This window comes from Pinus tabuliformis, chromosome 4_1 (assembly GCF_031772625.1).
Source record: "Pinus tabuliformis cultivar Carrire ecotype Pingquan chromosome 4_1, CPIR1, whole genome shotgun sequence".
In the NCBI taxonomy this organism is placed as follows: Eukaryota; Viridiplantae; Streptophyta; class Pinopsida; order Pinales; family Pinaceae; genus Pinus; species Pinus tabuliformis.
This window is the reverse complement of record NC_142303.1, coordinates 663,372,062-663,435,472: the sequence shown is the minus strand read 5'-3', so window position 1 is coordinate 663,435,472 and position 63,411 is coordinate 663,372,062. Positions and strand designations below refer to the sequence as shown.

General features: G+C 37.6%; 1 pseudogene; it reads left to right on the top strand.

The window, feature by feature from the left end:
* Positions 1-2,766: 2,766 nt before the first annotated feature.
* LOC149177854 (NADH--cytochrome b5 reductase 1-like) lies at positions 2,767-44,684 on the top strand (annotated as a pseudogene).
* The last annotated feature ends 18,727 nt before the right edge of the window (positions 44,685-63,411 follow it).

The window sequence follows — 63,411 nt, the reverse complement described above, 5'->3', positions numbered from 1 at the left end:
AATAAACTAACATAATATTACTTTAGCTCTCCATTACATTTTAAAAGTTTTTTTTGGACAAAGAGATGCAAATAGTGAGATCAACAAGCTTCTTCAATAATCTTGGGATGACTTCAATATGTTGTTGCAAATATTATTGTATGTTGGTCAAACATTTTTGTGTTGTTCATGATCTGAGTTGTGAAATGAAGAATGCAAATTCTTATACTAACCGATATGGAATAGACATAGGGGCTTCACCTTGTGAGCAATATTCTACCATGTTCATTCACAAAGGGTTTTTAGAATTGTGAAAAATAGAGTCAATATATCATAGTTATTGGGAAAACATGGGGGATTGGGGGTATAAAAAGGGGTACTTGACAAAAATATGGGTTATTTTTATTATATAGAGATATTGGAGATGGGTAAAAATAAAATAAAAAATTCGAGGCTTTTACTATATGCACTATTTAATATGCCAGGGACACAAGTGCTATGAAAAAAGTTGAATGAGTGAATCCTTATGGGAATAGAATAGAAAATAGACAACTGAAAATGCAATGCTCTCTTCACTCACCAAAAACCTGTAACTTTACATACCAATTAACCTCATTAACATAGGCACATTCCATAAAAAAGGAAACATTTCACTTAGATTGTATCTACCTCTTGATTATAATATATTGTCTAATTAACTTATTAGTCCCTACCCTCAAGGATGATAGGGACTATCGTAATCGTTGGGACTTTGCTATTAGTCCCTACACGAAAATCGATGACCAAAACTTTGTTTTAGACCAAAGTTTGAAGGAACTTATATTACCATTTTCTTTTTAACCAATGTTTATATTCACCACATTTTATTGGTAACCAAATTTTTCATTCACCATCTTATTTGGAATCGGTTGGGACTTTGCTATTAGTCCCTACAACGAAAATCGATGACCAATCCTTTGTTTTAGACCAAAGTTTGAAGGAACTTGTATTACCATTTTCTTTTTAACCAATGTTTATATTCACCACAATTTATTGGTAACCAAAGTTTTCATTCACCATCTTACTTGGCCTCTTCCCGAGGTCATAGGTGCACATTGGCATTAGGATAAGAGAATGGGTTTAATCACATTCTTTTGGAGTGAAGTATTGCTAACATTACTTCTTTAAAATTTAATGTTTATTGCAATTTTTTTCCATTTTTATGTTTATTATAAACTTTTTCACCTTCACATCTAGGTCTATGGTCTTTTCTCACAAGCTTTGGCATGTTCTACCTAGTGCAACTCCAGTTCCCTTCCGTAGAGACCTCCCATCTCGGATTACATCTTGCAGATCTTTAAATTTGGTATTGTGAAAATCCTCATAGAGCCCTTTATAGAGTGACCTGCAATGGATGATTAGAGGGCTCTCGGTGTTGCAGGGTCCCTTTCCTGCAACATTTCCTTCCCTTCAAGAAATACCAAAAATACCAAACAACTCTCATACACTAGCTCTGGAAGATGGTAAGTATGCCTTCATAATTATTGGCTAATAAATTTCTCATTTATTTTTCATTTATTTGCATATGAGAGAATACAACTGGCTAAATCTAAACAAAGATACAACTAGCTAAATCTAAATAGGGATAAATTTATCATCTTTACTTACCCTTATTGCATGAAATACTCCCCTTCTGATTTCATTTCCAACTAAAGATAAAGACCTCCTTACCATCAGATTCAAGGCTTCGGTCTTGGGTTTGACAAGCATGAAAGAAAAGTTGTGTAAGGGGTGTTATCATTTGAATCTTGCATTTTGTTTACCCTAAATCTTGTCGCGAATTTTGTCCAACGGAGTCAGAATGGTGAAATTACCATCCATATTCAATTCAACTATTACCATCCGCCTAGTTTGAACCGATAAGCTTTACCTTTTTTCCTAACCCCACCCTTGTGAAGTATGAATATAGTCTCTAAAATTACTCAACCAATAATAAACCATCACAGCTAGCTTTGATGCCTAAGGTTCTCATGCCTAGACTTTCCCAATTGTAAGGGATTGTCATTAGAAGCCAACTCTTTGATATCAGGCTAAAACTCCACATATCTAAATTATTCTTGTTAATGACAATGCATGCCTCCATTATGTTACACTTACCTTGGAAATATTTGGAATAATAAACAATAACCCAATCATCACATACCAATCAAGAGGCTACCATGTCTTCTAGAAGAAGTCTTGAAAAAATATTCTCCAGCAAGTCCGGCAGAAGATAAATGGATTCACGATCTTATGCTTTTCTCCCTAAAAAACAAATTTACTATCTTTACCAGATTTACCTCTACAAACCCCCTTTTTGTGGCAATGAAGAAAAATATCTTGAAAGGATGTGGATAGAGGAATCTAATAATAGTTGTAAAACCCTCTTAACTCATTGGAATTTTTTCATTGAAACAAATGAATTCTTTTCTCTATGATCAATATTATTTTTTGTAGCATTTTTTTTTTCTCTTTGCTCTAAAAGCATGTTTTTAACCATTTGGAATATTGAAACCACCTTCGTAATCTCTTCTTGGCCTTTTCTCTCCATATTAAGACTTGTAACAATGTAAGTATGGAGAGTGAAAGGTATGCCATGTGAAATGATGAGGACAAGACCCAAAACAAATCAGGGTGGAATAATTAGGCTCATGGTGATTAGGTCAACTGGTCTAAATTTCCAGCTCTTTCTTTCTCTCTTTCCCTCAAAGAGCTTGACTTGTTCTTGTTCCTTGAAAGGAAGGGAGTCCATAACAAACCAACCTACCTATAAAAAGAAATATTGCTCCTGAAGCAGCTAAGTAAATACAAATTGCATGTAAAATGAGCTCAACCAATTCCTTAGTCGATGTTTTAGTTGGAGTCGTTAGCTGTGACCTAATGTTGTATATTAGCTCGCTGAAATGTTGCAGAAACAACACATGCTCGTGCACCTACCAACCCTTTTAGATGCACAAGAAAATGGGAACCATAATCTCATATATAAGTGGTCACAAATGCAAATTGGTAGAAATTTGAGTATCATTCATGCATATAGAACCACATTTAAAAAGGCTTTGGTAGAGACATATTTAGAACCACATTTAAGAAACACCAATAATGGAGGAAGGTAGCGTAGGAAGGATTTATTAATGCAAGCAAATAGCATTCTTGATTTATCGACACATCTGATCAATAATGCTATGCCTCCTACATAGACATATTAGCATGATGCAGTGTTAAGTGGTGTGGTTTAGGGTATGCATGCTATGTTATGGAGAAGGAGCGGTGAGGCATGTGGCCCTCATGGGAGGGCCGACATGGTCCATCAAGGTATTTTTTATTCCACATGTTATGTTGAAAAAAACTTTAATGGCTTTGTGGACCTTAACTTTGAGCTAGTTCTTATTTGTGTAGATTTGGTTTGAAGAGCTTAGTGTTTGAGCTACCAAAGAAAGAACTAGTCAAATCTTCTTAGATTGCAGTATGGGGACATTATTTTTTCCTGATGTACCTCTATAAACCATTTTTGTGGGGCGATGAAGAAAAATCTCCCAAAAACATGTGGTTGTAGGAATATGATAAAAGCGGTAAAACCCTCAAATGAGATAACTCATTGGAATCTGTATTTTTTTGTTGATTATCATATGGTTTTGGTAATGTCTAATTTGGGTATGCAAGGGAAAGGATGTCGAAGGTAAAGAAGTTATCAAACCCTACACTCCTACTACCTTGGATTTTGATGTTGGCTACTTTGATATGGTAATTAATGAAAGTGAACATGTGACTTGATTAATAGTTGTTGCCAATTTTTCATGTTCATTTAAATATACCATATTTTGGAATATTGCATGTGTTAATGCTCAGATTTTGTCGATGCAAATGTATCTACTAGGGAGAATGTCTCACCATTTCTGGAAATTACATTAGGGAGAATACTTGGCCATAAGAGGTCCAAAGGTATTCATTTGTGCTTTGCCTTTGATATTTTTTTATTTCTCCTCATTCATGCCCCTTAACTACTTACAATGAAGTCCTTGATAAGCAAGTAAATAAGCTCTATTTTTCTATCATAGATTGCAATTTTTTATTGGATTATCTTATGTTTTTTATTTTATTATTGCTGGGGTGAGAAAAATTCAACTGATCTATGGGCTGCCCTGCATTGAAGTATGAGCATTTTGTGAATTTTATTGAATTACATGTTTGAGAAATATTTTATAGTTTTAATGAATATTGAAATAAGCTTAGAAAATTATTCAATTCAAGCCTTCTGTATTATATGTTTCATGGTGTCTCTAGGATAGATAGTTTAGAATGCTAAAAATTTATATAAATTGGAACCTAGTAATATCATTTAACATATACATGTAATACATGGTATTTAGCATCTTAATTTTTGGATTTGTTTAGGGATGTTTCAAGTATCAGCCATGACAAGTAAGAGAATTTGGAATGCTTGCACGAGGTTCCAATATTACTCCAATGTTTCAGGTTTGCATAGTTTCATTTACGTAAAAGCATCCAAACATCTAACAACTATTTTTTTCTAGTTGACTAACATTTAGAAATAGAGTTGGCTAAGAATTGTGAACCAAGCCTTGCATTTAAAGTAATCAATTGGGAATTTTGATCTTGGTGAAGAGATATGATCTAAATATCAGTAGCACATGTGCATGCCATTGAGTTATTGGGATTTTTTTCATTAAGTTCATAGCAGGTTATATGTTGTTGATATGTATCATTTCATTCAATTAGAGGTGACTAGAGCCATACTAGAAAATCCAAAGGACAAGAAAAATGTATACCTCATCTATGGGAATGTGACTTATGAGGATATTCTTCTCAAGGCAATATTTGCTCACTTTTCTCTCATTGTTCTTCATTAACATTGTTGCTTTGACCCAAAACTAGCCTTTCTTGTTATACAATTGTTTTCCTTCATAGAAATATGCATTTTTGGCTTCTATAAACTGACACCACTAACCTCAAGGTATGCTCTCTCTTACCATGCTCATGGTAAGGCTATGCTTTATCTCAATAAGCTATACTGTCTATCTCCGTAAGCTCATGGTCTACGTTCTCTTTTACCACTAAGCTATGCTTTATCTCAAACAAGCTCATATAACACTACATATGCCTTTGCCCTACCCCCATATAATAATACTTGGGCCATTGAGACATCCCCTGGGGACCTGGGGGGGCTTCAATTCAATCAAAATTCCTCCTCTCTCTTTGTAGAAATTGGTGATGAGAGTAACAATATATTATTTTCATGTATGAATGAACAATATAAATTCTCTCAAATTATACTTGGATGCTTTATAATAGGACAATTGTTTCTAGATATCAATTATATGTTATTTGTGTTACTTTATCTCATCCACCATTTCAAAGATTGTTTTCCAAATAGATTGTGCAGTCTGGATCCTTGTGATTGCAAATGCTATTGGATTTTCCTTCCCGGTATTAACCATGACTGATTCTATAGTTTCAAAGAAAAATTTCTCTTTGTCATTTGTCTTATGCTTATCGTTTTTATTCTTTATGATCTTATTCTTCCTATAAAACACAAAAGTTTCTAGGATGAATGATAGATCCTAATCATTAATCCTAGAAGGAAGGTTCAATATAAAATCATTTTGCTTTAAGAGTCTTTGTCCCATGCACTATCACATCTTCTAGAAAAGTGGATGATTGTAAGGGATCTGATGCACCCATTTATTTAGGGAAAGATCTGAGAACTTTCTACTTGGTGCAATCTCTCTCTATTTACGACTTCCTATTTCTGCATATGAATTGAAGGGAAATTTTGGGCTCATCGATATGATTCATCTTCTATATTTCCTTGGTTACAATATGGCCCAGTCAGACTCTGTTGGTTGAAGTGGTTGAATATTTTGTTCAACAAATCACAGACCTTGGAAGCACAAAATTATAGCTTAGATAAGTTTCTTTGGTTAGCCTCAATCCTTGTTGACTTAAAATTTGATAATGTGTAGGCTCCAATACTAAAAGGATATGCAGGGAACATACCTTGATTATGCTCTGCTTAGAATTTTCATTGAACTTAGCTATTTGATAGGGTATCTCTTTGAGCACTAAATTGTTTGAGAATGTACCCATGTATTATATTCTATGTACCAGGCACCAATTTTGTCTAGCACAACTAGGGCTTACGTAGATAACCTTGGGCTAGGCTTATGAAATATGAGATCATAAATAGAATCTAGGAAGACTTTACTCAAACCTATGTGATGTGTATTTTATCATTTCTGTTCCAAATTGATGTGAAACACTCATGTTTTATGCTTATATTAAATGAAGAATTATTTAGAGTTTTGAGGTTGAGTGTTATAGGATGAACTTGATAACTTAGTGAAGATTTATCCAAGCTGCTTCCAAGTTTACCACGTTCTTAATCAGGTATATATACTACTTTGGAATTCTTTTTTTTAACAATTTGTTGCCTTTTTTTGGTACAAAGTTTGTTATTTCCCTATAATGTATTTCCTTTCATCTTAATATGTTGTATGAAATTCTGGCAACCACCTGATGGATGGATAGGTGGAGTAGGCTTTACTAAGGAGATTATTTTGACTCATTTCCCTACACCTACATCATATATTCAAGTGAGTGAATTTATAAGCCTTGAGTTCTTTGTTTTCTCAATCACATGCGTATTTGTGTATGTTGTGTGTACAAGTAGGTACATGCAGGCTTGAAATTTCAAATCCCCTCTCCCCGTCAAATGAAAATTTGATGATGTATTTGCATTTTTCATGGCCTTCATTTTGTTTAAGAAAATTTGTGAGTGTCAACCTCCCCTTATTTGAAAACTCTCTTTCAACTACTCTTGTATCTCAACTTTCATTAATATCCCTTTGAGAGTGCCTTGTTTTTTCTTAAGTGAGCACATGTGTTTCCAAATAACATAGAACCATACTTTTAAGATTTTATAAGGCTTTTCAGCTTTTGGGGGTTAACAGTTTTGTACTTAAATTTTAACATGTGAAAGGCACTAAAGAAGGCCACATAGTTAGGATGATGAGGATTTTCAACCACCATTGGATGAGATGGAGTTATGCATCCCTCTAGCCATATTCAAGGTGGTAAACCTGCATCAAGAGGAAAATAATAAATGGAAATAATTAGTTGTGGAAGAAACATGGTCCATCACAAATGACTTGTTGGCTAAGCCCAATAATGACACTTTTGATATTGTAGTACAAAATATGATAGCATGTGTTTAAAAAAAAATGATTATGTATATTCTTAATAAACCCCTCAAGACATAAATAATTGCTTGTAATGGTTTTCTCGTACTAAACCATGTGTATATGGTTTTTGTTATTACTACAAGATCATAGTGGAAATTTGCATGTTTAATAACACGTATATGTTTTTGGTATTCTAAGTTTCAAAATGACTTATAATGCTTCTTCATAGTTAATTTTCTACGAAATGCTAGTTTTGCATATTGTTGTATTAATTGTTATATAAGAAGTCGTTTTACAAACAAAAATAACCTAAAACTGCGTTTATACAAATATTTGAAGCTTATTCTTCCATGGAAGCTAAAGCAATTTGTCATTGGTATTTTAAAAATATGTGTTAATTTGCATGGGTTTTTATTGTTTTTCTTGACTAAAGTTATTTTTTTTTATTGGATGTTTATTTTATTTTCAAATTGTAAATGAAATTGTGATTTTAAATATTTTAAATATATTTTTGAATGTATAAATGAATTTCATCTCTTTAAAAACTTTCAAAATACTTGAATTATGCAAAGTACATAGCTTAAGTTTGTAATTTTAGTCAATCTCTACCCAAAAGATAAGGATATTTAACTGTGCCTTTTCATAGAAGGTTTAGAGAGAACCTTCTAAACCTATCTACTTTCTTTGCTAGAGTGAAGAAACTTCAAAGAAGTGCCCCAACCAAAATATAGAATGCAATAGACAAAATCATGTGTTTAATTTAATAGTTTGGTTGAATCAAAGTAATAATAAATTTTTAAATTTTTAAAATGCACTAAAAAAAATATGTTTCCATCGTTGAGTTCAATGCATCTATCCTAGATTATTAACATCACAATTACCCTATACATTTAAATAAAAAATTAATATGGTTGGTTGTCGACAATTTGTATTGGTGCATGTGGCACCTAAGAAAGGAGCTCCATGTTATTGTACCCTACAAAAAGGTTCTCTAGTAGGCCTCATTGTCGTTAAGAGTGATTAGTTTATGATTGATATTGGTCATTTATGAGAATAAGAAAGAACCTTAGTGAGTCTGAACAAGGTAGGTAGCAATGGATGAGAGCCAATCATCAATGATCCTGAGCCAAGTATTCAATGTTGGTTCTCCAAAAGACAAAGACAACCCTATGCATAAAATGAGCATGATTCTTACTTCTAAATGATGGATATGAAATTCTTTTTTGATGTTGATATAATTTTGGTTGCCTGAGTAAAAATGTTTGAGAAATTAACCAAAATGTCAACATCTTTAAGTAAGGTTTGTGTGAATCTCTCCACTTTTTTCAAAGAGAAACACTCCCTCAACTAGTTGACGTTCATAATAAGAAATGAAATCAGATACAAATTTCCCTCAAGAGCTATGTCCAGGTACTTGAAAGATAACATTGAAAGACATTGCAAAATGAAGAAATCTTTGGCTATTAAAGGGGTGTGTTGAAATGGAATCAAGAGAAAAATGTTGAAGCTAATTTTTCCCTATGGGCTATGTGAGGGGTTCTTCATAGGAAGAAAAAAATATATGTGAAGGGTAAAGGCATCTAAAAGAATGTGACTTTTTCAATATTCAAATTCAGTGAAAATGTGAAGGGTAAATGGCGTCTATAAGAATGTGACTTCTTCACTATTCGAATTTAGTGAAAAACTTCTTATACCAATTTTACAACAAAGAATTACATAAAGAAAGGGTCAGAGAATTGTATTTTAAAAGTTGACAAACTTGAAAGAAATGGTGTAGAAAAGAAAGTAAAAGCAAATGTCCTTCTTCATAATAAACGTATTAAAGAACCTAGCACCATAATCGTCTTTGAAAATAGGATTTGAGATTGTTACTGAAACAAATTTATTCTCTGAAGAAATTCAACAATAATAATTTTCTTTGGAAGTTCGAAAAACGAACTTTGACCAAATAAAGACTGCAAATATTGAGAGATGGAGTTGCTTCTTTGGAAAGATCTAAAAAGATAACCATTGTTTTCAAAATATTTATACTATGAGGAGCAAACTTTAACAGAGTATTTGAACCAAGTGACCTTTATTCCTTTTCAGGAGAATGAATGTTAAGGCTTGTGGCTTTGTAAAGGTGAGAAATCCTGTGTTGTTTAAACATTTGGTATAAAAAAATTTGAATACAACTTTATTTTCAAAAATTGAGAAAATAAATTCAATGCTAAAGACTCCAGTTTCCATGTTGAAGACTCATTGGGTGTTCGAATTCATTTAGTAAAATTGTTCACTCTCTTTCATATGTTTATCTTGTTATAATCCACCCATCATTTTTTATTATGTATAATTACACATTTACTGAGCTCTCTATCTTCCCCTCATTACCCAGGTGGTTGAGACATAGACTAGAGATAGATTATCATATATGGAGTTTTGGTTTCCCAATTGCACTCATTTAGAGCATTATGCCTAGCTAGCAAAAGTTAGGCCCACATCACACTAATGTGGCCTACTCCTAGGAGATGGATTTAGCAATGTCCTTAGACACTTTCAGAGCTTATTCCAATCAGATTTGCTCTAGTGTGCTTGTGCTAGAAAAAAATTTCGAAGTACTCTTATCCAAAGAGTGGATATGTTCCACCATTGGAACAGATTCTTGTTGTAGCATCAATGAAATCATGATTAACAAAATCCGTAATGAGCTTAAATTGATTTCCACCTAACCTCAAAATTGAAATCAAACTAGTTTCAGGCTGATAATAGATTCTTGTATTAAACATGTGAAAACAAAAATAAATTTGCAGTCTTGTACATAAGGTGCAAAGGTACTTGTAACTTAAAGGCAGATAGGGGATGTGGTTGAGCAATTACATTTCTTCTTAAGGAAACATTCTCAATAGGTAGAAGGCAAAATAATTGTTTTTAAACGGTGAATCCCATGTGAAAGAAGTCCATGTCTACGATGAATAAATCTTCCTTTTTCTTATAGAAGATGAAAACTAGTTTATCACATATGCATTTTCTATTGCATATGCTTTAAAATTAAAAATATAAAAGCACAGGGAGGATCGAAACATAAACTAATGCATTTTTTATTATCAATTATCTTGGATTTGGCATTGAAATTGTCAAATTGGCTTCAAACTGACAATAGATTCGTAAAATAGAGCAAGCTCGAAAGTTTTTGTTAGAGAGATCGAACACTCTCTTGATCTAAAAATTGACAAGAGAGAGCTATTGAACATGTTTTCATGTCAGATCACTTGCTCATAAACCTCCCCTAATTCCACAACAAAAATGAATGAATCAAAATCATCATCTTTTATGGAGACTTCTTTTATATTCGAGCTACCTCTCATAAGGATCTCACTAAGAAGTGTACAACCAAAGATATGGCCATACACCCCTATAACATGTATAGAAGGACCTTCCAAACCTCTCAAACCTATACTCTAACCAAGATGACTATAATCCTACTATAATCAAATTATATATATATATATATATATATATATATATATATATATATATATATATATATATATATATATAATATATATAATCAATGAATAATTACCATATGAAAGGACACCTGATATACATAACATGCCTTGCATGTCAACTCTCCATCTTCCAAGTTAACCTTGCTGACTAGTATGATATGATACTACACTATAAAGTTGCAAATGGAAACATGGAAATCATGTATATGTATATTTAAATGATGCAATTAGAAAATAACTCACATGAGACATAACTAAATGATCAGTCACACCATTCAAATTTGCAAGAAAATGCTAAGTGCTAATCAACCACAAACCAACCCTAAAACCAACCCCAATAGAAGCATGTCATGTGGTAATAGTTGGAGAACGAGCAACCAATATGTTGTTTCCTTGAATTCCAACCCAAAGTAGTTCTGTGAGAGGGGTGGAAAGCTCAAATAGTAACCTTTAACCTTGCCTCTTCTCAGGTCTACCAAAACATCTCACCTCATGTCCTATTGAACCATTAGAAAAAGTGGCTATAGGTTTCATATCCCAATGATCCCACTTGCTCCTCATATAAGCATTATCCATGTATAGTGTCCTCTCAATCTGCTTTACTAAATGGAGAGACACATATTGAGAGTCAACGCACTAGCGAGACTTTCCCTGAATGAACTTAAATCAAATATGAGAATGGGTATGAGCGGAGTGATTTCACACAATGATCACAAGGCTCGAATTCCAAGCACGAAGTGTTCTTGGTTCTCTCAATCCATCCCTGATGGTGTTAGGGCTCTAAGGCATAGTTGGATCAATGAATCTAGATGAAATATCCATTAATTGTGGATCTTAAACATGAGGGCTTCACTTAATGAACCTTTGACATATCATGTGCGTTCGTGGCATACTAAACAATACCCTTAATTTGACTACACATTGGCAAATACCTCTAAAAATCACATTATTTAACCCCCTACCAATATGAATCCAATACACCTTCCCAATTTAAAAAACCCTACTTTCACTAGATATTGTAGGTATCCATTTTTTCATTAACATTACCCCTTTATATTTTTTCATTCTTTGAGCTTCATTTTTTATACCTACCAATATAAAAACCCTTTATCCTCTATTATATGCTCATTCATTTTTTCCTCAATATATATCCCCTAATATGAATGCACGTGGTATGTTATTGCTCCCCTAATGAAGCCCTTGTGATCTTGAAGAAGAGGGATTAATGTTCAATTCGAGTTACTTTAAGTTCAATGCTTTTCTATTAAATTAGTAGAGGTGGTTTTGTTACTAAATGCACATACACCTATAATTTTGTTGCGTGCTCTAAATGATGGTTGAATGATTAGAATATCCACTATTCCAACTTTTCTGAATCATCTTGATCCTGATACATCAATGATAAGGAGTACACCTAGATCAAAGTTTATGGGTGCACTTTGTAACCACTTCTCCTGATAAGATATTACTATTTTAGGGAATCCACACAACTATTGGATAAGAGGTAAAACTAATGGCAAAAAAAGACAATGCCTTTCTACATACAACATTAAAAAAAAAAGAAACAAGATTATATTTGTATATCCTTCTTTATATATACATATGCAAAGATATATCCTTAGTATTCGATGAAAGGCTATGATTCGAGATAAGAGCTTGGAACAACTACTTTCACTCACTCAGGCTGAGAAAAAGCTTGGAACAACTACTTTCACTCTAGGAAAGAGTTGTTGCTCTGCAACACCTCTAATTAATATCTTCTGCTCATCTTTAAAAATTATTTCAATTATTATATTCCACTCTACCTTCTCTCTACCTTCCCTCCCTCATTGATTTCATTAGAAAAATTTTCCCCAAGTTGTCTATATATACTGACAAGCATGGCCACATTGATAACTTGATTGATATAACATCGTCTAATGTAATAAGATCTTAGCTTTGTATATCTTATAATGCAACATAACTTAGTGGTGATGTCCATAATGGAGGTTTATACATTATTTTAAATTGAGATTATATATTCATTCGATATATTTATATGATTTAATTTTATTGTTAACATTTTGTGCGATGTTTTATAATGATAATTTCTTTTGGATTTTATGTTTTCTTATTATTGCATGTCACATATGATATTTCATTTAATTATTTTTTCTATTTTAGTTAAATCATGATATGGATATTTAAGGTTGAGTGAGTGTTGATGGTTGAAGATGTTTCATATATTTGTAATATCATATTATTAATCATATATATATATATATATATATATATATATATATATATATATAATTACAATAAAAAAATATTTACATTAGTTTAACAAAATCATTGTTTATGAATTGTCATTTTGAAAATTAGATTATAGGCAGTAAAGTAGAGTTAAGAACTTGTAACATTAGAGGAGATTCTATGAAAAACATATACCAAAATTCTTTTCTTTTCTACTAAGGGGGAGACTAGTGACAAGAGACAAAAATTGATCATTGAGTTGTTTAAATGTCCTTTTTTTCCTTTTTTCATGTGAATTCCAATCCATCTTGAGAAGTTGTTGGGAGTAGATGACTTGGAGATAATGGTTGCATTTCCTTAAGGCATTTCTATTTCTGGAGGATCTATAGTAGTGGTTGCTTCCTTATCACAATCCAAGTGATCTAATTCGTGAAGATGTTTATGCCCACTTGAGGACAAAGCCAATATCATGGTTGTATTTCTCTCCATCCTAGGGATCCTAAAGAGATTTGGGAGATGGAAAATGAGGAGGAGGGATCATAGAGTCTATGGGATGAGTTGCGTTTTGGGGGGGTTGAGCTGAGGTTGAAGGACTAGATTTGGCTGCAATTTCTTTTTGTTATTGCATGTTCTCTTGCTTGTGAATTAAGGAATTCTGATATCTTTTTGGATCTTACCATCCTTGATCATTTTTCCTGGCATCAAGGGGATGAGAATGTCATTGAAATGAAGGGAAGTAATTTTGGATATGACATGGCTATTGAAAATACCTACAGTGGAAAGTTATGTTTTCATAATCCACTAGTTGTGAAAATGTTATGCTATTCCAATTAAGAAGGATCCTATTAGGTAAACCTTTTCTAAGATCTATTTAAACATAGATGTGTGTAAAGGTTACTGTTATCACTCAGGTTGTCCTTAAGCTCCTAAAGTATACGGCCGAGGTAACCACAAACCAATCTTTGGACTGTAGGTCCTAGCCTACCTACAATCCGAGAGGGCTCTCTCTTTAGGATTTAGCTTTGTTGATGATGATTTTAGGCTAGTTATTGGGTTCAAGGGGTTTTGTTTTGATTTTGGTGGGAAGGATGATGCTTTCAAGTAGAGAGGCAGGGATAGCATGAAAGTTTTAGAACCATTGGGCGTGGAGTCAAGGAGTAGGACTGCTGGTGCATTTTCTTGGTCACAAGAAAGGAATATGGAGCAAGCTAGCTGCACATGAAACAATGATTCAAGCTTTAAAGGATGGAATGAGGGCCAAGGGATGAGAGGCAGTTAAGAATCTCTCATTCAGCTTAGCAGAGGGAAGGTGAATGAGCTCTATCTAGGAGTAGTGAAGAATCCCTAGATAACTGTCAAACATGAGTGAATTAGGGGAAATATGAGCCACAGGGAATTCATATTCATTACTAATCCAGATGAAAACATAAAGAAACAACAGAAATTGAGCATAGAGGGAAATTAAACCAAGTCTAAACTATTCATTCTTTCTGCTATTTTAGATGGTATATCAATGGAAAACAAAGGTAGGAAACACTTATTGAGTCATGTTGCAGCACAAGAATTCCGTATTCATCCTTCAACCATTAAACACACAGCAAACAGTCATTCCTCCAAGATTTTCAGCAGTCTTTGATTAAGTAAAACATCAGGTATACAGAGCGAGTCTCTCTTGGAGCTATACAACCAACCAACCCTTTTAACAATGCAGAGGGTGGTATATATACAAAAAACAAGATACAAAAATATCTAGATGATGAATTAATAGCTCATAACTTCTTCGCCAACTTTTAAGGAGTAGTAGCTGAAAGAATAAATGCCGCAGTAAATATGAATGTAACAGTTGTTCATTCTGTCAGAAAAATTTGACTTTTGAGTCCAATTGAGTCAGTTGGGCTGCGCTTTCAAAAATCCACGCTTTTAGGCTTGTCGTCCCAGCTCTTTGCTTTGTCACTGCTCCAACCTACTCTACACGCGTTCCTTAACCGCTCTGTCTGGTGCTTTCGTGCCTCCTTTTGCTGACTCATAGCTGACCAAGATTTGAAATAAACAAAAAGGGGAAAAAACTGAAATTACCTGGGCAAAATGGCCAGCATTGCCTGCCACCAATCCTCGGGAGGTAACTGATGCTTTTGTATCTTGACGAGTGTCTCATCAGCCTCCGTGTACTTGTAATAGTTGGGTGGCATCTCAAACAGATGGTTAACTTCATGTTCTATGTAAAATAAGTTCTCCAGCTTGTCATAGAGAGTCTGTCCTGAAGGTGGCCCTGGCTCTGCTGTAGAGCCTGAGGATGCAGTAAGCTGATTTGTGACATAATTATTGAGCCGGGTTGCATATTGGTCACGTGTCAATAACCTTCCAGCGCTGGTCAGTAGGCTGGGCAATCCTTTAGTCTGTAGTGCTGCAAGCTTTACTTCAAAATTGTCTACATCCCTTTGTATTTCCCGACATCTTGCTTCTAGGGTTTTCACAAAGCCTCTTAATACGAGCACCCTCTTTGCTATCAATATGGCGTCTGTTCTGTTCATGATATGTAGAGCTGCCAGCTCTTCCTTAGTCTGATCATTTAAAAAGTTGATCATTTTATTGGCCTACTCAGGCATGTTTCCTAATGCTGTCTTGGCTCTCTGAGTTTCAAACTGAGCTAGGTCAATTAGTTCTACCTATTCATACATGGCCTGAATTGACCTCCATTGGCTTGTGATTGACTAATTAATCTTGGCCCACAGAATCTTTTTTATTTCAGCCAGGGTTTTGTCCAAAGACAGATCTTTCTCCAAGGCCTTTATCTTGTCCTTTAGGGCTTTAATTTCCCTTGTCTGCTCAGCCACTGTCATTTTGGACTTATCATATTTTCCTTCAAGATTGGCCAACTTTTCTTTGGCCTCTTTTATCTCTGTTGCTTGAAGCTCTAGCTCCTTGACAACTTTTGTCAATTCATCCATGCTCATGCTAGAGTCAAGAGCTGTTGTTGTTGCCACTGTAGCTATTGTAGTTGCTGGAATAATTGGAGGGGTCGTTGCTGCCTGCATAGGAGGAATAGTAAAAACAGTTGGAACTGTTTGAGGTGGCTGGGAGGCCGACTCTCCCTGCTTGCCTTGTAGTGCTTTCTCCAACTCTCCTTCCATCTCAATTACTTTCTGGTTCATTTGCATTAGTAGGTCCAATGAATCCTCAGCTTCTTTCTCTTTCACCAGTTCTCCTGTTTGAGGATGCTCAGTAGGAAGCAACCTCAATCGCTTTTTTAATGTAGCAATATCATCATCTTTGTTTTTCATAAGTGCCCTCACACCTTTAGGATCCTTAGGATCGTGTCCTAAGTCAATAATGATCTCCTCCAATGTTTTAATTCTGTTGTCTTTAGCTGTGGAGGACATTCTTTCTAAGTCCAGTTGAGTGTTTGTATTCTTCAGAGATTCCTTCAACTCATGGGCCAATGTGGCCTTATCTACCAGGGTGGCATAAACCATCTCCCATGTTTGCTTATGTAACTCTATTTGATCCATGGGGTGAATGTCCTTGGCTAAGACCTCTAATCTTGTCCTGACATAGTCTGCAACTGACTGTGGCTGTTGAACCTTGGGCTTGAAGTGGGTGAGAATCATCCTTTCTTCTTTAATGTCATATGCTGCCATCAACCTTTCTTGCCTGGTAGGTGTTGCTTTTAGGAATTGGTCATACAATTTCACTCTTAGTAGCTCATTTTGAGCCCTGATTTCTTTAAAGCTGGCTTTGATGCTAGTTGGTCTCTTGCTTTGTTGTGTGGAGGAAGACACCTCCATGGTATGCTGTTTGTCTTGCACTTGTTGGAAAGAGCTTGTAGCTGTATGCTGGCTTGCTTCCCTTCTCGGGCTTTCTATGAGTTCTTCACTAAATTCCTCCTCAAATGGAGGATCAACTCTTTGCCTTTTAGCTTCAGGCTGCTGTGTAGAGCCACTAGCTGGTGTAAATTCTTCCCTATCTCGCTTCTTGCTTCTTTCTTCATTGACATGAGTTTGCAAAGGTGGCACTTGTAGCGCCTCTGTTTGTTGAGGAGGGGCCTGCCCTTGAGTTTGTTCTATTGAAGTGGCAGGCTGATCTGTGACCATTCCTTGCTCTGTCTCCATTGGCTCTTTTCCTTGAGCTGTACCTGTTGCTGATGTAGATGCTCCTTGGGTAGCTTGTGAAGCTGCAGTGGTAGATGTGCCCTCTTCAACTTGGTATGGTAGCTTGAAAGTTACCTGGTCAGCAGAATCCAAGTCAAGAGTTTTTTCAAGATCTTTAGCAGTTTGCTCCAAAATTTCCTCCTGAGTGAATTCTTCAACTAAAGTGCCTTGTGCCCATGCATCTTGATTAGCATATTTTTCAATGTGTGGGGTTTTGCAGTGATCATAGGGTGTCAATCTATATTTGACTCTTTTGGCATTAATAAAGCCAAGTGGGTCATAAGGGACCCACCAGAAACTTCTTTTCAACTTAAGTTGATCCTTGAGTATCAGGTCAGCATCTTGCCAACCTTCCTTCTTGTTCATGATAAAGGGGCCTAGGTGGTCTTTAAATTTCAGTCGAGCCTTCTTCTTGGTGCTGTGAAAATGAGTCAGATCTGAATTGATAAGTTGCCTGTAGTATTCCAAGGCAAACAACCTCATTGGTACATATCTTGGGAGCCTGTAAGGACAAAGCTCACAGCCATAGATTCTGATGACAGTGTGATCCTGGTATAGGTACCAATCACCTACTTTGTAGCTCTTAGATAGCTGCAGTATCTTCTGCATCTCATAAGTTATTCTGGGAGGAGGAGCCTTCATTAAGAGGCAGGAGACTGGATAAACAAACTGGTCAATGAACTCACAGTAAGAGTAAGGAGAATGCTGGACTTGATGGAATATTGATGACCAGAAGACAACAGATCTTCTTTCTCCCTTTGAATCCAATTTTTTAATGGGGCATTGGAAGCATTCAGACTGGTAATACATGAACAAATGATAGATGTACGAGGAATATTTAAAAACTCCCTGCCTATCTAGCTTTATGAGCTGGTCATGAATTTTGTTTGCTATGAACTTGGCATAATTATACTTGATAGCAGGAGGCTGTCCTTGGCTGAATGAAGACAACAGAACCAGCACTGTCTCATCCACATGTTCACTTGTTGTGAAGCCTAACACATAGGATATCATGTCTACAAGTAGCTTGCCTACCTCATTGAAATGGTCATAAAGGAATGGAGGTGGCTCCTTAGGTTGGCAATCTGCCCTCATAAATGTCTTAGCAATTCTTTCAATCTTGGGCCCAGGGAGCCAGGAGGCCTCATCCAGCAAGTGCTTCATGGAGAAGGGCAATAGCAGCTCAGTCTGTTTGAAATTTAACATCTGGTTGATGGAGTCAGGAGTGATGTAAAAAAGTATGCTCCCAGATGGAGACTTAACAGCCCTCTGACTTGGCTCATAGTTTGCAGCACACAGGTGAATAATCTCAGGAAAAATATTGACAGAGGGGAGGAAATAATGTGGCAAATTGGACTCCCATATGCCATACATGTCAGAGTTGTTTATAAAGTTGTTTCTTAGCTGGCAGTAGGTATGCAAATGATTCCTGTTCCCAACTAGGTCTTGAATAAGATAATCTGTGTCAGCCAAGGCCATTGACTCAAGCTCTTTGCTTGGTGGATTCATGGGAGTGATGCTCAGATCTGATGGAGTGGCCATTATGGAACTTTTCACTGTTGAGCTTGGAAGGAAGGTCAATGGAATAGCTGGCTAACAAACTTGTTTGTAAGGAGTAGCAGAGGAACCTAGGACTGAACTCCAATGTAACAATAGCTTGACTGCTCGGCACTTATGCTATGAGAGTGACAAACTTTACAAAGTTTATGGGCCAACTTCCCTTCTCTTAGTGAACTCTCTGGAGTTAAAGACTGCAAGGAGAAATGCAGAAGGGGAAGGAGTTACTATGACATCAATGGAATGATTTGTACAGTGGAATGAGGTGAAATTGGGCAATGCTGAGCTTTTACAAGGTTTTGTCTGGAGGCCAAGCTTTAAATGGAGTTTTTTGACGGTGAAATTGTAAACGGGCACGGGTTTACAAGGTTGCTTTTGAAATAAGGGCTTACCAGTGGGTTTTAGTGAAATCTCAGGCATAGCAGAGTTGCCAATTGAGGAATTTTACAGGTTTGCAGCATGTACATCGGAGAAACATGGAAGAACAGGAGCAAAAAAGGAGAAATTGGCAAATCCCTGGTTAAAATGGCGCTGAGGGAGGACAAGCTGGTGCAATGGCAAGCTATGGAGTCGTATTGCAGGCCGCAGCAGCTTGGTTGGTCGATTTCAAGCTTTGGGAATGAGAAAATGGTAAAAACAATGAACCAGAGCCTTGCAAATGAACCAATAGAAGTGAAATACAACGGTCGTTTGCACGCTTTTTTATGCAAAAAATAACATTTTGGCGCTTTTGGCGCTTTTTCGGGATGACGTCGGCGTGACGTCATCGGCGGGTCCTGGGTACGGATAGGTGATGTGGCAGCTGATGGGGCGGTGACGTGGCAATGACACGGTGGTAGGGCGCGGGCATGAAAGGGATGAGGTGGCGGCAATTGTGGCACAACAGTGGAGGTGCGGAGGTGATGTCATGGGGAGACGTGGCGCCAACGTTACACATGGGAGGGCAGTATCTGGTTTCAGGCACACCGCTTTTGTGCGCAGGCGGTTTCGAACGGAGGGGCTCCGCCACAGCCGGGAGGGCGACGCATGGCGGGAGTACGACGGGAAAACCACCCATCTCCCGGATGCTAACCCTCGGCATGTCGGGTCACAAAAAGGCCCACCCACCGTAGATCTTGGGCACGCCAGATCGGACGGTCGGCGGCATAGTTAACGCGGCGGATGGTTAGGGATGGGACCTGCGGCGCTTTTTATTAATTGTTTTATTCTGGCGGGGGGAAAACTTTAGGAAAGTGGGTTTTGGGTTATATTCAAACGGGGTGAAATATATTTACATGCGTGACCTTAGGACAAGGGCGGGAAATGAGTATTGTAGGGTTAGGACTTAAGGGAAAAGGTTATTAGTGTGACCAGTTGTCAGACTAATTCCAGGCTAGGACACGGAAGGGTTGGTAGGAGCCCCAGATGGGCTACTATTTCCCGGACTAAAAACATATGGCTATAGTGCCAAGGGGGGGGGTTATTTAATATTTTTGGGGATTTCATATAATTTTAGTAGTAAATGGGGATGGGGAAATAGTTAGGGAGCTACATAATACAATTAGAAGTTAATATGGCTTGGTGGAGTGTAAATGGAAAGGGAACAATGATAAGTCTATGAAGTGGTGATATACATAGGAATTGCATAGAAAGTGGAAAAATGACTTTTGCACAAGAAATGTGGCTTCTTTTCAGGAGAAAGCCAAAATTTTGACTTAATGTTTCACAAAAATGAAATGAAAACAAGACTGGTTGGGCAGATCCCAAGGTCCTCAAGGGGATATTAGTAAGAGACTTTAGGGGGAGTGAAGGGAAGTTAGGCATGCTTCCTTAATTCTGTCATCAAAACATTGCTTTGGTGCCTCTGCCACTGATGAGATGAGCTTTCTTTGCCAAGGCCAAAACTGAAGATAATCTTGCTTCTGCAACCCCAGGTTACCTACCCAACTTAATACACCTAGCTTTTTTTTTTGTTACTTCAGGAAGGGTGCACTTAGACTTGCAAACCCTGATTGCTTTTTTTCTTTTTAACTGCCCTTTTATCTAAATGTACCCTTATCTCTTCCAAGGGCCCAGATTAAGCAGTTGGGCTCCTTCATTCTCTACCTAGCTACTAATCTGCCAAGTTTAAACTGTTTGGACAGATATTTATTCTCTATCTCTAAAACAAGAAATTTAAAACTAAGGAAGCCAAGATTAAGCTATTTGGTCTTCCTTTAATCAAGGCATCTTTCAAAAATGGCACTTTTGCAGTATGGAAAAGATGAACATTTTTGGCACTTCCACTGTCAATCATGAAATATGAAACCTGTTGCAATAGGAGGCTAACAGTTACAATACCCCTCTCATCTTATTTGTATATATCTTAACAGAATGGCCTAGAGAGTTATCTAAAAAAGCTAAGAAATCCAGAGTTAAAAAATGAATGGGCATATAAGGAAGTCTTACCCAAATTGGAGTGGTCAGAGCTATCATGGATAAAGGGTTGTATTCAAGAAACCATTGCTAAAAGGAGAGTCTGGAATGACCCCAAAACCAGGGTCCTTAATAAAAAAAACTCTTTGGTAATCCTCTAGTTTTTTGAAATAAACAACAAAGAAGCCCATTTAATAGAAATACATATGCATATAATGGGACCAGGCTTGATGCACCTATTCCTGGAGCATGGATGATGATGGCTAGAACCCATTAAAATGGAAGATTATGGCATTCAACTCATAAGATAAGCTAAAAATATTAGATCACGAGCCTTCCACTTCTAGTTTTGGAATATAGAAATTTTAAATATATATTTATATTAAATATTATAATGAATATAATTAGAAAATCATTAGATAAAGAAGTATTTTACACTTCAATATACTTTAGTACATGTTGGTCAAAATAATATATATTTTAATTATATATTTAAAAAATAAGAACATATTTGCAAGAGAAAGATATAGGACATATATTTTTAGAGGAAAGGCTTTGGAGGATTAGTAGCCAATAAGAAATGTATATATGGAATTCATAATTTAGAATATTCTAAAACCTTTGTAACATGGAGAGATGTCCAATTTTCTATACTTCCTCGACATCTATGCTACCAACATGATCTTACTGATCATTCTTAGCAAGTTGTTGTTTAATACCAAAGAGGATGAGGCCAATGAATTCAAGGACAAGGTGGTGGAGCTCAAGCTCTCAATGGAAGACTTTAACATTTGGGACTTCTCGTAGGGTTTCCTAAGGAGTTTGGAGAAATTGTACATGGACATACTAATAGTGAGAATGATAGAGGAACATTAGTCAATGGCCAAGGAGTGAATGCATTATTTAGATTTCTAAACATGGTTATGAATTAGAGAGACAATTGTGATGGAAAAGGTGGGCGACTCACTAATGTCAACACCTTATCTCTACTATTGGTTTCATATTATGATAGAGTTTCTTGCGAGGTGTTATAAAAGGCTTACATGACGAGTGTTTGACAAAATCTTTACCTATCATCCTTTTTCTACATAGAACATTTTTCAGAAAATACTTGCATGTAAAGTGTCAAAAGAAATCCCTGTTTGATAATTTTTTGTTGCAATTTTGCATAAGAAGTCATAATTCTAGGTTATGATGAAGCCTCTATTTGGGACAACTATATGCATGGGGTGAATTCTAAGAGCTATGTGGCATATTCAAAGCAAATATTGGAGCATAGTCTAGGGATTTGTGTTGTCCAATGGCACATTCTTTGTGAGGGTAAACAATTGGAGGGTCTTAGTTGGTTGATTATCATATTACAAAGATTCAATTCACATTTTAATATTGCAATTGTGTGGAGCGGTGGGTACTAGGATGTCTTTTAGAGATGCAATTAAAAGAAAAGATATATCTCTTTAATTGATTTGAAGTGTTCTCCTATTTATAATTCATATATAATAAAGCATGTTGAGGAGGTAACGATGGTGAAGATTAGCATACTGGAAGCCACAAATCTACATTTTCTATATGAGAAAGGTCAAGTCTTTTTTTTTATATTTAATGGATGTTGGCTTCCTACATTAGCATTGTTCTAGTGGCTCCACATGACTTGGATAAGGATTTGTGAGGTCTCTTCTTGTTCGAAAGGTTTTTTAGTGTTCAATTCTATATTCTTGTTGATTAACAATAGTGTTTGAGAAGGGTCACTATTTTTGGGGAATCATGGGACATTTTATAACCCCTTGGTTCCCATATTTTGATCCTAACACTATGTCCATTACTAAAATGTTAACTTGGATGTGTCCTCCCAATTTTCCATTACATTTTTGGGATTCAATAGTTTTTGAGCATATTGTGAATATTTTGGGCACTTGCATAAAATAAGATCTTGAGAGAAGAATAGTGAGTTAATATATATACATGTAAACATATATATATTGAAAGAGACCTTATTAAAAGTCTTATGGACAAAACAATTCTTATACGGAATTTTTTTCAATACACATAGATCTTGGATTATGAAAATATGATAATTATCTATAAAATCTAACTATCTTTCAAAAAATAATTACAAGTTATGACTATATATATATATATATATTCTTTTACCATTTATTATTTTGAACATTGATCATGATCATAATGAGGTAAATCAACAACCTAATAGTGACATGAATCCGAGTGAGGTAAAATCAACACGGGATCTTGGGATCCACTCTTTTTTATTGGGTAGAATACAAGAAATGTATATAGGGCTTTCCTAATAGTGACATGAATCCGAGTGAGGTAAAATCAACACGCGATCTTGGGATCCACTCTTTTTTATTGGGTAGAATACAAGAAATGTATATAAGGCTTTCCTCCTTGAGGGGCATAGTAATAGTCGGAGCCGTTCTCAATGGAACAAAAATATAACATGAAACTAATACCTCCTATTCTAGTAAAAAAAAATGAATTTTTTAAAACATTTTCTATATATTATATATTTATTATTATTATGAAATTATATATAGAAACCGTGAATGATTAAACGAGTAATTTGGGAACTGATATAGTGAATAAAAAACTATGTTTAATATTATTTTCAGTTATTATGAGAAATATTAATGGGGTAAATATCATTTTACTTAAGTTTGAAAGATATAATTAAATTTCACATCATTTAAGTAAGTGTAAGTCAATTAGTGTATGCAAAATTTAATCTCTATTAAACTTAAATATTATTATATTTAAAAATAATATTTAAAAAAATTATTGTTATTATTATTAGTATGATAGATAATAAAATTATTTATATATTAATTATAAATACATTTGTAAAATTAACAATAAATTTATTAATTATATATTTGATATATTTTTAATCAGGTTATACACGATTTATAAAAGAAATTCCAACAGGTTTACAGACCTATATTATGGAGATTGATCAGAAACCTATATTAAGGAAATTGATCAAAATAAACTAACAAGAAGTTTATGACTAAATCGAGAAAATGAATGATGAATGTATGTATGTGTAAAACACTTCGGAGACGTAATAAGTTCGATGAAACAAATATAATCTATTATATCATTATTTTGAATTTATTTATTAATTTAAATTATAAATTAAATGTATTTTATTATAATTTTAAACATTAAAATTATTATTTTTTTAATATTTTAATTAAAATGGTGTAATGTAATATTTTGGTAATAGATTATAAAACTTATAAATGTTTTTATTTTATTGTTGAATTAAGAAATTATATCATATATAACTAGTATGATTTTTCTCATTTATTTGCTGTTCCATAAGAAAACAAGTAGCTAAAGAGTAACATTTTTATTCAAAAACTAATAAAGAAAAATAATGTTTGTGATGTTGTCTAAACATAAAGATAAGAAACACAATTAAGAATATATAAATACTCCAGAAAGAGTTGTTATGATCCAAAAGTGTAACTATGAGAGCAATAAGGTAGAGGTTGAGACATCTATGGGAGTAACTAGAGTGCCAAGAGAGGCAGGTCCTTTTCCTTTGGTAAGAATATTTCAATTCTTGCAAGCATGAAGGCCATATCACGATGCTCCAAAAACATCTTTGTATTCTCCTCTTGTATATGATCCATCTAGGGAGATAATTCTTTTTTAGCTTCATTCTCTTCAGAGAGGGTCTTACCCATGAGAGTTTTCATATTCCAGTGAGCTACACTGAGCATATCTATAAGTTATGCCTCCCTCGAGTATGTCTCGGATCAAGTATCCAGTTAGCTATAGATTCAAGTATTTCAAAATCAGAGTGCTCCTCCCTTTCATCCATAAGCTTCCAAGGAGGCTTAGTTTATTTCCAACTTTATAGGGTTTGGTGTTGTGTCATGGAATCTTTGAGTAGCTTCTTGGGCTCTCTAATGGGCATGAGAACTTCTTTCTCCCTAAGAGGAGAAGCCACTTTGGTACCTTTCCAACTAGCAAGGCATTGCAAATCAGGTCAGATAAATAGGGGACAACGACATGGAAGGAAAAATGAGATGATGATTATAAGGGAGGTCAACCAAAACCTGAGCATACAGAGATAGAAGGTTAAAAGTAAGACTTACAATGAGCATGGAGGGTGTTTTCGAAAGACATGCAATTAGTGAGAACCCACACTATAACCCTGGATATGATCCAGAGATCAAAATTAGGCTAAAAACTGAAAGTGCTCAGAATCTATCGAAATTGTCACACGAAACGACACATGCAATTAGTGAGGAACCCACAAGTCCCTGCATGGATGTTGGCCAAAGACTTACCATGATTGATATTTGAAGTCAACATTTTTGGCATTGGGGAAAAACGTTAGAAGCCTATGACTTGCCATGTGCACATTATCTGGTGGTCTTACACATGAAAATAACTCGAAGGCCAACGCTAAAGCCCCAGCCCCCGAACTCAGATATGGGAGTTCTTATTGGGATTCCAAATGCAAATGAGAAATTGTCACATTTAAAGGAAAAATTATCACACAGTTTGCAGGTTTGGCCAAATTACATGACGAATAACATAATTTGTTCAAGGAGGCATAACTTGATCAATTTTTGGTCTTTTTGAGGCCAAGAAGAGCCTAGATAGGGTTTTTTGGGGATTCTGAATCCATTGGAAGCCTTAGTTTTCTGATTGGAGAAATTTTGGAAGGATTTTTTGCAGGATTCAGTCTTTTAGTGCCAGAGACAATTAGAGGTTTGAAGCAGTTTTGAAGTCATTTTGAACATGGAGAGAAACTTGTAGGGGTTTACCAAACTTCATATTTCAACTACAACAATTGTGACTTCTATAGTGAAGCTCTTCTTTGTCTCTTCTCATGATGTGTTTATGAGAGAAGCTCTTTCCAATACTTCAATGTGGAGTTGTTGTACATTTTATGCTTGGTTTTTAGGTGAAGTACAAGGACCTAATGTGTGAGTCCTTTTCATGTTGACCTTTTCGTGACTTGCTATAGGTGGTCATATTTTTGGAGTGAGAAATCTTTGTAGGATAATGTTTCCTTGTAGGGAAACAAGCCACTCAATTTTCAACAATTTGCATGTACTCTTTTACCACTGAAATCAATAGAGCGGTCTAGTTGTTGGAGCAGGCCCGCAGATGTAGCCCAGGGGGGGTGAATTCCATCATCAAATGTTGTTATCTTCTCTTCATGTTTTCCATTTTGAGTTGCAAGTGAATGTGTTTCTTTTTAAAAGTTCATGTGAAAACTAACTCACCACCTTGAAGATATTTTGAAACTTGTCACCTTTAAGACCCATTTTGGTTACTTGCAAAGCATCAGAGGATAGTCAATTTTTGAGATGAGAAGTTCTCCTCCATTTTCAGATCATTTTGGTATCAGAGCTGGTTTTGACCAAGTTGTAGGTATGGGCAAGAAGTTGAAGCGGGAAAGACTCCAAGAGTCAGAGGAGATTAACTTGTCTCTCCGAATGGAGAATATTGAGTTGAGGAGATTGCTTGAAGTTGTCGAGGAGGAGAAGAGGAAAATGTGCCTTCAGTTGCAGCATGTGCTAGAGGAACAAGTTGGTGAGAATTCCATTCCAGAAGCAGCAAATAATTCTTCCAAGATGAAGCCAATTTGTGGGCATGGTCTTGTTAACAGTGCTGGAACTGCCAACATTCAGGGGATCACCTCGGTATGAAGTCCCAACTAGACCTCACACTATTTGGTGTGGGAGTCCCATCTGGTATGATGGCTTGGTTACCATTGTCTTAAGGATTTGCCTCAACTCTTTCTTGTCAGCACATGAGAGTGGTTCGATTTGTCTTCGAAAAGTAAGGTTCACATGCCTGGTGAGTGTAAGTGTACTTGTGTCAATGGTTCTTTAATTGTAAGGGGAAAAAGGTGAAGGTGAGTTCCAGGTTGAAAGGGATCAGTCCCAACTCAGCTAGGAACACACAGCATAAAGGACATACATAGCTTTCAGTAGAGAAGTCCACTCGGATGCGGTAGTCACAACATACAAGGTAAGATAACACGTACATCACTCACGGATCAGTCTGAGATGAGTGCAACGGTTGTTACAACAAGGTTCATGTGAAAGGTTTGTTTGATGTCCGGCAGAGCAGTCGACACAGACGTGACAGCATTAACAACATATACAACACATTTCCATTAATAGATTATGCATTACAAAAAATGAATCAATTCATATGTAGAACACATGGTTAAAGCAACATGCATTACAAGTGTTAAAGATCAATATTACAACAAATATAATACATGTGTGAAAACGTGTTGGCCTGTTGATAGGCTTCTAAATTAAGCGAAATTTCCAAGACACATCGTTACACCATACATCACTAACCCCATCAGCGGGGCATTGGAGCCACTACTTACTCCTCAAAGAAAAGATTACAGACTCTCTTGGCTATGTGGGAGGAGCTGAGGTGAAAATTCATTTCATGTATAAACAAGGGGGGTATTTATAGCCAAGGGTGAAATTGACCCTTGTGGCTGTTCGACTACCCTCATGACTATTCGACTTCCATGACTCTATGTTCAACAAGTGGGTCTCTTGGACTTCCACGTTACATCACATTGATTGACAACAAGCCCATAGTGAAGATGTGGGCAACATGACTCATGACTTGAATCAACATGACTTGACATGACAATGTTGGTACATTTGTGCTATTGTTAGAGTGCATGTCAAGCTAGAGTGCTATTGAGTGATGGATGTCTTCATGGTGTACCAGAGTTTTAGCTTTGCATGGCGAAGTGCGCAGAGTCTTCGATGGTCCTTGGTTTGCTTGATGAAGATTTAGCATGTTGTTCCTTGCTTTCATGCTGGAAGGCTTGACAAGCTCACTTGTTCGCGAAGGTGCATGTTTGTCGTGTTCGTCCGTTGTTGAACCTTTCCATCTACATGTGCTCCCTTCGTTTATCCTGTTTGACTTCCATGACTCTATGTTCAACAAGTGGGTCTCTTGGACTTCCACGTTACATCACATTGATTGACAACAAGCCCATAGTGGAGATGTGGCCAACATGACTCATGAATTGACTCGACATGACTTGACATGACAATGCTAGTACATTTGTGCTACTGTTGGAGTGCATGTCGAGCTAGAGTGCTACTGAGTGATGGATGTCTTCATGGTGTACCATAGCTTCACCTCTGCATGGAGAAGTGTGCAGAGTCTTCGATGGTCCTTGGTTTGCTTGATGAAGATTTAGCATGTTGTTCCTTGCTTTCATGCTGGAAGGCTTGACAGGCTCACTTGTTCGCAAAGGTGCATGTTCATCGTGTTCATCTGTCGGTGAACCTTTCCATCTACATGTGCTCCCTTCGTTCATCCTGTATGTCGTCTTGACATGTTTGTTGGTGTACCTGTACCTACAGTCACTCATGACAAGACAACATCAAATCCAAAACCTCCTAGTCTACCATGACACATGATCATTTGAATGCAGGTGACCGGGAGAGGTAGTAGGTCTGTGATGAGGGATGATGGATCTGGGCAACTACTGATGAAAACTACGCAAGAGTCATTGAGAGATGGAGACAGAAAATATGAGTCGACAATGACTGTCTGCAAGGTCTGGCTCGGCTAGGAGGAAAAATTGTGCAAATTTTGGGAGGGATAGTCTGGGCTGCAGGAGGGCAAAGCAGACATGCTCTGTGAATTTTCCAAAACGAATAGTCAGCAGGGGCTGGATAGCTAGATTTGCCCAATTTTCCAGAGGAACAGGCCAGGATGCATGAAGGGTCAGCAGGCAAGGATTGCGCAGTTTTTCTCGGGAAGTTCCTGGGAGACTGGTAGCCAGATCTGTGCAATTCCCAGAGGGAACTGCCAGTTGGCTGTTGGGGTCACTGGCAGCCAGATCTGCACAATTCCCAGAGGGAACTGCCAGTTGGATGCTAGGGTCACTACAGCCAGATCCACACAATTCACAGAGGAAACTGCCAGTTGGCTTCTAGGTTCACTGGCAGCTAGAACTGCGCAATTCCTAGAGGGAACTACCAGTTGGCTGCTTAGTCATTGGTAGCAGAAACGGCACAATTCCTGGAGGGAACAGGCAGTTTGCTGCTGGGAGCTGCTAGCTGGGAAAATTGCATTAAGGATGGGAGGTCGGACTGCTGATCATCTCTGCACAATTTTTGAGCTGAGCTAACTGATGGGCAGTGGGAGGCCTGCTCATGAGCTGAGATGAATAGCTGGTCAACTATCCGGGTGGCCAGCATAAGTGCTGATTGAGTTTCTTGCCGGCAGCACAACTTGAAAGAACTAGCTTGGTTCTTCTACGTTGTTGAGGTTGACAGTCGATTGAGTCGAAAGCAAGGTGATGGTCTAGTTGTCAAGGAGGAGTCTAGTCGTCAAAACTTTAGCAAAAATGACTAAGTGTGTGAACAGTCGAAAGATGCATAGGTGATCATACAGACACACACTCGAATGACTGGACGATGAAACGACCAAACCATCCAGACACACATGTTCAACATGAATGACCGACGGTGCAAGCGACAAGCATGACACTCGTGATTGATCGTTCATGATCGAGACAGCGCTTGTGCAACAGTGAATGTGACTCTGTGTGTGAGTGTGACAGATGCTTTCATGGCGAACACAACAAACACATATGAAGTAAAGACTTTGAGCATAACCAGAACACGGTCGCAAGCATGACTTAAACATCAACATGCAGAGACTTGAATGCAATAAACAAGAAAGGCGAATGTAAAGACTTACACGAGCCCACGAAGTGAACCCAAGTGTGTTCAGTCATTAAGTGTAACACTTCAAGGGAGACTCTAAAATTGTTGCAGGCCAAAATTTTGGAGGGTGGTTGAAGCTGCTACAACACTTGGCGACACACTAGTAGAACTCCAGCTTCTCTGTTTTGGTTCATTTCTAGCACAAGACCTTGGTCTTTCGGGGAGTATCGAATCGCTATGAAGGTTAATTCAGTTTCCCCACTTACCCCATGGACATACATGGTTCACCCTTTGCCAAATCAGTCAAACAAAATCAAAAAATCAGCTTAGATCTTAGTGTTTCAAATCTGGGAAGGGTAGTTCAGTTCGCAAATTGAATATTTTCAGAGTATAAGTTTTCATCTCTAGTGTTGCTTTGCTGTCAGCAGGCCTGGACAGTACCCTGGTAGAGTCACACAGGAACACACACATTGCTCCACTGCCAGCAAGCCTAGACAATACCTCGGTGGAGTTGCATGCTTCACCTCTCCGCGCAAGAAGCTTCTCTTCTTTCGCCTTTGTATTTTTAAAGAGAACTGTGCATAGGCACTTATTTATCTTTTGGGGCGGAAGAGGGATCCTGAGTTATTGAGAGGAGAATAGGTTGTTCCTTCAGAGAATCATGTAATACCTCTGACATAGGTTTGCTCATTTATATTTTTCCCCTTCTCTGTTTCTACTAATTGGATTAGATTCAACACACAGAGCAGAAGGTTGAGTATAGGCATGGGGTTTCCAACTATGGACACAGGTTCATGGTTGGACCAAAGCTTCCCTTACAAACAGTTCATATTTTTGTCAGGACTTCATCGGCCGAAGGTTGTAACCAAGCATAGAGAAAATGGACACAAGACTGGCCAAGTGTTGTAGTGTCACAAGTCTCTTCAAATTTCAGCCACATACTCCATTCAAAAGCCAAAACGTAGTAGTTGGAAGCACTTATTTCCGGAAACAAAAATAGTAATATATCAAACAAAAAAAATGAACATGAAAAAAAATAGTAAGAAGAATCAAACAAAGAGAAAGCAAAGATAATAAGCAAAACAAACCAAACGAAACAACAAATAGCAAGTAGACTATGTACATGGCATGGGCACTGCCCGACCTACTGAAACTAGTGTTTGAGAACTTGGCCATTGATAGGAAGATTATCAATCCTCTCGTCAAGTAATTGTGAATGATATGTGTGTGAGCCAAGTTTCTCGTGGACTAGTGTCAGTCCACCAGGCTCCAATACCGGATCCTAGTGGTATTCTAGAAGACCTTCAAGTGAAGTCAACACCATTGTTTCAGGAACTGTGTGCAACATGGGCTCGGATGATGGCACGAGGTAGTTGTTTTTATTCTGGGAAGGGTTTAAGTTTATGAAATCAATGCATAAGTAGATCTTCCCATATTTCTTATGTGAAGGATTTAAATCAGAACACCAAGTATGATGACGAACTTTGCAAGTAATCCAACCACTTAAAATATTAGTCAATCTATTCGGTGAAAGGAGTGAAAACAACATATATGTGTTACCTGTTCTTTGTTGTAATGGCTTGTCTTCTCCTTTACCTGGAATCTCATGTTGGATTGTTCACATGTAGTGGGTACTCAGGTCATCATCTACTCGTGTAGTATCTTGGTACTGTTCGATCAAGCGGTCAACGATTGGTCGTTGCTGCAATGTGAAACTTGTACCGAGATTAGCCATCTTTGGATCATGGTGGATTCCCAAGTTGCTCTATTCATTCATAGTGTTGGTCCTCCGTGTGTTCAGCATGAGTGCTTCAGCATCATTGTTTGTGACTCTGAACTTCAAATAACTTGAAATCATGCATTTTTCATTGTTTTTTATGACTGAGATGCACTCGGTCCTTGAGTCATGATGTGTTCCTAATTTATCAAGACTCATGGTCCACAACTTGTTTGTACATGGAACATTTGGCATGTCAGTACTGCTGATACTACCGCTGTTGCTACTACTGCTACTAACAAAAAAACAAATTGTACAAGTTTCATTATCATCAGTTGGGTGAGGAAGGAGTCCCAACTAGTTGTCTGACGATGTTGAAGTAGGCCGTGTAGAATAACACTCCAATGTCTTTTCCAGGAGGCAGATGCCAAACATGAGTTCTGCGAAGGCCAATGGTTCGTTCTCACTATCAATGGGAGTGACATTGTGTTTCATATACCTCTCGGATAACACCCGAATTTGGTTGCATCTGCCCTTGTACAGAAGCCACAGGTGAGACCAGTCTGTAGCAAAGTATCCATCTAGCTTGCTAGACCAGTGTCTGCTAAGCAACAGACCATATGCTTTTGGTATGTCCACAACTACTATGTTGATGCACTGGTGGACTTGACTGTCATGGGATAGTCAGATGATCATGTCTTGTATTTCACCAATGGATGGTACTGATGTTCTATCAAGTTGGATGATTCTCATGGATGTTTCTCTCCATCGTGCATTGATCTTCTTAGTAATGGAGAGCGGCATGACATTGGCTGCTGCGCCAGAATCAACCAAACATTTTTGGACATTGTAGTTGAAAACTTCGAATGAAAGCAGGAATGGAAGGCAACCTGAGTTTGCTTCTTCCATCTGGAGTGTACTGAGAACAATGGATAGTGATTCAGGAGGTGTGCATGCTCCCTTTTTGGTAGAGGTAGCATTGTCTGTTTCCATTTGTCCCAATGCATGCAGCAGGATATCTCGTTGGCTCTGGACTTTGGCTAACTCGAAAAAACTGATGTTCTCTCAATTTTTCTTCATGTCATCGACTATGTTGTAATCCAGAGGTGGTAGAATCTCTGAGGTGTCCGAGGTGGAACGAATACTCGTGATGTCTAGCGGACTATTCTACAACTTGCTGCTCACGGATGTGTTCTTATCCACTGCTGTCTTCCCAGACTTTCTTTGTGTTTATTTCTTTGAGGCAACTGGTGGATCGGTCTTCTTTATCAGCCATCTCACTTTCTCTTGCATCTCCTCAAGTGTCGGGGGAGCTCCTTTACTCCTAATATTGTAGCCATCAGTTTTATTTTGGGACTGCTTCTCGGTGTTCATCTTCAAGGCTACTTACGAGCACTGATATGCATTCACCACATGCCCAGAACTTGGTGCTTCATCTGGTGCAACCTCTTCATTATCATCAGTGTCTTCCAATTGCTTCTGTATGTCACCATCCACATCGAGTGTGTGGGTATAGACAGAGGTAACAAATCGCTTCCAATCTGAACAAGAGTGCTCGGGATGAAATTCTTCATGGAAGGAACAATACTTAGGATCAACGCATTTATCGAGTTGGAACATAGGCTTTTGCGCAAATTTGGAATCGAACCGGCTATTGCTTGATGAGCCGGTTGATGAACTACTTGCCTGTCTCTGTCTAGGCAGATGACTATTTTCGAATGTGTCCGTCTTCCATTGCTTGAGTTTGGACATTTTAGTGGTCAAGTTCTTCCTATATATCAGTTGCTTCCTTGTCTCTGCCTTTTCTCACTGTTGTTTAGGGCTTTCTGCTAGCATCCTTGGAGTATTTCATTGATTCGTCATCCTTGATGACTCCAATGGCACACAAGTCTTTCTCAACAGCAATAGCCTCTTCACAGCTTTCTAACAATGTTGGGTTCGCAGCTCGCTTAACGAACTGCACAATGGTGGTTTCTTGTGCATATGTGTAATAGTCGACAGTGATGGAGTCATGAGATTTGGTGTCTGCTGCAAACTTGTTCAAGGTATGCGTAAACCTCTGATTGAAATCTTTTACTTTCTATTTTCCCTCCATCTTGAGGCTTCCCAATTCTTTGAGTAGCATGGCTGGAGTCTTGTCATCATCAAACTTTTCAAGGAACATAAGCTTGAAAGAACCCCAGTTTTGTATAGAGTTGGGTGGAAGGCTATGATACCAAGTAGCTACCCGAATGTCCAAGGTACATGGAAACAATCTACATGCTACATCATCATAACGTACCTCAAGGGTCTACAGTTGTAGGTAGAAGTTGTCTAAGTGGTCTTCTGCCTTCATCACATTGTTAGGGTTAAACTTGATGTTCATTCTCTCCGCTCACTTTGGCATCTTGTGCAGAACATCTAGGAGAGCCAATGGTCCCCGAGTCATCCATTCAAGATTTGGGTCAGCCAACTCTTTGTCCTCTTCGTCCTCTTTGTCTTCTTCCTCTCCTTCAGAATCTGATGGTTCTGGATCTGAGTCTGTCGGTTCGTCTCTGCCTCCACTCCCTCCACTACCTTCCCCTCCACCTCCTATACCAGAGTTTGATCCCAAGACCACAGGAGTGCCTTGTTCATCTTCAAAGAAGATTGGAAGTTCCTCTTTGTCTTCAATAGCTTCTTCCAAACCTTCAAGAGAGCAAGGATTGCTTCTTGCACCGATGATACAAACACTCCTATGGGAGTGGTCCTTGGCTTCTTAGATGCATGTGAAAGGTATTGTATGCTTGGGATCAGTCCAACTGCTTTGGTGAAGTGGCGAGTGATGGGATGGACGAAGTGAAGGTGTTTATATGAAATTCCATGTTCAATTCTGGGAGGTGAGGAGTAACTAACTGCAGAGTCATGAGAGAGGGGTTGCAAGTTACTTCCCTGACCAGATGGTTGATGAGTGAGTGTGAGGGGAATTTCAGCCATGTACAACTGGCTGCCCTCCTTCTAGCACCAGAAATGTTGACGGTGCTGGACCCGCCAACATTTATGGGATCACCCAATATGAATTCCAATCTAGACCTCACAACGTTTGGTGTGGGAGTCCCATCCGGTATGATGGCCCAATTTCCATTGTCTAAAGGATTTGCCTCAACTCTTGCTTGTCAGCACAGGAGAGTGGTTCGCTTTGTCTTCAAGAAGTGAGGTTCGTGTGCTTGGTGAGTGTAAGTGTACTTGTGTCAATGGTTCTTTCAATGTGAGGGGAAAAAGGTGAAGGTGAGTTCCAGGTTGAAAGGGATTAGTCCTAACTCGACTAGGAACACACAACACAAAGGACCTACACAACTTCTGGCGAAGCAGTCCACTCGGATGCAGCAATCAAAACATATAAGGTAAGATAACACGTACAACACTCATGGATCAGTCCAAGACGAGTGCAACAGTTGTTACAGCAAGGTTCATGTGAAAGGTCTATCTGATGTCCGCAGAGCAGTTGACACGGACGAGACAACATTAACAACATATACAACACATTTTCATTAATAGATTATGCACTACAACAAATGAATTAGTTCATATGTAGAACACATGGTTAAAGAAACATGCATTACAAGTGTTAAAGATTAATCTTACAACAAATACAATACATGTGTGAAAGTGTGCTAGCCTGTTGACAAGCTTCTGAATTAAGTGAAAGTTCCAAGACACATCATTACACCATACATCACTAACCCCGTTAGCGGGGCATTGGAGCCACTACTTACTCCTCAAATAAAAGATTACAGACTCTCTTGGCTATGTGGGAGGAGCTGAGGTGAAAAGTCCTTTCATGTACAAATGAGGGGGGTATTTATAGCCAAGGGTGAAACTGACCCTTGTGGTTGTTCGACTACCCTCATGACCGTTCGAATTCCATGAATTTCCAACTTACATGACTCTATGTTGAATGAGTGGGTCTCTTGGACTTCCACGTTACATCACATTGATTGACAACAAGCCCATAGTGGAGATGTGGGAAACATGACTCATGACTTGACATGATAATGTTGGTACATTTGTGTTGCTGTTGGAGTGCATGTCGAGTTAGAGTGCTGCTGAGTGATGGATGTCTTCATGATGTACCATAGATTCACCTCTGCATGGTGAAGTGCGTGGAGTCTTTGATGGTCCTTGGTTCGCTTGATGAAGCTTTAGCATGTTGTTCCTTGCTTTCATGCTAGAAGGCTTAATAGGCTCAATGTTCGTGAAGGTGCATGTTCACCGCATTAGTCCACTTTGCATGCTTCACTCATTCATTCATTAGTGAACCTATCCATCTACATGTGCTCCCTTCGTTCATCCCATTCGTTGTCTTGACATGTTTTTTTGTGTACATGTACCTACATTGACTCATGACGAGGTTACATCAAATCCAAAACCTCCTAGTTTACCATGACACATGGTCATTCGAATGCAGGTGACTAGGAGAGGCAACATGGTTGTGATGTGGGATGATGGCTCCAGGCAACTGCTAATGAAAACTGCACAAGAGTAACTAAGAGATGGAGACAAACAATCTGAGTTGACAGTGACTGTCTGCAAGGATTGGCTCATCTGGGAGGAAAAATTGCGCAAATTTTGGGAGGGACAGTCCGGGTTGCAGGAGGGCAAGGCAGACATACCTTGCATATTTTCTGGAACAAAAAGTCAGTAGGGGTTGGACAGTCAAATTTGTGCAATTTTCCAGAGGAACGGGCTGGGCTGCATGAAGGGTCAACAGGCAAGGATTGCACAGTTTTTATGGGGAACTGCCCGGGAGAATAGCAACCAGATCTACATAATTCCCAGATGGAACTGCAAGTTGGATGCTAGGGTCACTGGCAGCCAGATCCACACAATTCCCAGAGGTAACTGCCAGTTGGCTATTGGGGTCACTGGCAGCCATAACTACACAATTCCCAGAGGGAACTGCTAGTTGGTTGCTCAGTCACTGGCAGCAGAAACTATGCAATTCATGGAGGGAACAAGCAGTTTGCTGCTGGGAGCTGCTGGCTGGGAAAATTGCATTAAGGTCGGGAGGCCGACCTACTGATCATCTCTGTGCAATTTCTGAGTTGAGCTGAATGATGGGCAGCGGGAGGCCTACTCATGAGCACTGCGCAATTTCTGAGATGAATAGTCGATCGACAGTCCAAGTGGCTAGCATGAGTGTTGATTGAGTTGATTATGGACAGCACAACTTGAAAGAACTAGCTTGGGGCTTCTACACTATTCTGTTTGACAGTCAATTGACTTGAAAGCAGGGTGATGGTTTGGCTGTCAATGAGGAGTCTGGTCGTCAGAACTTCAGCAAAAATGACTAAGTGTGTGAACAATCGAAAGATGCATAGGTGATCATACAGACACACACTCGCATGACTTGACGACGAAATGACCAAACCATCCAGACACACATGTTCAACATGACTGACCGATGGTGTAAGCGACAAGCACAACACTCATGATTGATCGTTCATGATCGATACAACGCTTGCGTAGCAGTGAATGTGACTCTGTGTGTGAGTGCGACAAATGCTTTCATGGAGAACACAACAAACACATACAAAGCAAAGACTTTGAGAATAACCGGAAAATGGTCGCAAGCATGACTTATACATCAACATGCAGAGACTTGAATGCAATAAACAAGCAAGGATAATGTAAAGACTTACACGATCCCACGAAGTGAACCCAAGTGTGGGCAATCATTAAGTGTAACTCTTCAAGGGAGGCTCCAAAATTGGTGCGGGCCAAAACTTTGGAGGGTGGTTGTAGCCGCTACAATAGTTCTAAACATAGGAATTAAAGCTTATGTCGAGAATGATGCTTGCGAGCTTTGTCAGAATCTAAAAGAATCTCCTTATGTACCTGTCGGTAAAAGTGGGTGGCTTGTGTTATCATATACTTCGTGATCAATATCTGAAATAGAAAATATGGGTGGGAAATCAAAGGAGGTAATTAGCAACTCTAGTTCTACTCCTTAAGTTTATGTTGATAACACATCTTTTGCAGCCTTTGAAAAGTATACTAAAGGCATTGGTATGAATCTATTAACTCATATGGGTTATGAAGGAGGAGGTCTCAGAATCAATGGCCAGGGTATCACTAATCCTGTCGAGGTGAAGGAGTGACCATGATATGAAGGATTAGGTTATGGCCATGGATAGTTTGGAGAGTGTTCTAAACTTTTTGAGTCAAAGAAATCATCAAGTGATGATATGTCACACCATGATGGTAGTGATAATGGAAATTTGTCTCCCAAGAGTGATGAATGTTTCAAAGGACATGCAATGTCTAGTCCTCGTTGTCAAAGTCACAACCCAAGGGATAGGTATAAGTGTCATGGGAATTTTAAAATTTTTGGTGATTTTGATTATTTATGGGACATGTTTCCTTGCACATTTTGTGATGCAGTTGACCATTATGTGACTATTTGTGAGCAACACAAATTGATGGTCAAGAGAATGGACCAAATTCTTGGAATAAAGCATGAAGAACCACTCTCAAGTTTGAATACTTCCATGTCGATGGGAAAAAGAAAGTACTTTGTACCGATTGTAACATGAATGGGCACTAGAGAGAAAGGTGTTGGAAAATTCATTAGAAACTTGGTCCCAAGAAGGAAAAATAGGTCACACAATCGATTGCAAGGAAAGTGATAGGTGGAAAAGAGGAAACTGATGGAGTTCCTAAGGAAACCTTCAAAGCAGAGGGGGTGCATAAAGAGAACCCAAGCCTAAGATAGGAAAATATTGGGTAGATTGTTTTGTATAGTTTCCTTTCTTTGTAAAATTGTAAATACTTGTTGTAAATTATCATTTAGGTACTTTGTAAAGTGAATTTGTGAACAATCACTTATTTACAACAAGTGTGTTTTCTTTGACATGTTGTGTTGTTATGGTTTGATGACGAGTCCAATTGTTTGAGGACTTTTTGGGATGAGCATTTGTATGTCGTCTAGTATGTCTACAATTGCATCATGTACTCACTAATACAAGTGTTTCAAGATGAAGCTTTCTTGTGAATGTAATATTTGATAAATATTGTGTTGGCATTATGACATAGGTGTGGTGCTATGGCATAAGTGTTGTCCTTGATGACAACTCTCTCAAGTGGAAAATCACAGTTTAGGCTCTCAAAATGATAAAAAATGAGATACCCGCAGGTGCGCCGAACAAAAGCCGTGGGCCCGCAGGTGCTCCGAACAAGAGGTGCGGACATACCCGCAGGTTGTCCGAACAAAAGGTGCGGATGTCAAATTCACACACTTTCATGCAGAGAAGCGTGTGCACGTGGGAAATTTTATGATTGATCCATGGTATTTAGTCTGACATTTTTGATCCTATGGTTTTGGTCCATGGTTTTGTTTCTAAAGTATTGAACCCCGGTTTTGGGTCCCTTGTATTGGCTTTCTATGGTTTTGATCCATGGTTTGAGTAAGGGCTTGTCTATAAAAAGGAAAGGAGATCATTTGGCTGAGCACTCATGCATTGAATATCTAAAAGTGAGCAAGATCTGAAATTCTGGTGATCGGTTGGTGAGTGATAGCTGGATCTGAATCAAGGAGAAACCTGAGCTTTATAAGGCGGATCTACTGATGGGTCGAGATCTCCTTGGTGCATGATCAGATCTGTAAATCTGATAGTCTGGGGTATACTTGAAGGCTGAAAAACTCTATAACCACAGGACCGCAGGTGCGACACGGTGCAGGTGCGGAGGTCCGCAGGCCAGTGAAGGAGAAAGTGCGGAGATCCGCAGGTCTATCAAGGAAAAGGTGCGGAGGTACGCAGTTCAGACACGGGTTCAGTGTGGAGGTGCGCAGTTCAGACACGGGTTCAGGTGCGGCGGTGCGCAGTTCAGCGACAGGTGCAGGTGTGGAGGTCCGCAGGATCGACACAGACAAAGTGCGGATATCCGCAGGTTTATATTGGTGAAGTTGCGGACTTTTCTTGAAACTTATTTTAGCTGCTTTTGTCTATTACTGCAGTGTTCTGGGTTCAGAATAGGTGTCTGGTTACTGGTATTGTTTTCTGGTTACTGCATTCTGAGAAGATAGTGGTTGATTCAGTAGTTGATTGTGGAAAGGAGATTGGTTGATACACATGTACTTGATGTTTGATTGATGTTCATGGATCCAGTCTGAAAATTTATGAAACGTGGTCCTTGGAAGAAAAGAGAAGGTTGAAGCCTTCAGTAGGTGAACACCTACGTACTAGTAGCTCAGCTAGTACAAGAGCTAAGGGGGTTGTAGCTCCCTTCCAGGAGAGTCTGGAAAACGAGAGAGGGTTGTAGCTCTCTGCAGGTTGCAGCCTGCGTACTGGTAAAGGACTGCACTAGTACAGAATCATTGTAAAAAGAAGTTTCTCATTGAAAGAAGATAGAGACATATTGCAGCAGGTGGTTTTCACCCACATTGGTTTTCCACCTTATCTCTGGTGTTCTTTGGTGTGACTGTCTATTTTTCTTGTTCCCGTTCATTATTATATGGTACTGACATACAAATTAATGGTCAACATCTAAAGAATAAATTAAATTTTAAATCTATAAGGTATATTGAAAAGAATTTGATAATACTGATTCACCCCCCTTCTCAGTATTATTTCCAACAATTGGTATCAGAGCAGGTCCTTCAGAAGAATCTTGATCACTTGAAGGAAGATCTATCATCATGAGCAACTACGAGAGAGAAGCATCGATCAGGCCACCAATTTTTGATGGGACCAACTTCGTCTATTGGAAGGTAAGAGTCACAGCCTATCTTCAATCTCTTGGTACAGAAGTCTGGGATATCATAGATACAAGATACACTTTTCCTTCAGCAACTCCTACAGATCCGGCTGGTAAGAAGCAATATGAAACAAATGTAAAGGTTGTCAATCCTCTGTTAGGATGTCTATCTCAATCAGAATTCGTCAAGGTTATGTAGTACAAATCCACAAAAAAATATGGGATAAGATTGTTCTGAGCTATGAAGGAGATGAACAGGTAAAACGAGCAAAACTTCAAACCCTTAGAATTTAGTATGAAAATCTCAGAATGTACAATGATGAAAGTGTGGCTAACTATTTCCTACGTATAGATGAGATTGTTAATTGTATGAAAAACTTGGGTGAAGAAATAAAAGAGGCTGTTGTGGTTGAAAAGGTTCTAAGATCTTTGTCCTCTAAGTTTGAATCAAAAGTTTCTGCAATAGAAGAAAAACAGAATCTACAAAACCTTACCATGTCACAGCTGCACGGAATTCTAACTGCTTACAAAATGAGGAAAGGAGGACCATCAGATAGGAGAGAAGCTGCATTCAAGGCTTCAGGCAAAGGAGATTACTATGAGTCAGGACATATGTCAGAAGAAGAGGAAGAATCAAATTTTGTTAAGAACCTTCAACGGGGTGCTGGAAGATTCAGAGGTAAGTTGCCTTTCAAATTCTTTTCTTGTGGAAGAGTCGGTCACTATGCTGCCAAGTGTCCTCATAAAGATAAGCTTGAAAAAGGTAAGGAACCTGTTAAATGGAACAAGAAACAGAATGTAAATAAGAAAAGCTATTACACTCATGAAGACAATGATGGACTTTCAAATAGTGATGAATATGAACAAGGTAATTATTATAGACTTTTAATGGCTTTTGAAGATGATGATTTCATGGATGCTATAGATGAAGAAGGTCTGTATGAAGAGATTTCTAAACTCAAAATTTGTTTAGAAGAGAAAAATATGATTATTGATACTCTGCAATTCCAACTGGCTGAAAAGGAAAAACTTCATGAAAAGTTAGAATGTGAAATTGTGGGTCTTAGAAAAGAGATTGAGAAAACAAAAGCTCTTAATCTTAGATTTGTTAAAGGATCTGAAACTCTAGATGAGATTATCAATGTGCAGCGTTCTCCACTAATCAAGACAGGTCTGGGATATAATGAAGAAGCATCTCAAGCGCAGAAACCATCCACCTCCAAAAGTTATCTTGATGCAGCAAGGAGGAGTGAGCAAAGGTCCAATAGAAATCACCAGGTAAATCAGGGACAATTTACCTCAAGAATGAACAAAGACTACCAGGTAAATCAGGGGCAATCCACCTTAAGGATGAACAGAAGCTACAACCAGCCACAGGTAAAATCTTCCCAATTTGCCTCAAGAATGGATGTCAGTAGAAACTACAATCGGTTGGTTGGTAGATTTGATAATCACAGGAGTTTATTCAATGGCCAATGTTTCTCTTGTCATAAATTTGGTCACAAAGTAGCTCAATGTGTTTCCTATAAGACAATCATGACTAGAGAAGCTCAAAAACAAAGGAGTATGACTGGGATCATGAAAAGAACCTACAATAACTTTTCTACTCTTGAAAATGAAATAGAATGTTCTATTTGTAACAATTTCGGTCATGAAGATTCTGAATGCAGGAGCAGGTTTCGGCAGACAAATCAGAAGGAGCAAGCCTCAAGTGCCAAAACATGGAGAATGAAGGAACCACAACCAGAGAGATGTGGTATAGCTTTATATGCGGAAGGGCAAGAAAATCAATGGTACATCGACAGTGGATGCTCAAAACACATGACGGGTGATAAACAAAAACTTCATTCATATAGTGCCTTAAAGAAGGAGAAGAAGGTCTCTTTTGGAAATGACACCCCTGCTCTCATAAAAGGTAAAGGTTCTGTTCAGTTAAAAGAAAAGGTCAAAGCTAGAAATTTCATGTATGTTGATGGCTTAAAGCATAATCTATTGAGTGTCAGTCAGATGTGCGATCAAGGAACTGAGGTAATATTTCAATCAAATGGATGTAGTGTTCGTGATCTTGATACAGGAAAAACAATGATCAAAGGCATAAGAACTCCAAATAATTTATACATATTCAAAGAAGGACAACATCAATGCTACCTAAGCAAGAATGATGAACTCTAGCTATGGCACAGAAGATTGGGGCACCTAAGCTTCTCACAGATAAGGAAAGCATGCAAATACCAGGTAGTTCGTGGCCTTCCAGACATCAAAATTCCAGACAATACAATATGCAAATCATGTCAGTTTGGTAAGCAAACCAGAACCAACTTCCCTGAGAAGGAAGGATCAGCTAGCAGGCCACTTGAACTAGTCCATACTGATGTATGTGGTCCATCTAGGAAAAGGTCACCTCGAGGAGAAGAATACTTTATATTATTCATTGACGACTTTTCCAGGATGTGTTGGATAGGACTTATGAAGCACAAAGACGAAGCCTTCGAAAAGTTCAAATCTTTTAAAGCCTTGGTTGAAAACGAATCAGATCACAAAATTAAATGCCTCAGGTCTGATAGAGGTGGGGAGTTTACCTCAAGTGAATTTTTCGATTTTTGTGAAGAGCATGGAATAAGAAGAGAATTATCTACTACAAGGACTCCTTAGCAAAATGAAGTAGTGGAAAGGATGAATAGAACAGTTCAACAAATGGCTCGTGCTATGATGGATGAGTCTGGAACTCCCGCAACTTTCTGGGGCGAAGCTGCATTTGTTGCAGTTGTTATTCTCAACAAGACAAATGTTCGGGTGAACAGCACTCAGACTCCTCACGAACTATGGTATGGTAAGATTCCTTCGGTAAAATACTTCAAAATTTTTGGAAGTAAATGCTACATCAAAAATACTGATGAAAATCTTGGCAAGTTTGAACCTAGAGTAGATGAAGGCATTCTCCTTGGTTACTCTCCCCACAGAAAGCATACAAGTGTTACAATAAAAGGCTTGGAAGAATTGTTGACAACATTGATGTAATAGTTGATGAAGAAGGAAACATTCCTATGCAAGTAAATTCCGAAAATTTCAAAGATGATGACGACTATCCTTCAACATTGAATCAGACCTATAATGAAGAAGAAGCTCAAGAGGCACCAGAGGAACAAATAAGGATAGAAGAGAAGACTCCATCCAGATACGTTCAAAAGAATCATCCAGAAACTCAAATTCTGGGGCAGAAAGAGGCAAGTATACAAACAAGAAGAAAAATTGTAGAAGCCTCAAGATATTTGGCACTGCTCTCCTCCACTGAACCACAAAATGTAAAAGAGGCATGCAAAGATGAATGCTGGGTCAAGGCGATGGTTGAAGAACTTGAGCAGATCGAAAAGAATAACACTTGGGAGTTGGTTCCTAGACCAAAAGATACGAATGTCATAGGGACAAAATGGATCTTCAAAAACAAGTTGAATGAAAACGGGGAAGTGATTAGAAACAAGGCCAGACTTGTTTGTAAATGGTATGCTCAACAAGAAGGAATAGACTTTGAAGAAACTTTTGCTCCCATTGCTAGACTTGAGGCCATCATAATGTTCCTTGTTGTCTCTAGCTTTCAGAAGTTCAAAGTATTTCAAATGGATGTGAAATCAGACTTTCTGAATGGAGACTTAGAAGAAGAAGTGTACATTGAGCAACCAGATGGTTTCATCCTTGGGAATGATCGAAATCTTGTATGCAGACTAAAAAAGGCTCTCTATGGTCTTAAACAAGCTCCAAGGGCTTGGTACTATCGTTTGGACAAATATCTTCAACGACAAGGTTTTTCAAAAGGATCAGCAGATAGCAATATTTATATAAATATTGAAAAGAATTTGATAATACTGATTCACCCCCCCTCTCAGTATTATTTCCAACATATTGTGTAGAAGATGACTATGTTTATGTGGACAAAGTCAAGTATGTCATTGAACAAATACAACAAGTGTACATAAGAATGCAAGTGCATGGTAACCATTGAGTTGCTTCTAATTTCCAAGATGGAAAATCAAGTTTGTCTTCAACAAAGAGGGACTTCAAGATGAAGTTTGTTTGAGCCAAGAAAGATAGTTTTTGGAGATAATGTTTAGATTCGATCCATAAAAGTTTTTGTTTCTACATGTTTAGAACAATTGTGGCTCGATTCTTGATAGGAAGATAATCACTTCACGTAGAGGATAGGTGGCATACCTTGATTGGAGCTTGAAATCACCAATTGAAACAGAACATGAAGGATTGACATTGGAAAATTTTATGAGCTTTTTCCTCATTTATTTCCTAGGAGAAGATAAACTTTTGGGGTCCAAAAGTTCCTAGTGGGGGGGTATGATCCAAAGATCAAAATTAGGCTAAAAAATAAAAGTGCTCAAAATATCCCAAAACCAACGTCAATTCATAGTGTTCATCGTCCTGATTCCAATGATGCTTGAATCCCTCAATCTGACGTCATATGACAAATTTATGATGTTCTGATGTTTTTGACCAACATTTTTTTTTTGCAGGTGGGCTGACTGGGCTGCTGTCTAGGAATTCCGTACTACTGATGTCATGATGATGAAAACATTCCATCTGGACTTACAGAGGGCCAACCAGAACTTTCCATATGTCGACTCCATACAGGTATTTGTTTGCTTCATTTGATTGGTTCGCGGTCTTTTTAGGTGGCCCAATAGGAGGTTTCCACATGGCCCAACTAGAGGCCACCACGTGGCAACTCCACATTGGTCAAAATTTTTGTTTAGAGCCCTGAGGCCTCAGCATGGATCGATTGCATGACTTGCAACACACAAACTTCAGCCTCCATCATCACACCATCAGTTTGGATCTTACCATACCAAGCTCCCAGGTTATATTTGAAGTCAACATGTTTTGGCATTGGGGGAGAGGGGTCGGGCATTAGCCCTTGCCCCTAGTCATAACACTGCCAAGGGACCCTGGCTTGGAGTTCAGCAAAGTGGGGATGGGGACCAACCCTAGATCCCAGTCACATGGTGGTTCACAGGACCCTGCCAAGGTGCGAGCGAAGAGGGTGGACCGTTGGGGTATGGCCCTTAGTTACCAGAACCACCCATACGAATGTTGCTGAAGAATTGGGTGGACCGACGGGGGTGGGCGATTAGCCCCAACCTCCAACCACAATGACGTCATGTGCCCATAGGAAGAGGAGAGGAAGCCTATCCAACGAGGGCAGACAATTAGCCTCATCCCTCTACACGTGACCACAACCCGAACGAAAAGGTGTTAGTGTCGGTGGGGGCGGACTGTTGGCCCCAACCCTCGGCCTCATGGGCACCATATCGCCCTAATTTTGTGCTCAAGGGGTTATTGGGAACATCAATGAAGCTTCAAAATGCACCGTTTGTGGGCAAAATTGTCACATAGTTTGTTAATTTGGACAAATTGTAGGATGAATAGTAGAATTTGTTCAAGGAGGCATAACTTGATCATTTTTTTGTCTTTTTGAGCCCAAGAAGAGCCTAGACAGAGGTTTTTGAGCATTCTGAATCCATTGAAAACCTTAGTTTTCTGATTGGAGAACTTTTGGAATGATTTTTTTTTACAGGATTGAGCCTTTTAGTGCCAGAGACAATCAAAGGTTTTAAGTAGTTTTGAAAGCATTTTGAGCATGGAAAAAACCTTGTAGAGGTTTACCAACCTTCTTATTTCATCTGCAACAACTGTGACTTCTGTAGTGTAGCTCCTCTTTGTCTTTTCTCATTATGTTTTTTTGAGAGAAGCTCTTTTCAGTACTTCAATGTGGAGTTGTTGTACACTTTATGCTTGGTTTTCAGGTGGAGTACAAGGACTTGATGTGTGACTCCTTTTCATGTTGACCTTTTCGCGAATTTTTGTAGGTGGTCATATTTTTGGAGTGAGAATCCTTTGTAGGAGAATGTTTCCTTGTAGGTGAAACAAGCCACTTAATTGTCAACAATTTGCGTGTACTCTCTTAGCACTGAAATCAATAGAGCGGTCTATTTGTTGGAGCAAGCATGGAGACATAGCCCAGGAGAGGTGAACTTCATCATCAAATGTTATTATATTCTCTTCATGTTTTCTATTTTGAGTTGCATGTGAATGTGTTCCTTTTTAAATGTTCATGTGAAAACTAACTCACCACCTTGAAGATATTTTGAAACTTGTTACCTTTAAGACCTGTTTTGTTTAATTCCAAAGCATCAGAGGATGATCAATTTTTGAGAGAAGAAGTTCTCCTCCATTGTCAAATCTTTTTGGTATCAGAGTTGGTTTTGACCAAGTTGCAGGTATGGGCAAGAAGTTGAAGCGAGAAAGACTCCAAGAGTTAGAGGAGATTACTTTGTCTCTTCAAATGGAGAATGTTGAGTTGAGGAGATTGATTGAAGTTACCAAGGAGGAGAAGAGGTAAATGTGCCTTTAGTTGTAGCATCTGCAGGAGGAATAGGTTTGTGAGAATTCCATTCCAAAAGCAGCAAGGAATTCCTCTAAGATGAAGCCAATTTGTGGGAATGGTCCAAACATAGGATATGGACCCTATGTGGAGAATGATGCTTGTGAGATTCGCCAGCATCTAAAAAAATATCCTTATGTACATGTTGTTAAAAATGGGTGGCTTGAGTCATCATCTACTTCATCATCAACATCTGAAACCAAAAATATGGGTGGAAAATCAAAGGAGGTAATTAACATCTCTAATTATACTCCTTTAGTTTATGTTAATAACACATATTTTGCAGCCTTTGGAAAGCATACTAAACACATTGGTAAGAAGCTGTTAACTCGATGGGTTACGAAGGAGGAGATCTCAGAATCAATGGAAAAGGTGTAATAGCCCTGGTGAAAATTTCATGTAATAAAAGTTAATAAAGGAAAAATAAGACCACGGTTAAGGGACACTTATTCCAAGTTGAATGTTGGGCAAGATATCCTAGTGGGCATCACTAGATGTGTCTTTTGGCTAAGGAAAATTGGAAAAGACTAAGGCTAAGGCATTAAAAGGAAAAAAGTCATTTTAGCACATTTATTTATGAAAATAAAGGAAATTAGGAGAAAAGGAAGGTAAAAGGTCACATGTTGCTTGTGAGGAGGAAATTGAAGAAAAATTATGGAAAATGAAGAAATTATAGGCCTCATGCATCAAAATGCTTCTGAGGATCAGTTAATGGCTTTTAGTCAAGTTCAGTTTTGGAGCTCTCTCATTACTATCTCTCTCTCACTCTCTTGGTCACTTAGAGTTTTCTTGGAGCACTCTAGTCTGGAGCAAAGGAAAGGGAAGGAAAGGAAAGGAAAGGAAAAGCAAGCAAGGAACAAGGAAAGGAAAGCAAGATCAAGCAGCTTCAGCAAGAATACTTGCAGGTAACCTTTTTCATGTGTGATTTCCTAGCTGGTTGGGACATGCATGGAATTGCATGTTGGTGTATGGTTCTCTTGTTGTTGGTGGCATGGTCTTTCTAGGTTATGGCAGTGGTTTTCAACCTAGCCTAGCCATTTTTCAGATGCCATGGTATGTTGGGAGGTTTCTTTCAGTTTTGGAACTTTGGAATTGTCGGATGGATTTCAGAATGTGGGGTGAAGGTGGTCTATTGGTTCATTCCCAAAGGCCTAGGAATCCCTTGACCATTTTTGGCAGGAAACAAGATAAAGCTTGAGGGAGTAGTCTCGATTTAGGGCCTAGTGATCCAGGTTTGCATTGCAGTAAAGACTAAGAGACAAGGAGATGGAAAATTCCTCAAGGATATCGATGGATTCCAAATGGCATTCTAAGTTTTGTTCGGTTATGATCAGAGCATCGGTTTTGGTGTGATCACGGGTTGGATGAGGGTGTAGGTGGTTTAACCTCTGGATTCCCTTGATTTTTCTTGGATTGGTTATTCTATTAGATCCCACATTCATGATTGGAATATGGCATGGGGGTGACTAACTGAAAGATAGATTTGGTTCAGCCATGTCTATGGTCAGGTGTTATGTGGAAGTCCTGAACCTAGTCAGATTTGCCTAAGATTAATAAAAGCTAAGTTCTCTTACTTTTTCACTGATTTATATGTGGATTTAATGGTTGTCATATCTCTAATATTTATATGGTTTTATGGTGGTTATAAGCATGGTTGAATGGCAAGTTCATGTCAAGGTTATTTCATATATTTACTTGTAACTATTAAATGGATGGATGCAAGACCTAATTGATGATGTAGTGGTTCAATGGAGAAGGAGGTGATCCTTCTGGTTATGTTTCTTAAGTTGTTTCAATCATTTATGCTTTTTCTTGTATCCTAGACCTGTAGGTTGCATTGATGCCAAGTGTTTGACAGAATGTCAGTCCTGGTTGGGGAAGCTCAGGCCTAGTCCCAAGGGTGATTTCGATTGATTAGCATGTTTATCATGTTTTTAATGATTTCTTAAAGTTACAACAATTTCTGGGCAAAGGCTAGGATTCTGGGCCAGAAAAGTGGCTCAAATCCCAGGGCCGCTGACACAAAACTGGCAATTCTAGATCACAGTTGCTGGTGGGCAAGCTTGTGAGAGCGACTTTAGGTTGTTGGTCGCTCCCTTGCCCATGGCATGAGAGGATTATGGCTTAAAAGCTACAGAATAGCAATGGGACCTGGGGACAGGCTATCTGAGTGGCTAACTTATCTCTTGAGGGAAATGCTGATGATGTTGGATGATTTTATGTGATGTTCCATTGATTCCACTTTCTTAAGGTGACATAGGAGGTTGAATTGGATTGTAGTAGCATCTCTCCTCATGTTTACCCCCGTTTGGCATGGTTACTTTGGGTAGACTTGGGAGGGCGTGTTACAAAAGGTATCACTAATCCTATCAAGGTGAAGGAGCGACCACTATATGAAGGATTGGGTTATGGTCATGGAGATTTTGGAGAGTGTTCTAGCATTTTTTAGGCAAAGAAATCATCAAGTGATGATATGTCACACCATAATGGTAGTGATAATGGAAATTTGTCTCCTAAGAGAGATGAATGTTTCAAAAGACATGAAAATTCTAGTCCTCGTAGTCAAAGTCACAACCCAAGGGATAGGTATAAGTGTCATGGGAATTTTAAAAATGTTGGTGATTTTGATTATTTATGGGACATGTTTCCTTGCACATTTTGTGATGCAGTTGACCATTGTGTGGCTGATTGTGAGAAATGCAAAGTGATGGTCAAGAGAATGGACCAAATTCTTAGAATAAAGCATGAAGAACCTCTATCAAGTTTCAAGACTTCCTTGTTTATGGGCAAGAAAAAGCATTTTTGTACCCATTGTAACATGAATGGGAACCAGATAGAAAGGTGTTGGAAACTTCAGCTACAACTTAGTCCCAAGAAGGAAAAATAGGTTATGCAATCCATTGCAAGGAAAGCGACGGGTGATAAAGAGGAAAATGATGGAGTTCCTAATGCAACCTTCAAAGCAGAGTGGGTGTAGAAAGAGAACCCATAAGCCTAGGATAGGAAAATATTGGGTAGATTGTTTTGTATAGTTTGCTTGCTTTGTAAAATTATAAATACTTGTTGTACATTCCCATTTGGGTACTTTGTAAAGTGAAGTCATGAACAACCACTTATTTGCAACAAGTGTGTTTTCTTTGACATGTTATGTTGTTATGGTTTGATGATGAGTCCAATTGTTTGAGGACTTTTTGGGATGAGCATTTGTATGTCATCCAGTATGTCTATATTTGCATCATGTACTCAGTGATACAAGTGTTTCAAGATGAATCTTGTTTATGAGTGTAATATTTGATAAAGATTGTGCAAAATATGACTATAGTTATGCGGGAAAAGCCAAGTATTTCATTGAGCAAATACAACCAGTGTACCTAAGAGTGCAAGTGCACTTTGAGGACATTAAAGAAAAGTATGAATCAATACATGACAAGCATTGAGTTGCTTATGATTTCCAAGATGGAAAATCAAAGTTTGTCTTCAGCAAAGAGGGACTTCAAGATGAAGTTTGTTTGAGCCAAGAAAGATGGTTTTGGAGAGAATGTTCAGATTCCATCCATCCAATTTTTTTTTTCTGCATGTTTAGAAGAATTGTGGCTCGATTCTTGATAGGAAGATAAGGACTTCACGTTGAGGATAGGAAGAGTACCTTGATTGGAGCTTGAAATAACCAATTGAAACAAAACATGAAGGATTGATATTGGAAAAGTTTATGAGATTTCTCCTCATTTATTTGCTAGGAGAAGATAAACTTTTGGGGTCCAAACACTAGTACAAAATGACTAATTAGTTACTAAAAAAACAACTAAAATTTGCATATAAATGATTATTTTTCAGTTAGTGACCAATAGTAGCTAATTTATAGTATCTTATAACGTGACCAACTTTTAGTCATTTTTAGCTTAGTCATTGATTGGTTTCCTCAATTTTACCATCTAGTGGTATATTTAGTCATAAATTTGGTCACTAATTTTTAATTAGTATAGTCATAATTATCGCGATTAATGACCAAATATATAACAAAATATATTACAATATGAATCCTCAAGAAAACCAATTAATGACCAAAGAAATATTACCAAAATGTTGGTCGTGTTATAAGATATTGTAAATTAGCTACTAATAGTCATATATATGCAAATTTTAGTCATAATTTAAAACTAGTTAATGACCAAAGAACTATGATTAAATTTTAGTCGTGTTATACGATGCTATAAATTAGCTACTAATAGTTGTATATATGCAAAATTTAGTCATCATTTAATAAATTTTTTTTATCAATTGTAGTAGTCATTTATCCTTTTTTGGTATTTTCATATTCAGTATATAAACGACTAATTTAGTAGTTTCTATTCATTTCATTTATTCATGTTCACCATTTATTAATATAAACTACTAATTTAATAGTTCTATATTGATTTTATGTGTTTATTATTAATCACCATAAATTAATTAGTATGATTTTGTGACTAAATTTAAGAAAATGTCTGCGTGTTTATCTAATATGATAACACAAAGTTACATATGTTAATTACAAGACTAAATAATATCAAGTGCAAAAAAAAATAATTTTAACCATATAAATTTTATTATATAAAATATCAAGTATCACAATATGAGTTTCCAACTTAATATGGGTTGGACTACAATTTATACATGAAATATTGTTTCATCATTTCAAAACATTATCACTGTGTTGCCAAAGCATTGCAAGTGAATTAACCAACTATGAAGGCTTGACCATCAATCTCTATGAGTGTGTCTTATGCAACATATTGGCTCTAAGGGTATCACTAGATAGATTCTCTTCTCTCTCTCATTTTGAATTTGTCGCTCCAGTGTTGTTGTTCTCCTCTCAGATTCTCTTCTCTCTCTCATTTTTCATTTGTTGCTCCAGTTTTATTGTTGTCCTCGTTCTTCAATTGTTGCTTCTTGCCATCAATATTGAGTTCCTTTCCTGAAAATGAAAGAAGATACAATGCAGATTATAAGACATGAAAGATGATGAATACTTGAATATAAAATAAATTAGACTATAAAATATTTATATGACATATACCTCAACATTCAATAATGGCCACTATGTGGCTAGATGACCTGTATAAACAAAACAAATAAAATGTCACCATAGAAAATGGAATTGGAGGGGGATTCATCATGCATGCTAGGATTTTTTGTGTGTGCACACATCATATTGCTCACTTCTAATTGTATCAAAAACAAAGAGTATGCACAATGACATGTAGTGACATGTGGGTGTCTATTTGACTCAATGATATGCCTGATTTTTTAACCCATTCCAATCCTACCACAATGAAATTAAGAGAGACAAGGACACAAAAAGGACTATCAATAAATGAAATTAGAGACTTTAGAATGCAACACAATTGTACCTGAATGTAACGATAAGTATTTGCAGCTTCTTGGTCACTGATGAGAATCAAATCACACTGTGAAAAATTCCTTGCATTATGATAATTTGGTTGCACCTGCACTAATCCTCTATAGTAGTCCCTCGACTTACGTATAGATATAATTTTGGAAACAATCCTACTCTTGCAATTCTTCCCTATATGGATCATCTTTGTCCCCTCCTATTGATAGTTATTTTTCAAGGCAACAAAATAGAACTCTCCAATTACATCATTGCCTTTAAAAACAATACTTGAGTATTTCCAGGTGATTGTTGAACACTCAGGTCCATGAAATCCTTGATTTGTCTCCATTGCAAAAACCTCTTTTCGTAATAAAATTATAAATCCCACATCTGCATTCCTCTTCCTCGACATAACAATTCTTTAAAGTGGAATACTTTATCATTGCTCCCTCGGTGCAATAGAGATCCACTACTATGGCATGGAGATGATTGGTGTCATAAAATGGTATAGCTCATCCTTCAATATATGTCACAAAACTCCTCTCATCTATAAAAATAAGAGTCCTCTCAAAATGCCTGGTCTCCATCTCATTCATCCTGAAATAAGTGGATATTTCCATGGGTGACAAAGTGTGCTTGGAGATTTAATAGAAGGAGCTATCACTAAAAAAATAAAAATACAATGTAGCATAATAGTTATCAGTAGGAGCAACAACCCTGCCAAGCTACTTCCTAACTAGATAAAGATACTCCTGAATTACCTCTTATAACAAACAAAAGATAACCTCAACTACCTAAAGATTCTACCTATGCATGGTAGCAATGAAAACACTATCAAAAACAACATCTACAACAACGCTGGTCATTCTCTTCTTCAAGTCAAGGGCATGCCCAACTTTTCAAAAGTATCAAGCATGCCAGGGTCCACCTCATCCAAGCTCCTCTTCTTTTTCTACTCTCTCTGTTTAGGTTCAGAATAATACCAAAGGTCTTCGAAATTGATGGGTGGTTAAAAGTTATCAGACCATTGAGTTCTTCCATTTTTAATCATTGTCTGTAAGAATTGAATCTAAATTGCAAAACTCGTTCAGGTTCCTTCTTTTTAGCTGAAATTAACCTAAGCTTTGGAGAGTTGTAAGGTTTAATGGATCTAAGTATATTCTACTTAAAATATAATAACATGGTTTAAAACTGTAGGCATTGAGATTAGAATCTAAGGATGAAACAAAAAATATTTTATGTTCATGATTACAAGAAATATTAATTTCATGTAACAAATTTTGAGGAAGGTCTAACATTTGCATCCTACCAGAAAATTCTCTTGCATCACTTGAGACCTTTTAATTTTGGCATGGTAGAGTCCATTACACAAACAATCAACCACTAAAAAAAGGTCAAAAGAAAAAAAAAAATCATGCATTCTGACCCTAGAAAATTTAGGGAGGAGCGAACTCATCCGTACAATAAGGACATGCAAAATGCTTACTTGTCCATTGTATTTTGATGAATTATTGGCTGCAATCAAGATCTACATTATCATAATCATTAAACCCTTTGTACAATAAGGACATGCAAAATGCTTACTTATGCATTATCTTTTGATGAATGTTGGATTTGCATTATCATAATCATTAAACTCTCAACTCTAGATAAAATTTATAATTTGATCATATAAACCCTCAAAATTATTTACCCATAAGAACAAAAACCCTCTTTAGTAAAAAGGAAGAATAGAGTCCAAATTCATACCCATGTACAAATTACCAAAATATCATAATCATTAAACCCTCGACTCTAAATAAAATTTATGCTTTGATCATATAAACCCTCCAAATTATTTACCCATAAGAACAAAAATCCTCTTTAATAAAAAGGAAAATTCATACCTATGTACAAATTACCAAAATATTCACACCCAATGACATTTCCTTTATCATAATCATTAAATCCTCAACTCTAGATAAAATTTATGCTTTGATCATATAAACCAATCCTCTTTAGTAAAAAGGAGAAAAATTCATACCCATGTACAAATTACCAAAATATTCACGCTCAATGACATTTCCTTTATCATAATCATTAAATCCTCAACTCTAGATAAAATTTATGCTTTGATCATATAAACCAATCCTCTTTAGTAAAAAGGAAGAACAGAGTCCAAATTCATACTCATGTACAAATAACCAAAATATCCATGCCGAGTGACCTTTCCCTTTCCATCTAATCGTTGATGCTCTCCTAAGGTGTTTCCCATGCAAACTACATCTGGGGTTCGAATCCCATGAAATCCATAGTCACATTGATGGTCTTCCTTCTTCTGGAATTTCCACGCAAATATAGAGAAGGCAGAGAAAAATATAGTGCTACAATGTGATGTTGTAATCTGTGAATATTTTATTTGAATCGAGCGCTAAACTGGAAATGAAAAAGAAAAAAAGGAAAGAAATATTTATAATAGAAAAATAAAAGAAATATTTATAGTATAAAATAAAATATATAAATTGCAATTGGGTTAAATGATATATTTTTAATAAGAATTTGTTATTTTTTTGTAAGACGCTAAATTAAAAAGAAGAAGAAGAAGTTAAAAATGATATTTGGATGAGTGTAAATATTTAAATATGACCTCAATTAATAATAAAAAGTTAAATTAATAAAATAATAAAATTTAATTTGTTATATTTTGATTTTGTTATTAACTTGTGAATAAGCTTTGTTACAATACCATGGCTTATCAATACTACAAGTCCAAAAACATAACTTATTTCACAACCAAAATATTTTACAACAATATGACAAGATTCTTAACTGTGGATATTCACCCCCACATTATAGTAGATAAAAAATAGCCTTTGTTACAATACCATGGGTGGATACCATGGATTATCAATACCACACGTCCAAAAAACATAAATTATTTCACAATCAAATATTTTATAACAATATGACAAGATTGTTAACCATGGATATTCACCCTCACTTTACCATGGATATTAACTTGTAAATCCGCTTTGTTACAATACCATGGGCCAATACCATGGCTTATCAATGCCACACTTCAAAAAACCATAACTTATTTCATAGTAAAAATATTTTATTTTAATTTAATTTTACAACATTTTTCTAATTGAATCTAAAAGGGAAAATGCTACAATTTGAGATATATCGATATATCTAAACCCTCTATCCTCACCACTACTAAAAATATTCCCATAGAAATTAAATTAAGGTTTTAATAAAATTAAGCTAAGATGGATCTATACCGGTTATATATATATATATATATATATATATATATATATATATATATATATATATATCATCGACATAGATTCATCTTAGCTAAGGATCCAAGGGATGAGAGCAAGCAAATTAACTAATTATAATAGATTAAATATAGTGCATGATTTTTTTTTTTAAGTTTTTCATTATTTTATTTTCTTTGACATGATTGATCCAAAATATTGATTTAATATTTTACAACCAATACCATGGCTTATCAATACTACAAGTCCAAAACCATAACTTATTTCACAACTAAAATATTTTACAACAATATGACAAGATTCTTAACCATGGATATTCACCGCCACGTTATGGTAGATATTATTAACTGGTAAAAAATAGTCTTTGTTACAATACCATGGGTCAATACCATGGATTATCAATACCACATTACGGTAGATATTATTAACTTGTAAGAAATAGCCTTTGTCACAATACTATGGGTCAATACCATCAATACCACATGCCCAAAAAACATAAATTATTTCACAATCAAAATATTTTATAACAATACCACATGCCCAAAAAACATAAATTATTTCACAATCAAATATTTTATAACAATATGATAAGATTTTTAACCATGGATATTCGCCCTCACTTTACCATGGATATTAACTTGTAAATCCGCTTTGTTACAATACCATGGGCCAAAAAACCATAGCTTATTTCATAGTAAAAATACTTTATTTTAATTTAATTTGACAACATTTTTTCAATTGAATCTAAGAGGGAAAATGTTACAATTTGACATATATCTAAACCCTCCATCCTCACCACTACTAAAAATATTCCCATAGAAATTAAAATGAGGTTTTAATAAAATTAAGCTAAGTTGAATCTATGTCGGTTCTATATATATATATATATATATATATATATATATATATATATATATATATATATATATATATATATGGATCCAAGGGATGAGAGCAAGCAAATTGACTAATTATAATAGATTAAAGTTTTTCATTATTTTATTTTCTTTGACAATATTGATCAAAAATATAGGTTTAATATTTTACAATCAATTAAGTTTTTCTAATTTAGATAATTTCTTAAACACAACACAATGTGATCAAATTTAAGAGAGAGTTGGGGAGGGGGTGGAGAGAGGGAGTGAGACAGTGAAAACGTTGGAGGATAGAGAGAGAGAGATGGAGTTGGAGTAGGAGAGAGAGGGAGGAAAGAACAAAGACATAGAGATATAGAGGTGGAGAGAGAGAGGAGTGAGAACGAAGAGATGGAGAGAGAGTGAGAGAGAGAGGAGAGGAGGGAAGAGAAAGAAGAGGAGAGGATATAGATAGGGAGAGAAGGGGAAGGGAGAGAGATGGAGACATAGAGATGGAGAAGGACAGGGGGGGAGATAGTGATAGAGTTGGATGGAAGAGAGAGAGAGAGGGAGAGTGATTTGGGGGGGAGAGATAGAGGGAGGTGGGAGATAAGGGATAAAGAGGAAGGAAGATAGAGATGAGGAGAGAGAGATGGAATTGGAGGGGGTAGGAGAGGGAGGGAACAAGAAAAACATAGAGGGAGAAAGGTGGAGAGAGAGAGGGGGGATGACAAGGGAGTCATGGAGAGAGAGTGAGGGAGAGAGGAGAGAAGGAGGGAATAGAGAGAAGGATATAGATAGAGAGGGAGAGAAGGGGAAGAGAGAGACAGACAGAGGAGGGGAAGAGAGGGAGAGAGAGTGTGTGTATGTTTGGGGGGTGAGATAGAGAGAGGGAATAACAAAGAGACACAAATACAAATATAGATATTATATAGTATTATATAACCAACCTAGATCCATATTAACCCTATAACTATCAAGTGCGAGAGGGATCCAATCTCTCGAGGTGAAAACATTTCCTCAAGTTTTGCACTAGAAAAAAGTTTGCACCTCAAGAGATTGGACCCCTCTCAATGCTTGATAGATCCGGGGTTAAAATGGATGTAGGTCGGTTAATATGAAATTAAAGTAGTTTTTATTTAATATTATAGTCTTAAAAATTAAAATTTCCCTTTAAATTAATTTCAAATTAGAACTAGATCCAATTAGATTCAATGAATAGATTTTTAAAAAATACATAAAATAATTTTTTTTATTACTAAAAAATATATTTTTAAAATTACAAATTATTAGAGATACATAGTGCAAAGTTGGCTCACCTATATACCATGTGACGAGGAAGAAGTGTTTAAGGAAGGATAACCTTTCAACCAAACTTTAACAACCTTTCAATCCCTTATCAGTTGTAAGTTTAGATTGCTTGACGCAATTAAGATGACTAACATAAAAAACTGATTCATATTATTGTAGTACTTGTTAGGTAGTTGTATTTTTGTTCTTAGACTAAATTAGTCATTCATGTTAGTCATTTTTAGTTGTATTACTTATTAGTTAGTCACATATTTTAACCCATGACTAAATTAGTGATTTATGTTAGTCGTATTTAGTTCGGTCACTTAAGATTGCTCATTTTTGGTAGTATTTCACATGGAAAAGCTATGGTGAATAACTTTTTTAGTCACCTAGTCATCAATTGCTCATTTTCTACTAGTGAAAAGTTCCTAGTGGGTAGGTATGATCTGGAGATCAAAATTAGGCTAAAAAATGAAAGTGCTTGGAATCTCATGAAACCAACGTCAAGTCGTAGTGTTCATTGTCTTGATTCAATTGATGCTTGAGTCACCTTAATCCAACGTCATGTGAAAAATTTATGATGTTCTGAAGTTTTTGACCAACGATTTTTTTTGTAGGCACGTTGACTGGGTAGTCCATATTGGTGATGTGATGATGACATTAGCTTGCCAACTTGGCTTACGAAGGGCCAATTAGAACTCACCATGTGTGGACTCCATACAGGTGTGTGTTGGCTTCATTTGATTGGTTCGTGGTGTTTTTAGGTGGCCTAATAGGAGGTTGCAACGTGACCCAACCAGAGGCCACCATGTGGCACCTCCAGATTGGTCAAAAAAAAATTTTAGAGCCTAGAGGCGTTAGCAGGGATTGATCACATGACCTGTAACACACAGACTTCTACCTCCACCATTGCGCCATCAGTCTGGATCTTACCATACTAAGCTCTTGGGTTATATTTGAAGTCAACATGTTTTGTCATTGGGGGAGAGGGGTTGGGCTTTAGCCCTAGCCCCTAGTCACAACACCACCACGAGACCTTATCTTGAAGTTCAGTGGAGTGGGGACCGGAACCAACCCTATACCCCGGTCACATGGTGCTTTGCAGGACCCTGTGGAGGTGTGAGTAGAGAGGGCAGACTATTGGGGATTGGCCCTTGGTTATCGGAACCCCCCATATGACTGTTGTTGAAGACTTGGGTGCTAGAATGGTGGGGGAGGAAGGTTACACCTAGCCTCCAACCACATTGATTTCATGTGGCCATAGCGGAAGGAGAGGAGGCCTATCTAACAGGGGCGAGTAATTGGCCCCATCCACGTCAGGCTACACGTGACCACAACCCAAAGGAAAAGGTGTCAGGGCCGATGGGGGCAGACCGTTGGTCCCAACCCCCGGCCTCATGGGCACGATACCACATTGGTCAAAAAATTTGTTTAGATCCCAAAGGCGTTAACAAGGATCAATTGCATGACCTACAACACACAAACTTCAACCTCCACCATCGCACCATCATTTTGGATCTTACCATACTAAGATCCCGGGTTATATTTGAAGTCAACATGTTTTGGCATTGGGGGAGAGGGGTCAGCCTTTAGCCATAGCCCCTAGTCATAACACCACCACGGGACCCTGCCTTGGAGTTCAGCGGAGTGGGGAGTGGAATCGGCCCTAGACCTCGTCACATGGTGCTTCGCAGGACCCTACAGAGGTGTGAGCAGAGAGGGTGAGCCGTTGGGGCTTGGCCCTTGGTTACTGAAACCACCCATACAACCGTTGCTAAAGACTTGGGTGCTATACTAGCAGGGGTAGGTGATTAGACCCAGCCTCCAGCCACGTTGATTCCATGTGGCCATAGTGGGAGGAGAGGAGGCCTATCTAGCTAGGGCAGGCAGTTGGCCCTGGCCCTCAGCCACGTCATGTTACATGTGACCACAACTCAAAGGAAAAAGTGTCAGGTCTAGTGGGGGAAGAACGTTAGCCCAAACCCCCAGCCTCATGGGCACCATATGGCCCTAATTTTGTGCTCAGGGGGTTATTGGAAAAATTAATGAAGTGATAAAATGCCTCGTTGGCGAGCGGAATTTTTGCCTCCCAAATTAATTAAAGGGTGAAATTTTCGCACAATTTGCAAGTTTGGCCAAATTGCAGGACGAATAATAGAATTTGATCAAGGAGGCATAACTTGATCAATTTTTGGTCTTTTTAAGCCCAAGAAGAGCCCTGATAAGGGTTTTTGGGCATTCTAAATCCATTGGCAGCCTCAAGTTTTTGATTGGAGCACTTTTGGAAGGAATTTTTATAGGATTGAGTCTTTTAGTTCCAAAGACAATCAAAGGTTTGAAGCAATTTGGAAGGCAGTTTGAGCATGGAGAGAACCTTGCAGGGGATTTCCAACCTTCTTATTTCATCTACAACAGCTTTGACTTCTATAGTGAAGCTCCTCTTTATCTTTTCTCATTTTGTGTTCTTGAGAGAATCTCTTTTCAGTACTTAAACGCGAAGTTGTTGTGCATTTTATGCATGGTTTTCTGGTGGACTACAAGGACCTGATGTGTGAGTCCTTTTCATGTTGACCTTTTCATTGTAGGTGGTCATATTTTTAGAGTGAAAATTATTTGCAGGAGAATGTTTCCTTGTAGGGGAAACAAGGCACTCATTTGTCAACAATTTTCATGTACTCTTTTACTACTAAAATCAATATAGCGGTCTAGCTATTCGAGCAGGCCTGAAGACGTAGTCCAGGAGGGGTGAACTTCATCATCAGATATTGTTATCTTCTCTTCTTGTTTTACGTTTTGAGTTTCATGTGAATGTGTTCCTTTTTAAAGTTCATGTGAAAACTAACTCACCACCTTGAAGAGATTTTGAAACTTATTACCTTTAAGACCCATTTTGTTTACTTGCAAAGCATCAAAGGATGGTCATTTTTTGAGAGGAGAAGTTCTCCCCCATTTTCAGATCAATGTATACGATTGAAGGGTACCAAAAGGAATAGGGTAAGGCATAAAAAGTCAAAAGAAAACAATTGTGTTGGGCATGTGTTATATTCTTTGCACAACTAATTGTAGGCGTCGTTACATCATGTTGGGTGTAGCGAGAGGTCATAAGGGGGTGAAAGCCCCCCCCTGCAAGGGGTTCGGGGCAACGACCCAATTTTTTTATTTATGCAGACCCAATGATGGTGGGTGGGCCCACCCATGGTTTTGTGCATGGCTTTGGGCATGATGGTTTTCCCCGTTGTATTTTATAGATCCGTTCAAGGGAACTATGATTATGTTCTAATCCAGGGTTAATGGATTGGGGGTTTATGAATGCTTCGACATATATATAATTTCTTGTAACATTCAAAGGAATAAAATATAAAATCAATGTAGTTTTCACTAGTAGAAAATGGGGAAATTGGTGACTAAGTGACTAAAAAATTTAGTCATCGCAACTTTTCAAAGTGAAATACTACAAAAAATGAGCAATCTTAAGTGACACAACTAAAAACGACTAACATAAATGACTAATTTAGTCATGGGGTAAAATATATGACTAGCTAATAAGTAATACAACTAAAAATGACTAACGTGAATGACTAATTTAGTCTAAGAACAAAAATACGACTGCCTAACAAGTAGTACAATAATATGAATCAGCCTTTTATGTTAGTCATTTTAATTGTGCCACTTCAATAATCTAAACTAATTACAAGTGATAGGGAATCGAAAGGTTGTTATAGATTGATACAAATTTTATACTTCCTTAAACACTTCTTTATTGGATCAGTGGATGATTATAGTTATGGAGTTGATTATAATCTTCAGGGTTATATCCTTTGATCACAATCACAGGGAATTAAATTTAGAGGCTGAAAAATTATCGAAAATTGGAGTGGGCCGACACCTCTTTTTGCAACATGACATAATCACCTATATATGTTGCAACAAATTTCCAACTTCTTTAATGGGTTGCACATCTATTTCACATGTCTTCTTCGCCTTGCAAAGTGGTAGTGCCAAGGAGAGGGTGTCAATTTCAATCAACGAATATTGTTCACTTAGTACCCCTACCAAGTTTTCTAATTCGTATAACTTGTCAAATGTCTTAATTTTGCTTCAAAACTTCTCATGGTGCTTAAATTACTTTTCTAGACCTCTAGGTGAGATTAAAATCCCTAAAACTTTTTAACTTTTTGACCTCTTCAATCCTTGTTAGAGTCTTCTTGGACATGCACTCATGCCTCAAACATAACATACCGCTATCATCCAAAATGTGCATGCTTGTTCCCTCTTTGAATGCCTCATTGAAACCACATTATCACATTGGTTAAAATGAAATGTTCACATCTCAAGGCAAAGCACCTACTTTTCTTATGACAACCTAAACTATGTGAATGACTAGGAGAGGTGTTACACAAAAATATCGTCACCATGATTATATGCAGTCAGTATGGGTCCATCATCACTTGTACTGTCCTCCTAAGCAAGTCTAAGACCTCAGCTCTTCAAATCAAGCTTTGGAAATGGGAGAAAGACATTAAAAATCAATGTAACTCTGGTTCCGCACTTTCTCCTATGGTCACCTGCGGTCCGGCACCTTATGTGTACAAAAGCTGCGTACCTACCCGCTCTGTCCCTAATGGTGTAGGTGCGGACCCCTGTGAAAGTCAAAAGGCGCAATTTTTATCTTAAAAAACTCACTTTGGGTTAATTCTAGAGTTTTCTAGAAGGAATTTTGACGTGGATTGTTCGCTCTGAGGTGGTTCATGCATCCCAAAAGAGAAGGAGCTAATCCCTTGACTAAAGGAGCTATCCCTTTGAAGGAGGGCTTTATCCCTTTGAAGGAGGACCTAGTAACTTCCCTCCATTGCACTATAAATACAGGCATTGGGGTGAGGACTAGAGAGGTTAGAAGTTGAACATTTTGAGGGTAAATGCTGGTGAAAGTAAGACTCTTTGGTTGAGCTTGAGAGGAGAGATCACATACCTCTTGGTTCCATTGGAGAGTGAGTGAAACTTGTCAAAGTAGAGGAGACATCTTGTTGGACCCTGGGAGGAGCTTGTACAACGTCAAGGCAAAGGTTGTAAAGTTCTTCTTCTTTTGAATTAATACAATCAAACTCATTTTTCTCAACCAGTACCTTATGTTATTTGTTTCATGGACTCCTTGACTTTCATGTTAAATATGTTTTATGCAATTGGTTTTTCAGGTGCTATTTAATTTGTTTGCCTTGTTTGTGTTTGCAGATTCACGAAAAGGAGCTCATTTGGATCAAAGGAGCGAGGGCATCCACAAGCTTGCGTTGGACCAAAGGTAGGCCCTAAAAACACTTGTTTGCTATTGTTTATTGAAGCATATTTAGAGAAAGATAGTGCCTGGTTGGTTTTCTTGTCATTAGGTCTTCTTTAGATTCTAGGAAGGTCTATCTTGTCCGCAAGATCGACTCTTTCCGTGTGACAAAATGGCGACTCCGCTGGGGACTTGATTGTTTTCCTAGTCTATACTTTGATCTGAGAAACTATATTTTCTGTTTCTGTTTTTGACTTGATGATTGAGGGATTGGGTGAATTTAGTTAATTTTGAGTCAGTTCTTATTTTTCATAGTTTTGGGAGAGGTACGCACCCTCTGAGTTAAGCACAGTGCGTACTTGTACGCACTTTTTCTTTGTGCACAGAGCGTATACGCACCTGTGTAAACAGGTTGCCTGCGTACCCTGTCAAAAATTTGAAGAATTTTAAATTTTTCTCTTTTTTATCAGTTTAGAATTTGTTTATAGGTTTTAACCATTGCCCAGACCTGCTTGTTCCCTGTCAAAAACTTTCCTTGGTTTAATTTCATTAGTGTTAGGGTTTTAGGTGGAATTCCTAGGAATTTTGCTTGTTGGGCTTGTTTTCGTTTTTGGTTGTGTAGTGACTCTGAGCTTAGAAGCTGTAGGGACCTCAGATCACCTTGGTGTCTATCAGCCTTCTTGTGAGTCTGACCATTTATGAAATCTCCCCTTGTTGAGGAATCCGCTTTGAGTTTTCTCATTTCAAAA